Raw genomic sequence first — 71,757 nt, forward strand, 5'->3', positions numbered from 1 at the left:
ACCATACTAAATGTAGATGATCGATTCATCTTTCTCCATCTGACTTACTTCACTCAGTTCACACTGTCTAGGTCCATCCATGTTGCTGCAAATGGCAAGATCTCATTCTTTTTTTTTCTTTTTATAGCTGAGTAATATTCCACTGTATATATATCCAACATCTTCTTTATCCATTCATCTATCGATGGACACTTGGGTTGCTTCCATATTTTGGCAGTTGTAAATAATGTTACAATAAACATAGGGTGCATGTATGTGTCTTTGAATTAGTGTTTTTGTTTTCTTTGGGTAAATACCCAGTAGTGGAATTACTGGATCATATGGTATTTCTATTTTTAATGTTTTGAGGAATTTCTGTACTGTTTTCCACAGTGGTTGCACTAATTTGCATTCCCACCAACAGTGCACTAGGGTTCCTTTTTCTCCTGGCCAACACTTGTTACTTCTCATCTTTTTAACATTAGCCATCGTGACTGGAGTGAGGTGATAATATCACTGCAGTTTTGATTTGCATTTCCTTGAGGATTAGTGATGTTGAGCATCTTTTCATGTATCTGTTGACCATCCCAATGCCTTCTTTGGAAAAATGTCTATTTAGGTCCTCTGCCCATTTTTTAACTGGATCTAGTGCTAGGCAAAGAATTCCTAGACTAGACATCCAAAGCACCATCCAAAAAAGGAAAACAATAATAAATTTCCAGGGATTAAGGAGTGAATGGGGGAGAAGTATATGGTTATTAAAGGTCAACATGAGGGATTCTTGTAGTGATGGAAATGTTTAACTGTATCAATGTTAATATCCTGGTTGTGAAATTGTGCCATAGTCTTATGAGATAGTACCATTGGAGGAAACTGGGTAAAGGGTACATGGGATGTCTCTATATTATTTTTTATAATTGCATGTGAATCTAAAATTATCTCAAAATAAAAAATTTAATTAAAGAATTACATTCAGGAGTACCTGGGTGGCTCAGTCGGTTAAGCATCCAACTCTTAATTTTGGCTCAAGTCATGATCTTAGGGTCATGAGGTGGAACCCCATGTCAGGCTCCATGCTCAGGGTGGAGTCTGCTTGAGAGTCTCTCTCTCCCTCTCCCTCTGCTTCTCCCCCCACTCAGGCACTCTCTCTAAAATAAACGAATATATAAAATCTTTTAAAAATGTTAAAAACTACATTCATTATTTGCAATTTGGTTTTTTCTTTTAAATTTATTATGTAATTATAAATGCTTTAAAAAAAAAAAACTTTTCCAAAATGAAACAAGATGAAACCAGAGAGGGAGACAAACCATAAGAGACTCTTAATCTCAGGAAACAAACTGAGGGTTGCTGGAGTGGTGGGGGGTGGGAGGGATGGGGTGGCTGGGTGATGGACATTGGGGAGGGTGTGTGCTATGGTGAGTGCTGTGAACTGTGTAAGACTGTTGAATCACAGACCTGTACCTCTGAAACAAATAATACATTATATGTCAAAAAAAAAAAAGAAGAAGAAGATCGTAGGAAGGGAAAAATGAAGGGGGGGAATCAGAGGGGGAGATGAACCATGACAGACTGTGGACTCTGAGAAACAAACTGAGGGTTTTAGAGGGGCGGGTGTGGGGGGATGGATTAGCCCAGTGATGGGTATTAAGGAGAGCACGTATCGCATGGAGCACTGGGTGTTATACGCAAACAATGAATCATGGAACACTACATCAAAAGCAAATGATGTAATGTATGGTGACTAACATAACATAGTAAAAAAAAACTTTTCCAGTAGCATATATGAAAAATAATATTAAATTTTCACTTTTAAATATTTACTTTCATTGATAACTTAGATAAAAACACACTCAAATGTCATTCCTCGTTTAAAAATCTTTCCATGGGGGCGCCTGGGTGGCTCAGTCGTTAAGCGTCTGCCTTCGGCTCAGGTCATAATCCCAGGGTCCTGGGATCGAGCCCCGCATCGGGCTCCCTGCTCCGCGGGGGGCCTGCTTCTCCCTCTCCCTCTCCTGCTGCTTGTGTTCCCTCTCTCGCTGTGTCTCTCTCTGTCAAATAAATAAAAAAAAAATCTTTCCATGGCTTTCCAAGGTCTATAGGATAAGAACTCCTTAACTTGGCATTCAAGGTCATTTTTGTTCCATCAACCCTTGACCATCAACCTGGACTCATCCTCTACTGCTGCCCACCTGCCCCCACTCCTCTCCAACACTTGCCTGCTTAAACTTCCTTAATGTGGCTTGCTATTTCATGTTTTTTGCTTACTCTGCCCCCCCGAACACCTTCATAGCTTTCAAAACATCAATACTTTATATCCTTCAAGATTCAGCTAAATCCACCTCCTCTAGGAATTCTTGCTTCTTCCTCCCTTAAGCCCAGGCCAGAGAGAATTTGCCCTCCTTCTACAGTCACACTGTAATTTGTACATCTGTCTTGGTATCTAACTCTCAGTTGCTTACATGTCTTTTTCTCTCTTGTAGTCTGTGAGCTCCTTGAGGATAACCACCTTTGCAGTGCCTCAAATCGTGCCTGACACATAGGAGATGATAAAGCACAGGTTTATGGAATGAATGGCTGAATACCTAGCTCACCTGACTCCCCTATTCTGCTGGTTTCCTTATTCTCCCTTTTTCTCATCTTTCCCCCAATAAAATTCATTTCTTTTTCTTCTGAAGTCCTTTAGACTTTGTTCACAAGACTAATATGGAATAGGGGCACCTGAGTGGCTCAGTCATTAAGCATCTGCCTTCAGCTCAGGTCATGGTCCCAGGGTCCTGGAGTCGAGCCCCGCATCAGGCTCCCTGCTCTGTGGGAGGCCTGCTTCTCCCTCTCCCACTCCCCCTGATTGTGTTCCCTCTCTTGCTGTGTCTCTCTCTATCAAATAAATACATTAAATTAAATTTTTAAAAAGACTAATATGGAATAAATACATGATCTTGTAGTCAACTGTGTGGATGCTCACCTAAGAGCTCCTCAAGGATGGGGATTTTTCAAACACACTTTAGACACATCAAATAGCTCAAAATTGATTGGTAAACAAATTGTTCAACTGAATGAAGAAATCAATGAATAACCTCAAAATATCTTGTAAATTACACGGTGTCAATTTTTGTTTTTTTGTTTTACTTTGCTCCAGGATGAATTACAGAGAGAGAGAGAGAGAACAGAAAGATACATGAAAATCGTATAAAAAGCACAAACAAAAAAGAATGACTATGTGGCTGGAATCAGGAACATCACTGTGCAGCTTTTGAGTTTGGGGTTAAGTCTTGTGAATTGTCCTTTGGAACTGATGGAAGGAGGGAGGGTGAGAAATCATCACATCATTTCCAGCTGCTTAGGGAGGAACCCCAGTTTGAGTCCTATTTTTCATGTATAGGGAAAAAAGAGACACAAGACGTGTCAAAATCATCAAAAGGCACATTTCGGTTTTATGCACAGTCCCAGCCTTGAGGAATTTACAATTGTAATCATTCCAAATGTTTTCCTTTAGGGTAATTTAATGAAATAAGAAAATAATGCATAGGAAACAGTGTGGGCTTTAGCCCAGACAGGCCTGAATCCAAGCCCTGGATTGACCCTCTGCCAGTTACAGCTGCCTGTCCTCTGATTCTGTTTCCTTAGCCATAAAGTGCAGTATCAGACCACCTACACGTGGAACACATGTGGGATCAAATAAGATAATGTACGTAGACTGTGGAGCATAATTCCTGCCACATAGTAGGCCAATAAATTATGACTGTCTCTTTCCCCATCAGAAGAACCAATCTCAAGATTATGAACTTCCCAACACCTTCAAGTGAAATATTTTTCTCATTTAGACTGTATTAGAAGCCAAAGTTATAACACCAGGAGAATACTTAAGGAAAGTATGATGTGTGTTAAAAATGCTAGATACCCTGCAGGGCTCTCAATAAATACTTATTGACTGACAAATGTATTGTCAGAGAGCATAAAATCACAGAGATGGGAAGAGGTAACAGCATAAAAAGGTAATTTGGAATCAGCACAGGGTAATGATTATACCTCAATAAGTATTTTATTTCTTAAAAGCAATAGTAAAGGAGACTGGAAATCATCTGAAAAAAAAAATCAGGTTTTCTTTTACAGCCTCAAGTTTATATGAATGCCTACGGGCACAGTACCCAAAATGCTGGTATCTTACGGGCCAAATTGGAAGCAGAAGTACTCTAGGTATCAAGGGGCATATATATTCATGATATCCATTGTCATGTCTTTCTACATGACCCAAGGAGCAGGAGACCCAGTTATCCTATGTACCTTGACTGAAGCACCTGCTAGAACACTTTCAAGAGTGTCATCACCTCAGAAGACAGGGTTTACATAACCAATATTTACTGGGCTTTATTATGTGCCAAGTACCATGCTGAGTTCAGGAACACCAAATGGATGGATCACAATCCCTGTCCTCAAGAAGAGAGGTAGAAGGGGTACCTGGGTGGCTCAGTCATTAAGCATCTGCCTTCAGCTCAGGTCACGGTCCCAGGGTCCTGGGATCGAGTCCTGCATCAGGCTCCCTGCTCGGTGGGAAGCCTGTTTCTCCCTCTCTCACTCCTGCTTGTGTTCCCTCTCTCGCTGGGTCTCTCTCTGTCAAATAAACAAAATCTTTTAAAAAAAAGAAGAAGAAGAAGAAGAGAGGTAGACATATAAATAACTAATTTCAAGTAAAGTGTGACCAGTTATCCTTGAGGTATGTCCAAGAACATATGATAGCACAAAGAAAGGAGTGGACCATTTAAGCTGAAGGATTAAGGAAGTGTTTCTCAGAGGCAATAACAATTGAGCTGGACCTTAAAGGATGAAATGTTTGCGATGCCAACAGAAGGTGAGGGCAGTCCAGGTAGGGGGAATCTCTTGGACAAAGGCTCAAAGTCCAAATAAAGGGGTAAAATCAGGAAACTCAGGGTAGTTCCATAAGAACTGGGTCATTTATAAGCCATGCATAATGTATGTATATATAATACCTCACATAAGATATCTTATCTTTGTAAAATTGTCAACAAATAATTATTCCCATTTTGTTGATGTGCATACCATGAACTTATATTCCCTAGTCCATGAACTCATCAGGTCCACCTAATATATATATATATAATTTATTTATATTTATATTTATATATTTATATAATAAATATATATTTATTTTTAGAGGGTGGGGGAGGGGCAGGAGAGGGAGAGAGAGAATCCCAAGCAGGCTCCACGCCCAGCGTAGAGCCCAATGCAGGACTCCATCTCACAACCCTGAGTTCATGATCTGAGCTGAAATCAAAAGTTGGACACCTAACTGACTGAGCCACCCAGGTGCCCGGTTCACCTAATATTTTTAAATTGAATACCTGTACTTGTTCTTGGTTATAGATCATTAAATGGCCCTTAGACATTGATGCCTTGCTCCTCATAAGTTCTTGAATTTACACAAGACCAGCCGCCCACAATTATGAAGGTCCTAGGGAAGGATAGGAAGAGAGGAGGCTGAAGGATAAAGAGACACAACTTCCCAGTGTGGGCATCTCAATGACCCGACAAAATATCCCAACATCCTGGAGAAATAAATATTTCATAATGGTCACAAATATGATAGGACTGTGAGTAGTAAATGCATCAACCATATACATTATGAAACCTAAGCCATAAGTCCTTGATTCTACAGTATGAAAATAGAAAATTTTTCATTGCAATAAACAATAAAAACAAAAAAATAAAATAACTAAAAACAAAGACAGGACATGCCAGTTTATTGCAAGACCCTTGACACCCAAGGCTTTTGTGCTACTACAGATCATCTTATTTGTGCTACAGAAATAACCGATAATGCTGCCCACGGGCCTCCACTGAGGGAATCACTAAATGATCTCAGTATGTTTTCCCACTGAACCTGAGATAAGGGGATAAGGTGAGATCAATGAATAAAGTGAAAGTGTGTGTTGCGCTGTTGAAAACAGTGCTTTTTAGGCATCTTCGAAATGGCCCTATGGTTACATTAAAATGGCCACTTCAAAATGTCATCTACCTAATTTCACGTCTCATGCCTGCCAGAAAAATGCTTATGTGACCTTTCCTAAGGTCACATAATTTCTCTGGGCTTCTAATTCCTCTCCTGTAAAATGAAGACTTGGACCAGATAACCTCCAAATCAGTTCCCGTGCTGACAGTTCATAATTCTGACTTTCTTTTTACCCCACATCTAGTTATCCCAAGCCTCTATCTGTACTCACAACCAATTGTCTTGGGCAGCAGAGATTTAACCCCAGCCCCCCAAGGCACGTGGGTGGATTCTTGGCCCAAACAGCACAGTTCAGCTGAAATGTCCCCATGGGCCCATCTGGGCAGTGTCTTTGTCCCCCACCTCGGACAAATGTGTGCTAGATGTAAAGCGGCCAGACGATGATGACACCTCCCATATTGCTAAGTTGAAGCTCAAGATTCACCTTGCCCACTGTGGTTTCATTTCCTGCCAGGAAACAGAGCTCGGTGCTGCAGATGGGGCCTAAGATGACAAATGTTTCTGAGACAGGTTCTGCGTTCACCAGGGTTTCCTTTGCTGTGACATATGGTAAACACCACAGAGCCTTCTTTTTGTGGGGTCAGGCAGAAAGCACAATTCGGATGAACATCACCTTGGATTTCCTACTTATGGATGAAGTGAGTGTGAAGTGTACCCTGGAGTTTTGGTGTTAGGTGGAGCCCCCCTCTCTCCAGCCTCGTGGAATTGACAGGTAGGGAGAGAACAGCCCCTGCAAGGGTTCCAGCCAGGAGGCGACAGGCCTGAGGAGCACAAGTGCACTGAACACCCCTCCAGGAGGAACACAGAGTTGCCCCAGGCAGAGCCCACCCCTAGCTCAGCAACACGGGGGACAGCCTTCCACAGGGGCAGGGAGCTCTGTCTGTATATTTGTAAGGGCATATAAGGCAATGTTTAAAAGCATGAATTATGAAGGGGGCACCTGGCTGGCTCAGTCGGTAGAGCACATGACTCTTGATGTCAAGGTTGTGAGTTCAAGCCCCACGTTGGGCGTGGAGCCTACTTTTTAAAAAAAAGCATGAATTATGAAGCCAGAGACCCAAGTTCAAGTTCCATCTCTGCCCCTTAACCACCTCTGTGACTGGAGCGATCCAAGCCTCAGCTTCCTCATCCATAAAACGATGCTAATAGTGGAATCTAATAATCAGGGTCATTGTGGGGATTAAATAAGACAGTGAATGTAAAGCAGTAAGATGTGGTAGCTAACACACAGTGCTCTGCTGAGTCATACTTGAGCCTGAGATGGAAGGAAAAATCAATACGACTGAACTTGTCTTTATTTAAAATCTTGACAGTTTGTTCATCATGAAATCTTTGCGTTTTTCAATTTAAAAAAATCGCATTAAAATATTACTTATCTTGATTGTTGAGGGTTTTTTGCCATCCCTTAAATCTTGCACATGCCTACAAATTCAGTAAATGTTGCTCGTTATCATTGTACTATCATCATACAGTGACTGCACAGCATAATTTATTACTTAATTATCTAATGTCTTGTATTAGTCATTGTTTCAAGTGCTTATGTCCTATTTTCCCAACTAATTTGTACCCTTAATAAGGGCAGAAGTTATGACATATGTCTTTTATGCCTAACACTGCTGAGTACATAAGAGATTCAAGTACGTACATGTCCAGCTCTAGCTTACAGCCTATGGTAGACAATCCACCTCTCTGTTGTGCTCAAATTGTGTCATGTGTTTGAAGGTTTTGTTCCGTGATCCTTGCGGCAGGGATGACAGCGGCATTATCCTATGGCATGTCTGGCACAAAGATGATGGAACAAAAATCAAAGAACAGGCAGGGACCTTTAAGTTTATCTCATCCCACCTGCTCACTTTACAGATAAAGTATTTGATGCCCAAAGAAGTTGGATGATGCGGCCAAACCAATCAATGATAGCACTGGGATGAAAATTCCATTCTCCTGGGCTTTTTCCACTCCAGTGCTTTGTGAATTTTCTTTTATCTCTCTATTCCTTTCAGCATCAAGTACAGAGCTCTGCATGTAGGAAAAATTCAGTAAATGATTTAGATTATTGATTTCCAGAACTTGAGTAATCTTTGCTTAAAGGGGGAGTATGGAGTCATTGACTGGGAAAGTGTACGTGTATTTAACAACTCTCAATAGCCCCTGGCTCAGTGCAGCAAGGAGGTTGAGAGAATACCGGATTCAGAGTTAGACAGCTCTGAGGTGAGTCCTGGCTTCGCTACTTCCTAGCTATAGGACTTTCGGTAAAATTAAGTTTCTTAACTTAATTTTCCTCATCCAAAGCATGAACATAATAATGGTACTTACCTCATACAGTTGTGGAAAAATTACCCAAAACAAAAACACGTAAAGGGCATGGCAGACTGCCTAACCATAGTAAATGCTCAACAAATACTAGGGATTATCACTATTCCAAAAATAAGCCCAAGAGTTAGGTGGGCTATGGGCAGATGGATAGTGTTAAATGTACAGCTGTATGATATACTCATATTTTTATATTATGGTGGATTAAAGATTGTGAGTGGGGAGCTAAATAATCATTGAGCACTTACGATTATGCTAGATCTATCCCATAAAGCCTCATAAATAACTCTAATACCCATTGTATTCTGTGGGATCTCAGTTCCATATATCCATGACAGAGACTCCACCGCCTCCCCTCACCCCTACTAGCTGCCCAGCTCCTGAAATTTTACAGAGTTCCAAAAGCACCAGGAGCCCAGACCAGTAGACGATAAAAAGGGACCTGTCGTAGACTCAACAATACCTCACTATGATGCCCTTTTTCTTCCATTGCAAAAGAAAACAAACTATATTAGCAAAGATGCCCGATCAATAAGCAGAAGCCCAGATATAGTAAGACACTCCATGACTTGAAATCTTGCCAACACACTCCTGGTGCTGTGAACAGTGGACAGAATAACCCGGGGAAACCAATCGCACAGTTCACTTCACACAATACCTCACCTACGTTTCCTGTCTTTTCCCCTCAGGACATAACAAGACTCTGAGCCCAAACTTACACGACTTCATGGGAAGATGTGAGGTAGAAGTCTGTATGAAAAGCAACTGGGTTTTAGTACTTAGAATTTGGGGGGAAGAAACAGACTTGGATATCCCAAATTTCCAATCAAAGACCACAATATTTTGCATCTTGGCAGCATCTTTACTCCGAAATCCTCACACTGCTTCAACTTGTCTGGCATTAACATCCCAAGGAAGCAACTAAGGGTTCATGGAAGCCACAAAACTCTAAAGAACACTTAATGTTCATGGTACTTTGGTAGGAAAAATGAAGGAAAGTACAAAGAAAACCATTTCCATCCTGGGTCAAATCCTCCATGGGCATGCTGAAAGTTCTCTTAAAATTCAAGGTTTCCCCAAAGCAGTGTGGTATCCTAAACTGGATCCTAAAACAAACAAACAAACAAGTACATTAGTGGATAAACTGGTATTAAAATCCAAAGGTTCCATAGATCAATGAATAGTACACTATCCATGCTAATTTCTTAGTTTTGACAAATGCACCACAACCACATCAGATGTTCACATTCGGAGAAACTGAGTGAAAGGTATTTATCTTTGCGATGCTTCTGTAAATTTAAAATTATTCCAGAGTTTATTCAAAACTTTATTTTTGAAATAGCAAAAAAAACAATAATAATAGTAAGTCAAGATTTCTTTGCAGAAGAGATTTTGTTTGATGGGTGGGAAGGCTAGAGATTATTATTCTCTTTCCCCAGTGAAAAGTATATTAAAAAGACAAAACCTCCAGCCTTTGACTAGAGATCAACCAAATGATGGTGGCCAATTCCTTTTCCCCTCAAGTTAATACGTTGGGAAGGCAAAGAGAGCTGGGCTGCTCTAGGATTTGGGCTCTCCAGTCTGTAAAATGGAGAAAATGGTCTCTCTCAAGTGTCCCCATTGGGAATACAGGATACAATGGAAACAGAGCCCTTGACATGTGTCAGGAGTTAGGGGAGAGGCATTTAGTTCCCTTTGCTCCTTCTCCTTCTCAGGACAGTCCAAAGGCAGTGCCTGTCAGCCTCCTCTGGGGGGAAGGAGGGCTCCTCTGTCTTGGTCAGCAGGACTCCCTATGCTGCTGGCCTCTGGAGGAACTGCCAGATGGCTGAGCACCTGGACAGCGAGCTGCAGTCTCTCCCTCAGCCGTCCTTCTAGAGAGCAGCTCCTATCCAGCCCTCTGGGAGTAGTTCTGTCCTTGTCCCACTTTCTAAAGAACAGCCCACCCATCACTCTGTGGGGATAGAGAAACAGGACAGCCTATCCCTTACTTATCGATTTATTTTTTGGTAAGAGTGAGAAGGGAGACAATGATCCATGAGCTGAGGCTTGGAGGCCCAGCCCCTGCCCCCACAGAGTATCACCAAGCCAGGTCACATGGAGGCTCATTTCTACAGGTAACTTCGCTCCCCTTGTCTTGACTCAACTGTAAGTATATCCATGTTGACTTACTGTCTCTTGTTTCCAGGAAACTCTTTTTTTTTTTTTTAAGATTTTATTTATTTATTTGACAGAGAGAGAGACACAGCAAGAGAGGGAACACAAGCGGTGGAGTGGGAGAGGGAGAAGCAGACTCCCCGCTGAGCAGGGAGCCCGATGCGGGGCTCAACCCCAGGACCCCGGGATCATGACCTGAGCCAAAGGCAGATGCCCAATGACTGAGCCACCCAGGAAACTCTTAAATTAACTAGACCTTACATTGTGTGACTGTGTAGAGCCCCTCTGTTCTTCCTGGCATTGTCTGCCCTTGCAGATTGAGATGTGGTGAAAGTCCCAAGCTTTTTTGTTCTACCTCTATAGATTGTGAATTTCTTCAATAATCTCTATTCCAAATATTCGGCCTTATTATCCTAGCAACCATTCAAATGTCCCAGAAATTTATAATGTTTCAGTGTGTATTCCCTCCCGATAGCCTCATCTACCTAGAGGTGACCACACCTGCCAGCCCCTGGAGGGAATTCAGAAGCGTACCCAGTGGTCAAGGTACCCATTGGGTATTCCTGTATTATCAAGGACATTTCTCATGCTCTTTGGCCACGTTAGCGTCTGAGCCCCTTCTATATTTGGGGAGTCTCTCTCCCTGTGAGGCAGAGCTGGTCTATGGAGGTGAGCGATGGTAGGTATTTGCTTACTAACCTCCCCACGGCTAAAGGAATGACCGTGAACTAGACTCCACCAATCATCTCTATCTAGTCCAGACTTTAAATTGGAAACTAATCAGGCGCCTGGGTGGCTCAGTTGGTTAAGCGACTGCCTTCGGCTCAGGTCATGATCCTGGAGTCCCTGGATCGAGTCCCGCATCGGGCTCCCTGCTCGGCAGGGAGCCTGCTTCTGCCTCTGACCCTCCCCCCTCTCATGTGCTCTCTCTCTCTCTCATTCTCTCTGTCTCAAATAAATAAATAAAATCTTTTAAAAAAAAAAATTGGAAACTAATCATATGAAGGAGCAGAAGTCACCCAGAATCCGTCCTGGCAACGCAGACAGCTCCATCCAGTTTACTGATAGACCAGCGATACCAGCCCCGGGGGCAGTTTGCAGCTTTCACTGCGGCACAGGGAGGGCGTGTGTGTGTGTGTGTGTGTGTGTGTGTGGCACGCTGTGTGTGGCATAGGGACAAGTCTCGGCATCTGGGCTCTGCAGGAGCAGCACAGGGTCCTCACCAGACCAGTTCTCCCACACAGTCTGGGTATTTCCCCTGGCAGCAGAGCCCCTGAGTCTGGCCCTTTGACCTTCCTGGAAGTTCTGCGAGCCAGGGCCTATGAACTGGGATTCACAGGTCAGCAACCTGTGTTGTCACACAGGGCCCCAGGCTCAGCATGGTCTCGTGCTTGGTTTAATGCTCTGCTTTCCTTCTTCCAATTCTTAACATTTTGACCAAAAGGCCTCGTATTTTCTTTTGGTGCCAGGGCCCTGCAAGTTATGGAGCCAATCCTGCCGTAAGCCAGCTAACATGCTTTAGGTCAGGGAGTTCTTAACCTTTTGTGTGCCCACTAAAGCCTATGAAGTATATGGAGAATGTTTTGGTTTTTTAAAGATTTTATTTATTTATTTGAGAGAGAGCACAGCAGGGGGAGGGGCAGAGGGAGAAGGAGAAAGAGACTCCCCGCTGAGCGCAGAGCTGAGCCTCCCTGGAGCCACCAGCCTCCTCAGGGCTAGACCCTGAGTTCAGGACCTGAGCTGAAGTCAGAAGTGTCACCAACTGAGCCACCCAGGCGCCCCCAAGAGAGTTTTTAAATGCACAAAATATAATAGCCAACAATTCTGAAATATAATTAGAAATTTTTTAAAAACAAGTATATGATAGCATAATATCTGTGTTTCTTTTATTAGTACATTAAATAAATCTAGTGGTAGGTCTAATAAACCACTCTTATCCAGAAGTAGTAGTGAGCATAAACAATATTTTGAAATGCCTGCAACAACTGAAATTGATTTAAAAATATCTATGATTTCTAACAGTAATAAATTCACAGATCAGATACCTGGTTTGTTATCCGCATTCAAAACTTACAGAAATGCTAAACTCAGGTTTTTTTTAAGATTTTATTTATTTATTTGTTAGAGAGAGAGAACAAGCAGGGGGAGTAGCAGACAGAGGGAGAAGCAGGATCCCTGCTGAACAAGGAGCCCGATGCGGGACTAGATCCCAGGACCCTGGGATCATGCCCTGAGCTGAAGCCAGATGCTTAACCAACTGAACCACCCAGGCACTCCTGGAAATGCTAAATTCAGTTTAAGACTAACCAAAAGAAGTGATTCATCCAAGTCACAGAGCCCCTAAATTTTAATTACAATTTAATTTAATTTTAATTTAATTTTAAAACTAAATTAAAATTTAATTTAAATAAATTCTTTTTCTGCTTCAATCATCCAAAGTCATTACTTTGTTGCTTACAACAGAGAAGCCTGTAGGATAGAGGTGCCCAGTGTGACCCAGGCTCTAGGACCAACCCTGAGTTTGCCAGGCTTCTCCACAAAAAAAAAAACAACAAAAAAAAACAAGCAAATATAATAGTCACAGTGGCTCCAGATGAGTCAAAGATGCATCCAACACAGCCCTGCCCTCAGCTATTAGATCTTCGAGGAGAAAGTGTCACCCCAGGACACTGTCTGCAAATCAGGTGACAAGCTCCACATGTGTGGTATGAACCAAGTGATGTAGGTGGTCGAGCAAGTGGAGATCCCTTCTAGCTTGGAAGATAACTATTAATAATAGTTCTACATTATAAGAAGGGAGATAAGGACGCCTGGGTGGCTCAGATGTTTAAGCGTCTGCCTTTGGCTCAGGTCGTGATCCCAGGGTTCTGGGATCGAGCTCCACATTGTGCTCTCTGCTCCGTGGGAAGTCTGCTTCTCCCTCTCCCACTCCCCCTGCTTGTGTTTCCTCTCTCACTGTCTCTCTCTGTCAAATAAATAAAATCTTAAAAAAAAAAAAAAAAGGGGAGATAAGACACATAGTAGGATAGTCGTCACTCCAAAACCTCCAGCAAGCTAACAGAATGTGGGAGTCCCCTTCCTCAATTTCCCAAATCCTCACACAGGAGTCTCTGTTCTAGCCTAGATCACCCAGGCTTTTTGCCTCTTAGCCTAGTGTCCTTTCCTCTGCCCACACCTCTCCTGTCATAACTAAAGGGGAGGCTGTCTATGAGAGGGAAGTACATTCATGCAGATCATCTAAAAACCAAGATACCCACACCCCAAATTGTGTAGAGCAGGTGTCAGCTAAGAGAGGAGAGGCTCAAAGAAGAAAACAGATTGCCAGATCCTCTGGCCCCCAAATAGGTTTCGAGATCTGAGCCCCCAGCCCAGGACAGAATTCATTTGGCTGGTGACCAGCACACAGAGTCCTTCCCATTCCTGCCTGGGAGTTATGCTCATAACAACAGCAACAGCCGGAAAAGGGCTTCACGAACATAAAAATAAACAAACTTTCTATTTTTAGCAGGGCTGCAGCTGTGAGAGCTTCATTATTTGCATTTTAGTGGCAGCATTCTGAGGGAGAATAGGCAAGGGGAGAGGGGTGGGGGACGAGCACAACTGGCAACGAGGACAGCAGTTGCTCTGGGAACCAGATTTTTCAGTGCTGAGCCCAATTACACACAGGCCACAGAAACCAATGTCCAGCCTGGAAGTCTCTGGAGTCTGCAGGTCTGGAAAAACTGGATAGGGTCAACCAGGAAGCCGGCCCATGATTGGGCTCTTTTCTGGCCATATATAGAAATAAATAATCTTTTACCCACATGGTTTTTAGAGCCACAGAAAACTGTTGCCCAGTGACTCCATCAGAGGAGTAGAAGCTCACTCGTAAGCACAGACCTTTCTCGTCTTAACTCAGGCTCTCAGAACCGGTGGGACTCTCACAGGAACTCAGCTCCAGCGTGTTCCGGGTTTAAACATGGTGTCCAGAATTCTCGATGAGCCTGCAGCGTTTTCTCCTGCCCAGCCCTCACTGACAGCTGACAGCATCAGGAACTTGACAAAGGACAAGCCTAACACTGGAGGTGAGGAAGGATGGAAGCTATGGTTCCTCTTTTCTGTTTCCCTGGAACAGAACCAGGTGTTGTGAGAAGGAAGTGTTCCAAGGCCGCCACAGAGGAGGGGTGGAAAGGTCCCTTCCTTATGATAAATGTCACAGCAGCTTTAAGAAAAGTGTATACCTGATCTGATTTCAGAAGAAAGTCTCTTTGCCCATGCTAATCCCTTTAGCCATGCCATACCTTGACCCCATGTCATCTTTAATTATGTTCTTTTCCCTTTTCGTGTCCCTTTTCGTGCATCATCCCAGCTATATTTTCAGCCCATTGTGAGGAGATAGAATTGCAGACCCCAAAGCAGTCCTGAGGAAAGAAAGAACCCAGTGCTTCTTCAGCTGCTTACAAGGAGGTAAATTCTGAGGAATGCTTGGAGAATGACTCCACAACCTCCCAGATTTGTCCTTATAGCCAAGGGGCTTCCTTCACTGGCAAAGGATTTCCTGAGAGCTGTACCACCCCTGCTCATGCAGAGCTTGCAGCCCAGCATGGGGGAGAAATAAACAGGTAATTTCCTTACTGTGGGCAGGCTCTGTGGTGGGTCAGCACAGAGTCCCTTGGGAATACAAAGGCCTGGCTTTTTCCTCAGTCTTGGAAGAGTCAAGATGTTTTCAGAGAAGATGGTGGCTAAGCTGGGACTCAGGCAAGGTAGAGATTGGGTGGGGGTAAGAATATCTCTTCAAAGGGTCCTCATCTAAGAGTAGCTCTCAAACAATATGGCAAGACATAGAGCAAGGCTAAAATAGACAAGAACCAACTCCAGCACTGCGAAGATAGCTGGTTTCTACCTCCCAGTAACATTTATCTTGTTACCCAATAACATTACTGAGCAAACCAGTTGTGGTCCAATCATAAGAAAGAGTATCATTCTCTATTTGAATGTGGATTTCCACAGCTAACAATGTAAGCCCTAGAACTTGGGGTTGAAAGAGACTGTATGGACTAAGTCTCCAGGGATAGCAATCCCTTCCACAGCATCCCTGACAGGTGGTCACCCAGCCTCTGCTTGAATTGTTCCAGGGACAGAGAGACCTCTGCACTGATCAAGGCAACTAGTTAGTTAGTTAGCTAGTTAGTCAATCAGTTAGTTAGTGTGTTCATCCGTTCCTTTTAAAGGCAGGAGCTAGAGTATATAGTGGCCTCCTACCAGGCTGGAGTTTCTGACTCCAGTCCCTCAGTCTCTCTACACTGCATTAAATCCTACAAAACACCACCAACCCGACTTCTTTTGAGAGTGGTCTGTCCATTGTTCAAATCTGCAGTGACCCCCAACTACCACCATACAAATTCTAATCTCCTGCTTAAAGACTAGAACAGCTCATATCAAAATGTAACAATGGTTATCATTGGTCACCAGGTTTATAGATGATATTTTGTTTTTCTCCTTCATACTTTTGAGTCTTTCCCTAGTTTTCTGCATTAGAGAGAGAGAAAGATTGAGAAAGGGTTATCAAATAATTAATGTAATTTACAGAACAGTCCTACCATTTATTCCTTCTCTACACCTTTTTCTATGTTGGGTTCAACCTAGCAACCTTTCACTCTCTTTCCCCATCTTTAGATTCTTCTGCATCTCTTAAATTCTGCCCAACCCAGCTTTATCAGGAAGGTTTCCATGAATGCTCCAGCCCTTACTTCCCTTAAATCCAAATTTTAAAACATAGCACTTCGGGGCGCCTGGGTGGCTCAGTTGGTTAAGCGACTGCCTTCGGCTCAGGTCATGATCCTGGAGTCCCGGGATCGAGTCCCGCATCGGGCTCCCTGCTCAGCAGGGAGTCTGCTTCTCCCTCTGACCCTCCCCCCTCTCCTGTGCTCTCTCTCTCTCATTCTCTCTCTCAAATAAGTAAATAAAATCTTTAAAAAAAAAAAACATAGCACTTCGTTATAAGCAGTTTTCTGATACCTGCTAATCATTGCATAGGTCAGTTTCCCAGTAGAATGTAAATCCCTTAAGGGCCATATCACAGTGCCTACCTAGCACAATGCTGACATTACTGCAGATTCTCCCTAAACAGTTGGCTATGGCTGGCTGGATGGCTGAAATTCTACTAAGTTGCATTTATTAGCTCAGTTGGTTAGAGCACAGCTAATAATTGTCTTATGTCATCTCTTCCTATGCTTCTCAAACTGGGATGGGGGTGGGGGGCACATCCCTGGAGGTATAGGAAAAGTGTGTCAAGTGTATATAAAGCCACAAGATATCAAATAATGTCTTCCTAAAGCAACAATTTCCTACCCTTTAGGGCTACTTTGGTGGAAAAGTTTGAGAAGCACTTTGTAGCCCATGCTGTTCCAAGAGCAGGAATTTTCCAAGGCAGATATGCAGATTCTGCTTGAGTTTATCAGTTCAGGCCTTGCTTCTAGATACTTTCAGATGACCAGTAGGTCTAACACTCCACCAAGAAAGGTTCCTGGAATGCATCATTCATCCTGCATACAACAGCATGGACACCACTGGCCTAGGAGCCAGAACACCTCGGTTCTTGTCCAGTTATGCAACGAGGGTAGGCAACTAGCCTTTTCATGCCCCAGCTTCTCATTCACCCTGCCCTCCTAATAAAGGTCAGGTTAAATTAAACAATACATGTGAAATAATGTCTCTGTAAACTGAAACTTACATATAAGCTCCAAGTATTACTATTATTGTTACCATCCCAGAATCAGTTCATTTGGTCCCACAGACACAGAGAGCCTGCTTCCCCAACCTGTCCAGTTGATTAAAGTGGGTAGCAGTGGAGTTCTGAATCCAGAAAGTTCTGGGTTGAAGTCTGACTCAAGGGTAAGCCCAACCACACTAGAGCCTGATCCGTTTTTGTATATCTCATGTTTTTCATTGTACTGGGAACATACATGTGCTGAATAAATGCATCTCTATTTCTTGGAATCTCTACTTACCATTTACCTGATCTTTGGAAAAATTTTGTTTTAATTTTCCAAATTCCAGTCTCCTCTTCTATTAGACTATTATAGTATCTCATAGTGTTATGAGAAATGTAAAGGCAATGGGCCTACACTGCTTAGCACATAGAAAACAGTAAGTCAATGGTAGTAAAAATAGAGAGGGTGAGTGTATTTCTGCAACTTAGCAAATGAAGGCTATCCCATTATTTTGTGTTTTTGTCAGCCCTTCCGTTTACCTATTATGAAAGAGCCAGCCTAGGGAAAGGAAGTTTGTTGATGGCAACATTGAGGTTCTGAGTCACTGAGCTAGTTAAGGAAGCAAACTTCAAAGGCACAGTTACTTTATGGGCCCTAGAGGCAAGAGGAATGAACAATTTCAGCCCTCACAAAAACTTCTGCCAGAATGAATGTGCTGGGCAGGGCAGGCTGGGGTTTCCCAGACGTCTCGCCGACAAAGTGTCAAGAAATGTTTTATCTCGTCTGTGTAAATGCTACATGAAACCCACACAGTGGGCTCACTCAATAAATCGATACATAAACCCGTCCCCAAGAGAAGAGCAGAAGACAAGGGGGAACCACAAAGAGAGGCAAAATGAGAACTCTGTGGGGCTCTCCTCTGGCCCTGAGACCCCTGCCAGAAAACTGGAATCCAGAGGCCTGCTGCTTCCATTTGAACAAAGCCAACGCTCAATCACAACAAAGAGTGCCGAACAGGCAGCCACAGGGCCGTAAACATAGCTTCCAAGACACAACTCTGGGGGACTATGCACCAGAAGCAGAAAAGGAAAACTGAGCTCCTTCACACCCCAGAGGCATAAACAAAGGGTTTTCTAAGCAAGCACTTGCCCCCCACCCCATCAGCCCTAGTTTTGGAAGCGGTAGGGCAAGGTGCTCTGGCTCTGGAATCTACAGGAACCCTACAGAAAGCGCAAAGCGCATGCAGTGGGGGACATGGATGCATGGAGAGACACATGGATTATCAAAGGAGACATCCAAGAATTTCCGAAACTTTCCCCAGTGCCAAGATTTGGAGCTACCGCCATAAAAGTAGTATTTTTCCTGGCATCCCGGATACAGCATTGAAGGCATTTTGGATGTTGCATTAAAAAGAGTTCCCAAGAAAAGTATATCGTCACTGCTCTTTTCGGAGGAGCTTTCGTAATCAGGGTAATTTCTGTCAGAATTCGACAGTTTAGAAGGGAAGGTCTGAACAGAAATCTAATCACAAGAGGTAAATATAATAACTGGTATGAAAAAGGGCTCTCCGAAGTCCAAAGCCAAAATGAAAAAGCAATGCCTTTTAAAAGGGCTGTGAGGGAAGCTGGTGGGGAGCAGAGGAAATGCTTTCTTAGAATGGCTATAATTAAGCTGGAGAACTTGCTGGGTTTTGGATAACCCGCTAAAACTGAAACACGCACGAGACTAAAAATAAAAGATGGTATCTGCAGAAAATACTTGGCTAAGGTAAAAAGCACAGGGTTTTGCTGCCTTCGCGAGGCAAAGGCCCCTGAGACTGGAGACTGGACAGGTAACACTGGCACACTGCCAACTGGCTCAAGGCCCAGCTCTAGCGAGGCCGAGAGCGTTGTCCACAAAGACCCCATATATGCACAGTAAAGGGCCTGCTGGGCCACCCCGAACTCCCCACCACATGGAGTAGATCTTAGCTTCGGGAAGCTCTCCTTTATGGTTCTGCCATTCCCACGTCGGTCCAAACCGTTCTGGAATCCATTTTAGGTTGCCAGCTTGTGCCACCTCTGGGAGATAATCCATTCCATACATTCTTTACCTGCTATGTGGTGTAGTATTTCCGCTGACTTGTCTTGAACTTGCCCCTCTCGTGGTTCCAAGGTGCCGCTATATTTCAGGATCTGGTGAACAAGTCTGTGCTCATCCTATCCACACCATTTATAGGCGGATCATTCCCTCTTAACAGCCTGCGCCTTGTCAGAAGCCCTTCTGACTTCCAGTCGGTTCCTCAGAGCGTCCGGGCTGCCGTTTGGTGACTTTCTGGAGCCCTGTTTACACTTCTAGACCCTCACCCAAGTGTCACAGGTAAGAATATACCACAGTTTTAGGGGAGAGTAAGATTCTCAATGTAATGTTTTCCATACCTGAAGAATATGCCCATTTGGGAGCAGCACTGTCCTGGGCGCACACACATTATCTTCGATGTGGCTTCTAGACTCAGGGCATTTGCAAACTGGTGGGAGAATGTGGATTGATGCAGCACAAGGTGGACTGATGTTGCCCAGTAGTGCAAGTTAACCTGGCTAAAACAGGGCATTGCCAAGAATGAAAAGCAAGTGTAGTCAGTCCTCATCTTCCTAGCAGGCTATGGTTGGATACTAAATACCCTATTGATTTTCACAACACTGAAAGGGAAGCCTTTTGTCCCCAACATACTGATGTGAAACCAGGTGCTAAAATTAGTGGGGGATGATCACTCAAATTTCTAGTCTCAGTTCACATATCTGCTTATTTTGGCTTCTCTCTCTCTTTTTTTTAATTAGATGTTAATGCTCTGATTCACTCCATTTAGAGCCCACTAACCCCTTGACCACCTTCAAATATCTCTACTGAAAACATGAGAAATAATGAGGATTAAGCAAAATGTAACAGCACTGCGGTTGCCCAAGGCCATTTATGAGTTCATCGAAGTAAGGATTTAACTGCCAAGAGAATAAAATAGTAGGTGGGTGCTCTAACCTGCCTTTTAGTAAGGGATACATCATCTACCCAGTGTGAGAATATGTGGCCAGCTGCCCACTCCTTTTCTTCACCATAATTGCATCTTCTTAGTAGTGTTAGCCCCTCAACAGACCTTGCAGCCTTAGCAACCGAGTATGAGCCAATCCGCCATCTTGCTCACCCATGAGTCACTGATTTCTCTGCCCCAGAAGCTGTTGGCTTTCCTTGCTTAACTGAGACATCACAGAGATACCACCTTATGGATAGGATTCTGATTTTCTTTCTACCATTTAAAACCATGTCCATGAAGCCCTCAGCTCAAGCCAATTGTCTCCTCTCTGGTTTGGTTTCTTCCTGTTTCCTTTCAAAGGCAACCCTAAATAACTGCCACTTAGGCCATAGCCAATCTGTAATGTTGCTCTATATTTCCAGAAAAGTATTTTCTGCAGCCTTCCCTCAAAAGGACTCATTGCAGGGCTGAACATTACCCTTGTTCAGGTGTGGAATTCCTTCCCAGAAGGCGATTTCCCCCTCTACTTGATGGCATAGTAGTTAAAGGACGGAGTGGGGGTTCAGAAACACTGGAACTCAAATCTGAGCTTCACCATCTATTAGTTCTATGACACTGAGGAAGTTGCTTCACTTCTCTGAACCTGTTTCCTCATAAAAGGAGGAGAATACTACATCTCATAAATGTGTTGTGACAGATTCAATGATATGCGTAAAGCACCTGACACAGTATCTCGTGTCCTTTCTTAAGATGGAAGGAAATATCCATTCCCCAATCCTTTGACCAGCATTCAAGGCCTCACTGCCAGCCACCCCACCACCCCCGCCTGGCTTCCTCAGTGCCCTCAGACTCTGCACCCTGGCTTTTAAGTTCCAGGGGTCTTAGAGAAACCAACTCTACGTAGGTAGACAGTTGCAGGCTCAGAGTGTGATCACAGATGGAGCTTTTGGGCAGCATAGTAAACCCATCGACTGAGGGAAGGTTCTCAGTCTGGACACTTCCAAGCAGCCTAACAAGCCCAATCTTCCCATTTCTGTTGGGACTACTTGTTAGCCCACTTGCTTCTAGAACCCACTTTCCCCCTTCTTGTCCAGATCTAGACTGAGTTCACTCCACCTGAATTTCTGGGAAAAGAGTCTCATCTAATCTCCTTCCGTTGGAAGAAAACATTTTTTTTTCTTTCCTTAATCATTTTTGGTGTTTCTGACCAAAGGGCTGGGTTTTCTCTTTGGCCTTGCCACTCAGAGCCATTTGGCTTCTCCAGCACTAACAGAAAGTAGTCTCTTGCTCCTCAGTCAAAATAGTTGACTGCGGGGCACCTAGGTGGCTCAGTCGTTAAGCGTTAAGCCTGGGATCCAGCCCCACATCAGGCTCCCTGCTCAGCGGGAAGACTGCTTCTTCCTCTTCCACTCCCCCTGCTTGTGTTCCCTCTCTTGTTGTGTCTCTCTCTGTCAGATAAATAAATAAAATCTCTAAAAAAAAAAAAAATAGTTGACTGCAAGAGTCATTTTAATTCCCACCTGCAGAGGAGGGCAAGACCTTGCTCAGCACCTGGCACCTGGTCCCTGAGCACCTGGCAAATATAGTCAAGCAGGCAGCACCCCAGGTCTATGTCATGGAAGGACTTGCCCAGATGGCTCTGAAGAGGCCCCTCCAGGGCAAGGTCCTGGCATCATCCTCCCCCCTAGGCTGCCCCCCAGTAACCTTGGAGACACTGAACAATCTCCCTGCCAAGGGTCATCAGAAGCTTCCTGTCTGGAGTCCTGCACCCAACCCTGGTGCAGGCCCTTTCATTTTCTAGAGTTCCAGGTGCTCCAAACTGGACCCACAGAAATCAGAATAAAAAGTGAATGGGGGGCAACTGGGAATAACAGGGAAGAACCTCTGAGAACTTTGTGCAGGCAGTTTCCCCCTCCATCTCCGCTCTGACAGCTCAGGATGGTGCAGGGTTTTCCCTACAGCCTTCAGGGAGCAGCACCAAGACTGTGTGCACCCCCCCTTGCCCCCCCCCTCCCCGGCATCCAGCGGGTGAATAAGGCAGCTGGTTGTTTTGTTCGTCCAGATAAGGCTTGGGAGCCTTCACCCAATCTGTCCCATGGTCCCCCTCTCAGATGCCTTCCACTCTCCTGCCAAAAGGCTGCTCTCTTAGGCAACGCTGGGCTGTCTTCACCTAAGCCGAGTTTCCCCGGAATTGTCTCAGGTCCCGGGAACTTGGTGCGTCGGTGAAATGGACTGGCGACGGGCGTGGCGGGCGGGGAGAGCGCGGGTCCCGCAGGAGGCGTGTTCCGGCACTGGTGGGGCACCAGCCCGGCGTGGCGGGGCGGGGGCGGGGGCGGGGGGGTGGTGGAAGACCCGGAGGAGGGCGCTTCGGGGCGAGTGCGCCGAATCCAAGGGCACCGGCGGTCTGTGGGCCCGGGAGGGGAGCTGGGGCCGAGCCCAGGCGGCGGGAGAGAGGGCGAGTCTGATTCAGGAAGTTGTGTCTCTGACATCAGGAGCAGGACGGAGTTGGAGTGAAACCTCAAAAATGCGAGGCGTCGGCCCGAGGGAGGGCAGAGAACGCAGAGGGTGCCTTCCTCCAGGAGAGCGGCAGGTACGCGCGGCGCCCGGCCCCCGCTGAGCCCCCGACTCGGCACCTGGCTCCACGAGGGGGAGGGGCGGGGGGACGGGCTTCCGCACTGGGACCTTGACCTCACCCGGGACCCGCCGCTGTCAGACGGGCCGCGCGCGCGGGAGACCCCTGAGCCACCGCGCCTGCAGGAAGCCCTCCGGTGGACTGAAAGGTGAGTCTCAAGACTGTGTGTTTGTGTTAACATATCTTAAGCTGTGTGTGTGTGTTAATATATTTTAAGCTGCGTGTGTGTGTGTTTTAATACATTTTAAGGTGTGTGTGTGTGTGTGTGTGTGTGTGTGTGGTTTAAGTTGCCTTCTGTTGGGAAGGGAACTTCCCAGCTCAGTTTCGTTCTTTGTAAGGATTGACCAGCCCCAGAGATAAGTGAGATTTAAGGATCCTTGGTCCTTCACGACTCTGGTTCTAGTTTGTTTCCCTTCTTTTCGAGGATTCTCAGCGGGCTGACATCTGCTTCTGGGCTGAGTCTACATGGGTTGGGGGTGGGGGGATTGGGGTGGAGTTCTCTTAGTCCAGTTGACAATGCTGCCTCCCGGTAGGAGCTTCCAGATTCTACTTGTTACTGAAAAAGTCAAGGCCTGAGACCCACTACAAAGCACCTCAGTCGCTGATGTTTCTCAGTTGTTTTAAGTGAAGCCAAATTTTCAACAGGGCTAAGAAACCAGCCGAAAAGAAAATATGGCCTGGAGCCAGGAATGGGAACCTGTCTGCTAGCCTCTGAGCCTCCCGGGGATTTACTGTGACACAGATTGCTTCCTAATTTCTTTGAGTCTCTAAATGGTCCCACTCCCAGCCCCCTAGCTCACCCGTGAAGGTAGAGGACACAAAAAGACCCGTTTCCCTAGTATGTTTAAGAGCTTCCCAGCATACGTTGTGTAATAACTGAGTTAAATAAACTATATACGTTAGCTAGTAGGAACACATGTCCTGCCTAACCGAAAGGGAAACCAACCCACAGGAGCACTGCCCTAATTTCACAGAGACGGCCGGCAGCCGGCATGCTGGCTACCTTGCCCAACTGCTCCGTGTATTCTGTTCAGTGAGGAAGGGGAGGGATGGTGCGCTTGAGAAGATCACTCCTTCCTCAGAAGCACCTTCCTTGAAAGCGGTTGCATTTCATTCACTCAGCTAAAGTTTGTAAGAATCTGAAGCTAATTTTAAGGAACCCTCATTTTGAAGTCCGGATGAATAATGGGAGAGCCTTGAGTTATAAGGAACAGGTCTGAAAAGTACCACTGATGTGTCATTTGTCAAGTTCCAAAGAATTTAGCAAGGGTCTTACCATCAATCTCCTACTCTGATGTGCCTCCCCTTTGCCCAGTGCTGGGCTAGCAAGGCAGCTGTGCAGGGAAATCTGATTGAGTCCTTCATTTCCTCTGAAATTCTGGCTCCCCAGTCCCACCCAAGATACAATCTAGGAAAGAAATACAGGACAAAACAAATGTTTCTCCAGCCTCCATATTTTGTCAATATTTAGCCGGTAGAATAAAGAGAGAATGACTTCTGCCCTTTTCTATGAATGCTAAACTCAAGAGAATAATAAACACTCAAAAAGCTAAGTTACTGACTTCATCCATTCATACAATACTTACTATACCTACTGTGTGCCAGGCAGCATGCCAGGTCCTTGGAATCCAAAGATAATGAGATCATTTCTGCTTTTGAGGACCCACAATCTGATAAATGACACAAGATACAGAAACAAACTATAGTTCAGAATAATACATGTTATAGTTGGGGCGCCTGGGTGGCTCAGTCAGTTAAGTGGCTGGCTCTTGATTTTGGCTCATGTCATGATCTCAGGGTCCTGGGATGGAGCCCCGCATTGGGCTCCATGCTCAGCAGGGAGTCTGCTTCAGGATTCTCTCTCTCCCTCTGCCCCTCCTCCCATTCTCTCTCTCTCAAATAAAGAAATAAACCCTTTTTAAAAAAAGAATAATACACATTATAGTTGCAGTAGCTATGGGATACTGAAATGATCCAAAGGAGAGAGTAATAAACTCCCCCAGGAATTATCTGGAAGTCAACACTGCAGGAATGATGGATGAGCAAGGTGTTGGAAATGATTAGGAAATGATTAGGGAGAGGGTATTTCAGGCAGAGGAAAGGGTATATGCAAAGTCAAGGGCACGTTGGAAGAACTGCAAGTAATGGGGGTAACTTAACTATCCCAAATGTTGTGCATAAAAGCAGTGTTGAAGGTGGCTAAGGGAGCCTGTTAATAACACTATCAGTGAGACCTTGTTAACACTGAAGAGTCTTGGATTTGGCCAATAGTGATTGGCCTAGAGATATTATTTTCATTCCATATGGTGACTCCCAGGTGACTCTCTCTAGACTTCCAAGGCCTTCCCAGGATGCGTTGCGAGATACCTAAAATGTTGGAGAGTATCTTGTGTTAATGGCACACAGGCAATACAGATGCATTTAACCAAACAAGTGAATCCCTAGAAATCACTTCACCATATAAGAAATGCATACTTTAGTTCAACTCTAAGATCTGCCAAGACCTCTCCAGAACTCATACCCCAAGTCTAGTAATTGTATCTGTATGGGAGAGTCCTACCATCATTAGAAGAAGAAGGATGACTTTCTCAGATGAATTCTAAACCCTGATAGAATAGTACTTTAGGTCTGGCTGCCATGGCCCAGATCAGGAAATTATGTGACCTAGTATGGAAGGAAAAAACCTTGAACTTGGAACTAGACACGCATGGGTTCAATTCTGGCCTTGACCACTTATTAGCTTTCCTTGGACAAGTCTTTGAATCTCTCAGCTTCATCTCCCTTACATGTAAAATGGGGATAACTGGGGGCATCTGCATGGCTCAGTTGGCTAAGCGTCTGTCTTTGGCTCAGGTCATGATCCCAGGAGTCCTGGGATCGAGCCCTGCATTTGCCTCCCTGCTCAGTAGGAGCCTGCTTCTCCCTCTGCCCCTCCCCATGCTCGTGCTCTCTCTCGATCTCTCTCTCTCAAAGAAATAAATAAAAATCTTAAAAAAAAATGGGGATAATTGTTACTCTCCAGGGCAATAGTTAGAATCAGAACCAAATTGAAAAAGAAAGATACATTTACTGTGCTCCATAAACTGCAAGTTTCTATAAAAACGTAAGTTGTTTTATTATTATTACTAATCTTTCCTCTTGAAGCTACCAACTAGACAGACTGTGTACGTGTAGGATCTGGGGAATATTGTAGGCCCAGACTTGCAGCTTTTTAACTGTATCATAAAAGTCTCCTTCCGTCATACCAATGGCATGCATCTATTCCGGCCACTTCTTTTACTCCTTACCTCCAGTAGCCAGAGCCCAAAGAAGTGAGTGCTTTACTAATGTTTTTGCAGTTTTTGCACAGCACGAGGACTCCTGGGAGCTCGTGGCTGAAAGCAGCCAGGATTCCATTTGTCAGGCCGTGGACCCAACCCCAGTTGCACTGAGTCCACTCAGAGGGGATGCTTTTTTTCCTGATGGTCACCAAAGTGCTGGTTAAACCAGCATTGGCCCTGAATCTGAGCATCAGGTGATGGCTTGAGTGGATCTGTGGTCTTCTTCTGTCCCAACCAAGGAAGCCTGACATGGTCCAACCCCTGTGAAGCTCAAATTTGATGCCAACATCCAAGCTTTCGACTAAACAGACTTCTGAGAAGGGCTGGCTGTTGATGAGCAAAAGGAAATAACCACAGGCTCAAAGACTTCAAGTGGAAAAACACTTAGAAATGAGCCAGCCCCACCCCTCACTTCACAGATGAATGAACTCATGTTCAGAGAGGTGAAGTGTGTGTGTTCCCGGCTCAGCAGCTGATGAAGGGGGGCAGACCAGAACCCAAGCTCTGTCTCTCTCCACTCAGGAATAGCAGACACTCTCTAGGGTTTCTATCACCTGGACCTTCTGTACATCGTGCACGAGGACACACACAGGCACTCAGACACTGGCAGCAATGTAAAATGAAAAGGCCGCACTTGAAGGCTGAGCCTTCCCCGACTGGCCTCCAGGGAAAACCAGGAGCAGATCTTCCAGAGTAGAGGGCAGGTCTCCTCTTTAAGGCAATCTCCGTACCACACCCATCCCTTCTGTTTCCTCAACTTCTGTCCTTAAATTTCTCAAAAATTCCAAATACCGGGGCACCTGGGTGGTTCAGTCGGTTAAGCGTCCGACTCTTGGTTTTGGCTCAGGTCACGATCTCAGGGTCGTGAGACCGAGCCCAGTGTCAGCCTCTGTGCTCAGCATGGAGTCTGCTTGAGATTCTCTTCCTCTCCCTCCTCCTCTGCCCCTCTTCCCTCTCTCTCTCTCAAATAAAATCTTAAAAAAATAAAAATTCCCAAATACCCCTCAAAAAGGGAGATAGCACTGGGTGCCTTAATTAACGAAAACCCCTTTAGTGTTTTATTAAACTTGTCATGAAGATAGTTTCGAGACCAGTAGGCAGGTCAGCATTAAACATCAAATACTGATTCACACTTTACTATTCCATGAGAAAGGCTCTGGGTGAATAATAGGAGCTCAGGAGACTCATCATCACAGGCACTGTAAGAGAGAGAAACAGTGGCAGATAGACTTTTTTTCCCTCTCCATGCAGCAAGAGGAAAATCAACAGCCAGTTCTTTGAAGGGCAATCCCCAGGGCCACAGAACAGCTCAGGTTTCTGACTTTTCCACCCACATTGGCCTGAGCCATCTGAGCAGAGCACCACCTGGGGACGTGAGTGGGCCCCAACATAGCTGAGTTCCAAAAGGAACCTCACACAAACACGACATTTCTTTCTCGGGGCAACTCCCAAAGGGCCATGGCCGTGTCCAAACCAAATCCCAGCCCCTGGCAAGAGACTTGCTCCTACGATTGTAAGCAAGCTGCTCCATGGAGCTTGTTGCTAAGAAATGAAAGAAAACCTAATCGTTGCTGTATTTCTCAGTCAAAATTGCAGATTGTTTCTTGTAAGCCATCGCAGACTTGCCTTTGCTCTTAACTGTCTACAATTTCTTCCCTCTAGGATGTTTTTCAGTTGACTTTTATTCTCCTCAAATACACTCCTGATTTCAAAGCTGGATAGGCTTAAGGAAAGCCCATCAACAACTTCTTTAGTTTTCCAAGCAAGTCATAAAAGAAAATTGGCAGAAGAGAGGGAAAAAATATAACAGCAATAAAGATAGTTACATGTTAAAATACTTTTAGTCTTCAAATTGTCCTAAGAACATAGGACACAGGTTTAGAGGTAGGTGCAGAGGCTGGGGGTTAAGGTCAGTGGAAGAAGCAGTGGAAACTCCGAAGTTCCATTAGCTTTAGTGTTAAGGGGACAGAATGACACACAGTGGACATGCTGTGTCTTAACCTGCATGACATGTGACTGTGGCCACCATAAACAGAGAAGAGAATGCTTCAATGCAAGTCAGGAGCTTGCTTTTCTCTCCCTGACCCAAGTGACGTCCTGAGTCTCTGTCCTTCTGGTCATGGTTTCCTAATTCTAGCACCTTCTGCATCTCCACCAGGGGGACAAAGTATGGGCTTTCAGAAGCCCTTCAGCTTGAAAAGCCCTGGCCCTAGCCTAGAGGCTCCATCAGGCCATCCATGCACAGTGACCTAAAATCCCCCAGGCACTAACAGAGGGCAAAGTCACCTTCCCGATGATTTGGGACTGGGAGAGAACAAATGTTCAGCCAACCTTTGTTGGTTCCCTCACATTTTTAGTGTGCATGCTAGGCTCTCAATAGCCATTTGTTGAACAGTGGTGCTAAGAATTTGAGGCATGCAATCTGACAACCCCCCGCCCCACCCGCCAGGTTGCTTTATGAGCACATCACAATTGTTTACTCAATGTTATGGGACAGAAAAGTGGCAAAGCTGAAAGGAAACACACCACTTTTAAGGCCAGCCCTGCAGACTCTCTCCATCTGTCAAGCCCGTTTCTTATAAATGACTGAGGTTTACACCCTTCCCTCTCTCTCTACCTTCCACTCGCGACCTGAAACTTTCCCTCCCGCCCAAGGCCCACCATCTGCTGAGTAGCAATAGCCAGCCCTGCACGCCAGTGGTCTAGATTAAAACCTCCAGGCCCACTGCCTGGGTGACCCACACTATCCCATAATGAAACTGCCTCTGGGAGAGGGGACCCCATTTGCACACCACACCATCCAGACATGACCTGCTCCGAGCTCTCCTGGCTTCCAAACAAGAAACTCAGTTCCTGCCCTGCGGGGAGATTTGGCCCAACGCCTTCTCTGGTTCAGAAAAAAGGCAATGATGTGCCGAGTGGTCTCAAGAGACTTGGTGATTTCCAACTACCATGCCCTTGGTAGATTCGCACGAGGATATTATTGACCCCTCTGAGGAAAAGCTGCTTTTTACTGTGTTTGCAATGGACAAGTGGCACAGATTTTCACAGCTGGCCACGGAAAGAATATCTCACTTCCAGACAGAGACACTGCATCTCCCCCACCCTCTCTGGGATAAAGGAAGGGGACACGGTCACAGACCATGTGCCGCATGAGGAAGGAGGTCTGATGTCCCTGACTGACATTTTCCAGGAATAAGTTTTCAGTGGTTTAAAAAATAGTATTCCTTCAATAACGAATACTTAAACCATTGAAATATGTGGTCATTCAACATTTGGTATTGTAATGAATGAATAAATATACACTAAAGAGAACAATCAATGCCATTTTCTTAATTACTAATAGGAACTATACCATTTTTTTCCATTTACCATCTATTAGCTTTCAAGAAATTTTGCATTATCTCTTCCCACTTTCTTTTGGAAGGTAAAGTTCACATTACATAGACTTAACTTTTTTTTGAGAGAGAGAGAGAGACTGAGTGCACGCAAGTGAGGGCAGGGGCAGAGGGAGAGGGAGAGAGAGAATCTTAAGCAGACTCCACACTGAGCACGGAGCCCAACGCAGGGCTCCATTTCAAGACCCTGAGATCATGACTAGAACCGAAATCAAGAGTCAGACGTTTAACCTACTGAGGCACCCAGATGCCCTGAACTTAACTATTTTAAAGTGAACAATTCAATGGCACTTAGTACATTTGTGATGTTGTGCAACCACCACCTCTATCTAGTTCCAGAACGTTTCCATCATTCCAAAATAAACCCCCATGCCCATTAAACAGTTACTCCCTGTTACTCCCTCTTCCCAGCCCCTGGCAACCACAAACCTGCATCCTATGTCTATAGATATATAGATTCTAGATATTTCATATAAAAGGAATCCTACAGTATGTGGCCTTTTGTTTTTGGCTTCTTTCACTTAACATGTTTTCCAGATTCATCCACGTTGTAGCCTGTGTTGGTGCTTCATGCTTTTTCGTGGCTGAATAATATTCCATCGTGTGTAGACATCAGTTTATTCATCTGTTGAGAGACATTTGGGTTGCTTCTGTCTTTTGGCTGTTGTGAACAAGCATGTACAAGGATTTGTTTGAGTACCTGTTTTCAGTTGTTTGGGGTACATTCCCAGAGTGGAATTGCTGAATCATCTGCTTATTTTATGTTCAACATTCTGAGGAACTGCCAAACTGTTTTTCCTTTTTCCCACATTTTTATCAGTGTCCTTTCTTGATGGTAATATGCATATTAAGTAAGCATACTTTCCCATCCCTAGGCTTTTATATGTGGCCTTTGATCTTATGCTTCAATGAGGGATAGAAAATCCTGCTCCTTGTTGTCCTAGAGATGAAGTTATTTGGATGCTTGAGAAAGAAAATATTTGGATAAACTATAAATTCTTCTTGGTATAGTTTAGTTAACGACCGCACTGTCTCTGGAGCCTGGTCTGTATCGCGCTGGGCATTGTGGGAAGCACATCACTGACTTCCTCTCGCTCAGTGGTCAGGACAGCTCAACTCTTAGGCCCATTTTACAGATGAGAAAACTGAGCTCTCTCCCAAGAGCTGAGTGCTCTTCCTGTGGCTCCAGAGTATTATCCATTAGCCTCTCCTACAAAGGAACTCTGCAGTTTTCCTGCCAATGATGAATCAGGAGCTCACGGTCTATTTCGGCAGATGGATAAAGAGGTGGTTATAACACAGTGTAAGAGATGCTATGAGAGGTGTCACAACAGGGACCCCGGGACCAGAGGAAGACCACTTAGCCCAGCTCCGGGAGACAGACTTCCCAGAGGAGATAAAATCGAAGTGTATTAGTTTATGTGTAAACTTTTGTGACCTTTGGTAAGATTTGACTCTCCCCCATCACCCTTTGGCAGCACCACTTGGTGATTACATTCCCAGTGCATGGGGCCTGGCACACGGTAGCTGCTCATTGAACACAGGCTAATAGACACATGTGCTTCTGCAGGAGGAATTTCCAGCCCCTGTCACACTTGCGTGACTCCAATACCTTGGGCCTACATTCCAACTCATAGGCTTTCTCAATTCAAATATGGCCCAGGGACCAGGGGAAAATGAGGAAAGGCCTAGAATGGCTTTTGTGGTTCTCTCTGCATCCGCACAGGCTCCGTGTCCGTGGGAAGAGCAGAGAAGAAGGGAAAGAAGGCAAGAGAGGGGGAGAGGGGCGGGAGGTCGTGCAAAGGGCATTATGAAGAGATCTTGGCATGCCCTGGTCAGGAGGCTCTAGGGTTGCATGGGGTCCTAAGGAAGAAATGAAATGAACTGGCAAACCACTTTGTAAAACCATAATTTCTCCATCCATCTCGAGATTGTATTGTTGCTTCAGTGCCTCCTAGCTGATGGCTGTGCTGTGTCTGAGGCGATTCACCTCAGCCCCAGGTACAAGGAGCAGTAGCTTCATGGGAAGCTCTGTCTCCCCAGCTGGTAATTCTTGCTCCTCTGTACCAGAGATCATCCGCGCGATCTGGCTGCCGTCACTAGCCTTCGGTCAGTCACCTCCGGCTCCTGTTTGCAAAAGGAGAATTGTAAAAATCCTTAGGAGGCCTGGAGGCCTCGCTCTAGAATGCAGAAGCTGCCCCAGTGTGACTCCAGCTACATTTCCATACACGTTTCTTAAAAATTTGGTGTGTGCTTGACACGATGCTAGAAGCCCTGGGGAATTTATTTTTTAAAAAGATTTTATTTATTTATTTGACAGACAGAGACACAGTGGAAGAGGGAACACAAGCAGGGGGAGTGGGAGAGGGAGAAGCAGGCTCCCCGCTGAGCAGGGAGCCCGATGCGGGGCTAGATCCCAGGACCCCGGGATCATGACCTGAGCCGAAGGCAGACCCTTAATGACTGAGCCACCCAGGTGCCCCAAAGCCATGGAGAATTTAAAAAACAAAACCAAACAGCAAGCAGGCACAGATCCCACCTTCCACCTAGAAGGCTGTAAGCACCTGGGAGCAAATCCTGCCCCTCTCGTGCGTGGCTATGAGAAACAGCCTCTTCCCTGGGATGAGAGTCTGTCCCGGGATCTCTGCTCACCAGGGCCACCACCCACGATCTGAACTGTGCCACTGTCAACATCCCCGATACCCACTTCATTCCCTGGTCGGCCGGCTGTCCAGGCTCTGATCGACTCGCCTAAGCCATAAACTGCTGCTTTGGGCTCCACCCCAAGTGTGAAAGCACAACGCTTTACAAGACCTTCTTGTTCTGCACAGGGGGGTCCTGGACCCCTCCACCTGCTGCAGCCCAGCCTGTTATACCACCCGTGACCTGGCCCAGCAGAGGCCTCTACAAAGCGCATATAAGATAGCAGGGCTCAGGGTTGAGCATCTACTGTGTGCAACACGAAGCAAGGGGGATTCCTGGAGGGAAACTCTCCAGTAGCTTACAGATCGAGTGGGACCGTGGGTCTGGCACAGCATCTGTACCTGACGTACCCAGTAATCTCCTCCTCGTCAGGGAAGGGAGACAGGAGAGGGGGGACGGAATTTTCAACTATGGTGATCTCTCTATAAACCATGATTCTGGAGAAAGCCCCCAGGCCCCCAAATACTTCTTCTCTCATCCCTAGCTCTAGGGGCTTCACACAGGCCCATCTTCGCTACGGTTCCACAGGCCAGAGCATTCCTCCATGACTCTGCCAGAAGTAACAAGAGGCCTCTTTCCACGCTAAGCATGTCGCCTCCGCGTCCCTGCGCGCCCTTGAGCTTCTCACCGTCGAATCGTTGCAGGGCTCACAAGCCCGGACGCCCCGGGGGCCTGGTGGACGAAGCTAACATTTATTGAACAACTACTTTGTGCCAGGCATGGTTTTGCCACATTATACAGATTATTTAGCTCATCTGATTTCCACAGCAGTCCTGTGATGCCCCACGTCTCTTCTTACCTTCATTTTACTGTTGAGGAAACAGAACTTTCTGAGGTCAGGCAGCTAGTGAATGGAGGAGGGGGCAAGCTTCGACAACCCCCCCCAGCCAGTATCCCTAAAAGAGTACCACAGGAGATGTGGGGGATGGGGACGATGTGCTGTGGAACTAGAAAGCCACAGATCAAACACAATCTGGCCGCTGGTCACTGGTCACATCTATCTCGTCGGCTTCCAGTTCGCAGCCTCTGACGTAGGATTTGCCCCTCTTGGGCAAACACCTCATTTGGTTTCACGGACCTTGTGCTAAACATTATCAGTATTGCTACATGGGTGGGCTAACTACTGAGGGTGTGTGTGTGTGTGTGTGTGTGTGTGTGTGTGTGTGTAGAGAGAGAGATCCTTTTGAACTTGTGCCGACTGGAACCGGCTTTGGTTACCCTTGTGACCCCGGATTTGAAATCGGGATTAGTACCACATTTAAGAATATAGAGAGGAATAAAGTGTGGCTGGAGTGGGGAGAGAAGGAGGCTGAAACTCACTAGCCTCCTCCAGTTTTCTTACACAATAATCTGCCTTCAAGGGCGAACATGGAAAACACCGTCTGAAGGGTCTTGGGCTCAGCACATCACCAGCCACTCCCAGCCCTGCCCTTGGGCCTTCAAGTCATAATAGGCGAGGAGGCCTGGGACAGGAGAGAAAGTTTCCCTGCCGCAGGCCCCCTCCTCCTCAGGCCCCAACCCGGAGGGACCCTCGCCCTGGGGCCCTGAGCCAAGCGGCTCACTGGACTGGCAGGGTTAGAGCCCCGGGCTGGGAGACATGCTAAGGGAGGGCGGGGCTGGAGCGAGTTGTTTGCGTGTTGCCATGGTAACAGCAGGAGGTTGGAAGGCTCCGAATCCCAGCCACCTTGATTGGATTCTTTCTCTGAGCCAGCTGTGCTTTCTCCAGTAGCTGGAATGCCTTTATCCCCATCCTCACTGCATTTAATCATCCTGCTCTCCCTGCAGATGCCAACCCCAATCACACCTTCCTTCAAGCCTTGCCTAGATCTCTCATGGAATTAACAGGTTCCTCCTTGCAGCTCCCTCCATAACCACTTGTTTGCCTTTTCCTTCAGACACTTAACTAGTCCTGCTTCGTGGTTCTTCTTCTGTGCTCCTCCATTTCCCCAACAAAAAAATAAATTCCTGGAGTTCACGGTCTACATCTTTAGTTCAGCTTCGAATTCCTTCTCCAGGAAGTTAGCAGGTTTCTGCTTCTTAGGAGGCAGCATTACCTGGAAAAGCCTAGAAAGGAGAGAAGGTCCTCATGCACAGGGTGGCTACTGAACATACGTGCACTGAATTGAATTGTCTGCTGCAGTCCTGCAGAGTGGAGATGGTGGTTCTTGGCCCCAATTGTGTCAACAACGCAGGCTCGGGGAAGGAAGGAAAGAGCTAGCAAGGGGAGTCACTCCCTCTAGGAAGAAACAGGGAGAGCCTTTTGCAGGAATAACAGTGATGTACGTAGTGAGTGCTACACACACGCATACTCTCTAGTCAATCGGCTTGGCAACCAGAAATTACCAAACGAAATAATACATGAACACCAAAGTGTGTCAGAAAGACACCTAACCAGGGCATTTCAAGAACACGGTGGTAGGTCACAAGGTTCAATATGGCACCCTCTGAGGTCAAGTGCAATCTCCATCTGGCCCAACGATCTTTGGAAGCAAGCTCTCACTGCTGTCATCTCAGTTTCTTGGCACTGATAGCCCAGCTGGAGATTCAGAAATAGCCAATCACCAAAAGAGGCCTGCAGAGTCTGCCGATACTCTGGAATGCCCAGGAGCATCTGGTATGTAAGCACACTCTGAGCTCAGGTTGAAAGCGTTCTCCAGACCCAGACTATGGAAAATCCAGTTGGTGGATTTTCTTCCAAGTATCTTCTTCCGTCTGACCACAGTGTTGTGTGTGAACCCAGAAAACAGCATGGCAGAGAGGAACACGCCGTGGATATTTGGGGGAAGAAGAATTACCACATCATCCTTAATCATCTATGAGACCTTGGGTGTTTAACTTCAGTGAGTCTGTTTTCTCACCTATAAAAATGTCCATTCATTAATTCAGCAAATATTTTCTAAGAGCAAACATGTCCCAGATGCCGTGATGGAAATAGATTCTGTCTAGAAAGGAAGAAAGATGATTAAATCAATAATTAGCCAAAAGCAGGTAGGGGCTATGCTTAGCAGTATGAGGACAGTGAGGGGTGCAGGGCGGGGGCTCTCACCTTCATGAGGTCATGGAAGGCTTCCCAAGGGGAACCATATTTCTCCGAGACTTCAGTGAATAGAAACCAGGAGATTCGGTGGTAGTGGCTGGAGTGGGATTGGGGGAGGGCTGGGGGTTCCAGGGACAGAAGCTTGTGGAGGCCCCAAAGCGAGAGAGGGACCACAAATCTCAGGGAGTCTGAGAAAGTAAACTGCAGAAGGGACAGGTTGCCATCGTTTGCTCCTCTCTCGTGGCTTTGTAGGAGTTGGTGCAGTGAAGACAACATCCCACCGGGAAACCAGAAGACTTCAGCCCTGTCTGCTCTTGGCCGCTAACCGGCTTTGCAATTTCAACAAATTTTGACCAAATTCCTGCTCCTTAGTTCATTCATCTGTGAAATACGGCAAGAAATTCCTCCTCTCCTCACATTACTGTAGATTGAGTAAAGAAATGTTTGCAGAAGCCCTTAAGAAATTAAAATGAGCTCTAAGTGCAAGGTCTTTGATAGGACTTACCCAGTCATAAATAAATGCAAGCCCATTTGGGCATCAGTTCTCAGACTCGCATTAGGGTTTTATCCGCCGCCCCCCCCCCCCCCCCGCCCCGCCGCATTCCCAAGGGATCACGAGATAAATAGTAGTTTCTTTCCAATGGGTTTGGTGATATTTCATTTCAGTTCATAATCGGATTTTGTGCAAGAAGGAAAGTAGGCTATTAATAAAACTTTTTTTTTTAATTGTAATGTTTGTGATGACTGAGCATGGCTGGTGAGGGCAGACTGCCCGCGAGCCCAGGGGTGGGGGCTGACTCCCGCATTATCCCCGGCTCTGGCCACGGCACACCTCCAATGATGAGAGGGACCGGGTTAAGAGCCTGTGACCTCTGAAATCCTGACACTGCTGTGTCTTCTCTGTTCCCCAACTTTCAGGGCCTCCCTGGCACCCATTACAGCGAACCTATGATCAGCTTCAAAGCCCTCTGCAGTCCCACCAACCCTGCCTGTACCACCTCGTTCCCCCGCTCTTCCCCGGGGGGGTTTCTGTATGTGCTGGCCTCTCACCTGCACTCTTGCTCCCCCTTCTAGCCAGCTCACCCCAACTTCTCTTTCCCCACCCAACCGTCTGACCCTCCCTGTGACCAGGACATCCCACCCTCACAGGAGTCACCTCAGCCTCCGACTCCGGGGTGCAGGGGCCCCCCCTTCAGACCCAAGCCAGCATTGATCCCTCTCCCTCCTAATGGTGTGTGCACTTTGGCATTTTCTGCTATTTACTTTAGCCTTTAACTGCCTTTATTATTTTTGAAAATTATACTTGGAAGAGCATTTTCAGTTTATAAAAGAGCTATGCATATTATTGTTTGGCTTTCATAGCAAGAGAGGCTGCGGGGGGATGAAGTCAGTGGGATTATTACCTTCCCAACTGTGAAGGGAGGGGCCCGCGGTTGGGGGGGGACAGGGACTTGCACGGTCTCTGGCCCTGACCTCTCCCAGGGTAGGAACCTCCATACACCTCTGTGCTCCCCCCAGCACCAAGTTGATCACATAGTAGTTACTTAACTAACATTTCTTGAAATGAAATCCATATGCAACTTCAGGAAAAGTAATTCAAATGGCAAATTTTATTGACGGCAACAGCTGCTGTAAGTTCTTTAGGCTGAACAATATGCCCGCAGCCTTGCTTTCATTATGGTGACCCCGTAAACAACCCAAGGGAGACTCGCACACATTCCATCCAAACCTCCCCACCCCTACCCGGGGTCAATCCAAGGGCAGTCACAGATACAGGTACCATTCCCTCTGCTCCCACCAAGCAGCCGGGGCCCCAGGGCCTCCTGGCAAAGATGGAATGTGCTTGTCAGAACTTGCTCAGCAGGGCGGACATGCTCAGCCAGTCCTTGAAAACCAGGGGTCATTTGGGCACAAAGGGGATCCCGGTTGCCCAGCACCGGTGCACAGCCAGGTGAAAGAGCCGCCCGGGTGCGAGTGGGGTGGGTGGGGGTCCATCCATCCAGGGTGGGGTGGAGGTGGGAAGACCTCCCAGCATGGAGCCAATGTCCCAAGAATTTCAGGCCACTTTGACTACCTGGCAGAATTGAGGTGTGGTGTTTTTTGCTATGTCCCAACATCTGCCTGGAATGATACCAATTATGACTGTAAATATTTGTACAGTTCCCAACAGCCTAGGAGCACGCTCACATACATCGTCTGTTTTGACCTAAGGACCCTGTGAGGCAGGTGGTGACTACTAGCTATTTGTTTCCTTCAGAAGGTATGTTCATGCGATCAAACCTTCAGTACCAGAGGAATGAGAGAAAAGGCACTCTTCCAGCCTGTCCCCAGTGTCTTTCCATCGAGGCAACACATATTATCATTTTCTTGAGTATTTGTCTGGATTTTCCCCCATTTTAGAGATGGAGAAACTGAGGCCCAAAGTGACTGAATTACCTCCCAAGGATGCACACTAAGTCACAAGTGGGAATTTGAGCTGACTTCTCCTCCCACAGTCTATGAGCTTCCCCTCCACTCACGGCTCTCAGCCTGTCTTTCTGCCAAGAATTCAGCTCCTATGAAAACCTACAGGAGCATAAACAAAACCAGACAAAAGTCAAAGCCCAGTCCCTTCTTACCAGCAGAGACAGGACCACACCCTCAGGCCCTTTGCTGTATCAAAGTGTTTCTACACAATGTCCTACTTCTTCAAGACCCTGATACTGAGTTGGTCTGAGTTAAAAAAAAAAAAAAAAAAAGTGTATTCTGGGCTGCTTATGGGAGATAAAGCTTAAAAGCTGGTGCAGAGCCTGAAAGCAGCCCAGCCCCCGGGCCACCCACGGAGAGCTCAGCTCCACGGCCTCGCCCACCGTCCCTGCACTTCCAGACGCCCCATGTGTTTTCTAGGGGGTCTTCCTGAAAGCTCTGAGGTCTCCAGGCAAGGATGGAGCAGAGGTGGTGGGTGGGGAGGAGCAAGAAGGGGGGTTGAGGGAAGAGGGGTGTGTGTATGTGTGTGTGTGTGTGTGTGTATAGTAGTATCCACGCCTCCCTGCCCCCCGGACAATCCCCAGCTTAAGCAGTTTCTTGGACCCTTACTCCCAAATCGCATGTTTGCAGTACCTGTAGCCTCCTTTGGGAAGGGCATTCCAGGGGCCAAGAGGAAGACATTTGGGGGCGAGGGCAGGCAAACGGAGAAGATTAGGGGTGGGGTGAAGCCACCGTCAGTTCCAGAATTTCTCTATAACAGGAGTTTAGGAATAACAATTTATCTGCACAAAAACACCTAAGCCGCATTTGATGAGACCGAAACAATGTCAACTGTGTCAAAAGAAAAGGGTGCTGTTTGCAGACTCCTATGTCCTCCGCATTCACCGACAATCAAAACTGTTTAAAAAAAAAAAAACCACAGAACTCTCCATGTGACATTAGTGATGCAGATGAAAACCCATGCAGACAGGAAGTGAGGGTCCATCTTTCAGGAGCATGAACTCCTCTGCACACCCCGCCCTCCGGGCCGGAGCATGTGGCCCAAAGCCTGGCGAGTCTGAAATATTCCACACTGTGCATTGCGCAGGGGTGAGTTATGATTGGAATGAGAGTATTTCTGCTTACTCCCTCTATGATTCGGACTTTATCTTTCCAGCCTTAATATTATAGTAACGTCGCTTTTGGCTTGTAATTGCCCTGAACTTTTGTGAACATCAAATGGAAGGAGGAAATGGAAAAGAAAAGAAAATCATATCTGTATTGCTTTTAAGTTGCATAATTGTATATTTTTGCCACCCCATTAGTTTTCAACTATTCCAGCCTGTAAAATTCTCTTCTACCACCACTAAGAAAAATAAATCAGCCAGTCATTCAGGTCTGGCTGCGAAGTGTGAGAACGCGAAGTTCTCTAGTATTAAAGAGAATGACGCAACTTTCAGTTTAAGGCCTATTTTTTAATGACCACCTGTGTGGGAGACCCTGATTCACACAAGCACTTGATTGTCTTCTTGCTTTTCCAAAATTCACTCTTTCCCTCCGAGAGGAGATGACGTTTGAGGACTTAAGTGTCCGTGGGCCGGCTCAGCCACAGAGAAGGCACCGCCCCTCTGCAAGGGCTCCTAACTTAAAGATGACCTCAGACCCCAAGCTCACACTTTCCAAAAATAAAACGGCACCTAGGCGCTTCACCACACCCACAGAAATTGTCTCCAAAATGTTTTACCAAATAGTTTTGAAAAGCGAAAATGAGAGCTGTTGTAAGCCAGATAATTCACGGTAACCATGGCTACGGGTTTTATTAGCACTAATACCAGGATGTGGTCAGATCAGATATATACCGGCAGCGAACACGAATGTGACTGGTGTCAGTTTGTGTGCCCAGAAATTCTCCAAACTGGAAACCTAGCTCCTAATGACTGTGATTCATAGAGGACAGGGTGGGAGGCGGGGGTTTGGAGGGTGGAGGGCCGCATCCCTAAGCTTGGGGTTCTAATTTTAGCTTTAATTCAGCTCTCCATCATAATCCTCTAACACCACTACCTTGCATTTCGATCGCAGTTTTCCCTTCTCAGTGATCTTTCGTGTCTTGCTGTTCTTCACAACAATCTTGAGAGAGATCTGGGACAGCCAATGGCCTTGTTCCTCACACGAGGAGAGGGCTGGGAAAGCTTGCCTGGTTTGCCTGAGGTCAGAGGGTTGGAGGACAACCGAACCGGGACTGGAACTGGATCCTCTGACTCCGAGCTTCATATTCTCTCTGCTGCACCCCTCTGCCAGCCTTTTGTATTGTGCTCAGGACATTTTGATCCACATTCATTCCTCTTGCAGACATCCTTCATCCTTATTATTTGTATGATTAGCCACAGATCAAGATCAGTCAAAGTGGAGGTTACGGCTGGAGAGTACAGCTTGCCTTTTGCTTTTCGTCCTCATTTCTCCTTTCTAGCCCCCGGCCTTGCTCTCCCCAACATAAATTACAGCGCAAAGAATAGGGAATGTAGTCCCTTACTCCCCACGGTGTTTGTAACCCGGAGACTGCAGGCTTTCAATGTGTCCAGGTGCAAGGTAGGGGATAGGACTGGGTGAGGCTAGCAGGGTGGGACAGGGTGTCAGATGAGGGTTAAGGAGGGAACACAGGCCCTTTAAAGCTCCAGCAGACTGTAGCTAGGTAGGAGTTTAGGTTGGTGGCCAAATTTGGGGGCTAGCTAAAAGTTGATAATTTTACATGAAGTTAGAGGAGAGAAAAAATAAAGTAGTAAAATAAAATAGAATAAAAGTGCCTATGGGTTGGATATAGCTCTTGGACCGCCCATGGGCACTCACAGGAATTTTATGCCTTTGGGTCCCCGATACCTGCTGTCATATGTGATATTGTATTTCTCTTCTTACATTTTTGGTCCTATTAAAATGGGAGCTCCTTGAGGTCACAGAGGACACCTTCATCAGTCAAGAGTGTATCCCTGGGGTGTGGTACATGTGGCAGGCTTTCCGATGTCTGATGGGTGATGGATGTGGTCAACACCCCACATCATCTGAGAAGAGAAGGTCCAGAGATGGAGTCGTCAGCTTCCTGAGCGTGGCCGCTATGTAGCGAGCATAGAGGTCACGGCAGGATCCTCGCACTCAGATCAGACCAGAGTCAAACTCTTCTGACTTTAGTAGTTCTGCAGCCTCAGGCAAATTACTTAATCGCTGATAGACTCAGTTTACTCCTCTGTGTAATGGGGATAAAAAAGACCACCTTCCGAGCTGTTGAACGAGGCCACGTTTATAAAGCCTTGACTACACACGCAGAGTTTCGGTGCTTAGAATGCAACAAATGATGACTTTTTGATTGGGCAGATTATTCCCTGTGTCTGTGAAAGGTGATAAGACATTTTGCCAACCCTCTGTTTCGAGGCTTTGGCCTCCTGAAGTATCTGTGTCAAAAGAGGTCAAAGAAAACAAGTGAGCATTCTAGCTGAACGGAGAGGAGAAAGTTGATCGTGGCGGACAAAACAAGGCACCCCTGAGAAACTAGATCCTGGAGGTCAGAAGGGCTGAAAGAAGGAGATGCAGCTGGAAAAGAACAGAAATTAAGTTAGCGAGAAAGCAGGAGGAAGGCAAACGCGTCTGCCCTGATTCCTTAGGAGTTGGCTAACTCACTTCTTAAACCAGTTGGGGGAAAAATTGATAAAACTCTGATTAGAACAGGGGCACCTTGTTGCTTTAGTCGGTTAAGTATCTGCCTTCAGCCCAGGTCATGATCCCAGGATCCTGGGATTGAGCCCCGCATCAGGCTCCCTGCTCATCAGGGAGCCTGCTTCTCCCTCTGCCTCTGCTGCGCTCTCTCTCTCCCTCTCTCTCTCCCTCTCTCTCTCGCTTTCTCAAATAAATAAATAAAATCTTTAAGGTGCCCGCTGTGTGAAATGCACTTAGGTTACATGCTTGGTGCACATTATCTCTTATTGCTCCCAGCAAGGCACTCATTCACTCATTCACTCATTCACCAGACTCCACAACAGTGAGCAGAGGAGGCCAAGTTCTTCCCTGGACGTTTTCTAGTTTAGGGGTAGGAAAATCGGAAAATTTCCTTATGATCTCAAGGCCGTAAATAAGAGGAATTTGTCCACCTGCTAACAGGCTGCAGATATGATATTCAATCACATTTAGCACTGTTGGAATTTTCAGAGAATCAGAGAGACAGGATGTCTAATCCTAAGGAGTGACTGAAAGAGACTAATTATGAGTGTACAACACGGACCCTTCGGAGGCAATGTAATTAAAAATGAGAAGAGAGAAAAAGAAGGAAAGAGGGAAGAGAAAGAGCAAAGGGGAATAAAGGGGCTAGCGATTCCAGGCATTCTGTCACAGAAAGCCAGAGAAAGCCCAAATGAAAACCTTTTTAAACTCTTTTCATTGTTCTTAAATTATTTTCTAATTATTTCCCTGGGATCATCTTTGAGTAGAGTGAGGATGTCTTCTACCTCCCCTCTATTTCCTGGCATAGCTTAATTAATACTTGATTGATTGAAAGATTGACTCACTTGAACCTGGAGTGAAATGGAGCTTTTTAGTTTTCTTTTCTGCTGAACCTGAAATAGAGCATATAGTAATTAGGAAACGATCCCTTGTTATCAGAAAGTCCCAGCTACAATGAGCTCTTTGTAACTGAGCAAAAGGAAGGTAGGTGATAATATAGGAGCTGATAAAGCACACCCCCACTCCCTACTGCTTTCAGTGATATGGAATTTTCTTGATCATTATTTCTTTCTGAAAAGAGTGAGTTGGCTGGAGGATATAGCTGGACCATGGGCTAAATGGTGGGTCATTGTCATCCAAGTCTGGCCACAGATGTGACTGATGGTCACGTTTCTGTACTCTTCATGGCCCCAGCTCTCTCTCCCTAATGACCTGGGCTGACTGAACAACATTTTTTCGAGATCTATTTTCCTTCAGGACCCTTGGGTTAGCTGGCACAACTTCATTCATTGATCCAGCTACATGCCAGACTCTGGGCATCCAAACGGAACGAGACAGGCCAGGGCCGTGTTCTCATGGAGCTCAGCTCCAGTGCAGGAAGGCAGTCAATACACGTGTAAACTGAAGTTACCAGACCATTATATTCAAATGGGAAATTTAGGGGCAGAAAACACCACAAAGGTGGGTAAGATGGGATGAGCGGAGAGGGGTTGGGCTTCTTAGTTAAAAAATGCCTCTTGGTAAGGTTCCGTGTGAGTGGGAATGCATTTGAGCCGAGCCCTGTTATGTAGTGGTCAGTCACACCAAGATCTGAGAATAAACGTACCAAAGGGACAAACAAGGTCCCGAGGGGGTGGACAGTCCTGAAGTCAGGTGTGTCCAGGACACGGTGAGTGAGAAAGGGGTACAAGATGAGATTAAAGGAGGCAGGGCCAGACGAAGGAGGTCACTTGTGGGATCTGTTAAGGGCTTAGACTTTGCTCTACAGGCCTTGGGAAACCATGGGGCAGTGGTGGTGAGTGGGGGTATGGGGGTAGGGGCAACATCACCTGGCTTGTGGGGGAGAACAGCCTATAGAGAGGGAAGCAGGGAAGCAGATCCTGGGTAAGAAGCTATCTCAGTAATCTGGGTGAGAGATGATGGTGACCTAGCCTTGGAATGGAGAGACCTGAGTGGATTGGGGATCTATTTTGGAGACAGAGCTGATAGAACCCGCTGATAAGGTGGGAGTAGGGGTGAAGCAAAAGGGAACTCTTAATTTCCTGGGGCTACCATAGCCAAGCACAAGCTGGGTGCCTAAAGAGCAGAAATGTATCTGTCTCACATTGTTCTGGAGGCTAGAAATCTGAAATCAAGAGGTTGGCAAGGTCAGTTGCTTCTGAAGGCCATGAAGGAAGGACCTGTTCCAGGCCTCTCTCCTTGGCTTTTAAATGGCCATCTTCTCTCTCTGTCTCTTCCCATGGTCTTCCCTCTGTGCACATCTATCTCAATGTCCAAACTTCCCCTTTCTATGAAGGACATCAGTCATATTAGATTCTGGGCCCACTTCACTCCAGCATGACCTTGTCTTAACTAATCACATCTGCAACAGTGCTGTGTCCAAGTAAGGTCACATTCTGAGGTACTAGGGGTTAGGACTTCAACCTAAAAATGCGGGGGAGGTGACACCATTCCACCCTTAACTGGGGAAACCAAGGATACAGTCAGTCTTCTGCTTAGTCTGAGCATTGTAAGAAATCATCCATTCATCAACTATGTATTAGCAACTATTGTGTGACAGACGTTGAACGAGGGTGTCAGGTTCAACAGATGAGTAAGAATCACTGCCATGTAGGAGCTTGCAGCCGAGTGTGCGAGAAACAAGTCAACAAGTCCTATGTATATTAGTATATGTATATAAAATATTAATCTATATGACTTTGTACTTTTCTGTATTCTTATCATTTGTCAGAGAAAACAAATCATCGTAATACCGTAAGATAAGGACTGTGGGAGGTTATTGGCTCTATGAGAGCTCAGAAGAGGAAGAAATCGATGTGGGGGAGCTTGGGCCTGGGAGGCTGGGAGTCCCAGAAGACCTCTCAGAGGATGATGAGGGACAGTGTTCTCCCATGAATGGGCCGAGGGAAGAAGGTGAGAAGACATTCCAGGCAGATGGAACAGCATGTGCCACAGCATGACAAAGGGAGAGAGCAGGAACATTCCGGAGAATTCTGGAAGATGTGGTCATAAAGGCAGTGCTGGTGGGAGATGAGGCTGGGATGATAGGAGGGACGAACTCATGAGTGATATGTCCTCCTTGCTAAGGAGTTGTGACTATCAGGTAAGTGATGAAGAGCCGAAGAGGGGCTGAGCAGGGGGATGTGACCGCTTGCAGACTTTAGAAAGATGAATGGGAGGAAGGAGGAACTAGGAACCAGTTTGAGGGCTCAGACAAATGTGAGCCAATGGGGACAAAAAAAAAGGGCCTCTGTCCTACCCAGGCCCCTTTCTTTGCCTCTCCTTCCACCCTCTGCCCTCTGTACTCACGGCCAGAGCTGCCCAGGTTAAACCACGCTTCACCTTGGGGGCTCACAGGCTCCCGGGCCCTGGCCACCTCCTCTCCTAGGGTCAGCCGAGCTCCTTCCCCCTTCAGAGTCTTCACCCTGCTGTCTTGCCCCCTAGAAGGCCCTTCCCTAAGCTCTGCACACAACTAGATCCTCGCCATTCCTTGGACCTCCATTCAAAGTCATCTCCACACAGGCCAGGCCAGTTAATTCCTTAGAGCACTAACAACATATCTTGGTTTATTTGCTTGTACCCTTGTTTGTTATCTACCTTCTCCCAGTAAGTAGCTTGACCACATCTGTGTTATGCGTGACTGTGTCCGCAGTACCTAGGACAGGAATGACTCGTGCTGGGAGTTCATTAAGACACTGGCAGAAGGAAAGAGGGAGTGAGGAGAGGAAGGACGGTGTGGTGTGGGGGTGAGGGAGGAGGCTTGTGCCCCGCTCTGCCCAGTGAGGTGGGATCTGTGGAGAAAGGGCAAATAGCCTGTATCCAAATCCTCACAATGCTACTTCCCACTGATACCTGTACATATGTTAATTCTGAAATGGTTGCTTTGAAAAAGAATGACAAGTGGAATAATTTAGAATCTCCTTACTACAGGAAAACTAGAGAAAAGAGGGGGGGAAAATGCCTTTTAAAGGAGACCTATATAGTCAAAGTCATGACTTCAGAACCATCCCAATTCTAAAATGGCAAACAAAATCATTATGAGCTCAGGAGCTGAGGGATGTTTCTTCGGGCCAGCCTGTTTGTTTGGGGCCAGATAATAAGGGCTCACATGTACGACCAGGCTCGGGTCTGAGAAGCTCTACACATACTGACTCACTTAGTTTTCACAACCTCCTACTATTATCAAGTCCCATTTAACAGATGAGAAAACTGAGCCCCAGGGAGAGAGGTGAAGTGACCTGCCCAGTGTGATGTAGTCAGTGAGTAGCAAAGCTGGGATTCCAATACAGGGTATTTGGCCCCAGACCCAGCACTCTGAAGCACTTGCCTAAACCCCTTTCAGGTCGGAGCTGCAAACTCTAGGAGAGTTGTCGACCTCATTGTATATGTGTTATAATCATTACCAACAGTACCTTTTTGTCACTCGTATTAGTTAGGATGGGCTAATTGCTTTAGCAAATAATCCTCAAAATCAGTGGCTTTACCCACCAAAGGCTTATTTCTCACTCACGCCTGTTCACTGTGGTCTGTAGGGGTATCCTGCTAGCAGTCATTCAGGAACACCTTCTTCTCGGCCAACCCCGGGAGCCTTGGAGTCCTCCACTTGGCCCTCAGCGTCTGGCCAGCAGTGAGCAAGCGGAGTGAACATGGAAGATCTGGGGACAGATTTCGGGAGCCAGGCCCACATTCCTGTGGACAGAACTTAGTCATATGGCCCCACAAAGATTTAAGGGGACTGAGAAAGGTAGTCTAGCCTATGCCCAGGATGAGGATACTGTGGGCATCTTGCCAAGAGCTGGCTCAGTGCTTTATTTTTAAAGACTTTTATAAGGGATACCTGGATGGAAGGGGGTGCTGGGAGTCAGAAGACATTGGTTCTGGCCCTGACCCCAGCAACTGTCAGCTGTGTGACCTCCAGCAAATAATAACCTCTTTTGGTCCCAGATTCCTTATCAATAAAGTGAGGGTACCCACCAAATGACCCATATCTGGATTCTTCCAATTCAGAATGTCTATATGATAATGCATCGTTTTCTTATTTTTAATAATCACGGTGCCTTAGTCATTTTTATATTGATGACCTCTGTGTGCCTTTGTTCAAAATTGCAACCATAATTATAACATTGATTCTGAGGGAAAATCCTATCTATTTTCTTCTAATACTCAATATCCAGTTACACACCACAAATGTATACACTGGGGGAGGAAAAGAGCCTCCACCTTTGCCTCAGAACTAGTTACTTGAAGCAATTAATTACACTGGGGAAAATACAGATACCTATTTCATCATGCCTGGAACCACATTTAAGTTATAAACACAGTACTCCACAAGCAGATTACTGCTGTGATTTGGCCATTTTTGTACAAAACAGTACTTACATCTATTAGAGGGCATCTGAGCATGCCAGGTGAGCAAGGTGAGAACCATCAAGAAAATATATATCCAGAACAGCAGAGTTAATGACTACTGACTGAGATTCCTCTCCGTGCCCCCACTGCCAGAACACTTTGATCTCTGAAGCGCATGACGTTATTGTCACCATAGGGATTTTGCAAGGCCTGCAGGGGCAAGGTTTGGGCCGGCAGGGTTGGAGAGGCCTGGGGCTGAATAAGATGCTCCAAACCTCCAGGAGAAAGGGCAGGGAGTCAGGTAGAGACTGATGAGATTCCTCGCCTAGAAAAAATAAAATATGCCAGACTCGGAGACCTGACCAGGGACCAGGGCTGGAAGAGGAAGAGCAGAGCACAGCCCAGGGACACCTCCTCATGCCCCTCTGCCCAAGAACATCCTCTGGAGAACACCCAAGTCTGGCCACTCGTCCCACCCTCCGCCCCCACCTTCACCCTCACCCCTGCTGCCATTTCCCCTGAACAACTGTAATCCTGCTTCCCACTCTTGCCCCCACCAACCTGTCTTCTCTCACCTCCATGACACTGTTCTTTACAGAACACAGATCGATTATGTCCCCTTGTTGCTTATGGCTCCTGCAGCCCACACTGGCCATTAACAGGGCTTACAAGCCCTAGGGGGGTGGGGCCGCCTGCCTCGTGGGCCTCACATCACCCCACTGTCACCCCCACTCACTGCCACTGAGTTCAACCACACTGCCTTCACATCCTTTTCAGAAGAAGCAGTGGGTCCAACCGTTCGTCTAAGAAAAAGCACAAAACACACATTTCCCTGTGTTTCTAGACTTTTGGGGGACACTTTATAATGTATTAGCAACTGATCTCATTGCTTTCAATTTAGAGGCACTTCAGCTGAAAAGGTATCTGAGCGTTGACGAATTTCAAGCAAATAATTTCAAGCAAATTACTTGAAAATGCTTTAAATAAGTTTATTCTATGTTTCGAGACTTTTCAGGCGCCCTGACCATGTCTTCGTTTTTGTAATTGACCACGTTTTTGTAATTCAGATCTCAGTTAAGTCATCCCCACCCAGAGCCTGCCCCCACCTCCGTGGTGGGCATTACTCAGTAGCATCACTTCCGTCAGGCTTTCCATATTATAATTTCACACCTGTCTGTGGGATTCTCTGATGAGTCTGCTTCCCACACTAGACTTGGAGCACCAAAAGGACTGGGACCTGGTCTGCTTGTTCCTGGATACCCAGGACCCGACACCGTTCCCAGACTGTAAGACGTGCTCCATAAAAAGTCACTGAAGGAGTGACTGAACAGACACCTGTCCTGATTATAATTTCCTTTTCATTTCTTTCCTGTGACTCTCTCCAGGCCAAACTGCTTACTCTTTCCCCTAGGCTATTCTCATGTCCCTTTACACAGAACTTGACCACAGATCTCATCACACTATACTTCTGCTTTTTTTTTTTTCCTCTCCTCTTAGCTCAACTGGAAAGTGCTCAGGGCTGGTGACATCATGGGTGTTCAGTGCATGTTTGCTGCATTGAATTGTGACCTCCAGGACAGTAGTCTTGGCCCAGATGCCCTGACTACACAAGAGCGAGAAGTAATGCCATCATGCTGCAGGGCACGAAGACAGACCTCTTCCCCACCTCCCCTCACCCATGAGCCATTCCCTCATTCAACACAAGGCTCCTATGCTTATTCAACAACTTGCTCATACCACGGTTTTTATACCTGACAATTGTCCAGAAACACTTGGGCTGTTTGTTACAAACATAAATTCCAGGGCCCACCCTAGACCTACTGCATCAGGGTCTCCAGGAGCGGGGCTCAGGAATCTGAATTTAACTAACTCCCTAGGTGACTTTTAGCAGCCAGCCTGGCCAGAAGTCCATCCTTGGGTGAAGGGATAAAGCAGCAGAGTGATAACCACAGCGTAAGGTAGAAAACTCAATGAAATCATTTGAGGAAAGGCCAAGGGAGGTCTTTGCTGCCAACTTTCAATTGTAAGATGCTGCCCCACCCCCACCCCCCACCGCCACCCATGCATAGCCTGGAGCCTGCAGCTGCAGCAGAGGAGTCTGAAGGGTCAAAGGGAGACCTGAACCTCCCACCTCAGCCCACCCCCCATTAGAAGGCAAAAGATTTAGACCATGTGGAGGTCACTGTGGAGTTGCTCTTAGGGATTTTAACTGGGTACCATCATGATCTTTATCATTAGCCTTTCTAGAAAGCATTTACTATCCCACAGACTCTACTCTACAGCTTTACATGTATTATTTCATCAAATAAACAGGAACAAAGAAAGACAATGCAAAGTAGCACGCCCCGCCCCCTGCCTGGGGGCTCCAGAAGGAAACCCAGTCCAAGGGCCAGCCTGGCCAACTCCTGCCAACTCTGGAGCAGCTCTTGGCTCTCAGGGCTGGATCAGACCTCTCTGGGGAAGGATGATCCATGCACACTTTCAGGGATTCCAAAGGCTGGGAGGGAGCCTAGGCCCACAGAGGGCTAAGTATTCTTCCCAGGCCTTACTTTATGAGCTCAACAATCCTCCAGACACCAACAGATGTCCCCAAGCAACTCTTCTCCATCCCTGTTGTTGGATGCCAGAGTCTAGAATTACAGCCACAGACCCTCAGACCAGCCATAAGCAGCAAGGTTACCTGTGAAGTTCTTTTCATTTGAATGGGGTGGGGGCCCATGGTTCTTTGGTGGTGAGGATTGGGCTTGGAGGTAAGGGAGGGAGAAAGAAAGCTCAAGGCTAGAATTAGTCCATTGTTATCTGGAGATAACTCACTATTTCATAGATTGTTTTATAGTATTTTACACTTTACAAAGTGCATTAAGTATACTGAGCTCTTTTAATCCTCACAACATCATTAAGAGGGAAGCTCATTAGCTTCATTTTGTAGCTGAGGTTCGGTAATTCACCAAGGTTACACAGATTGGCCCAGGGCTCAAACCCAGGTCTTCTGGCTCTGCGATCATTATTACCAATCAACACCTTACATACGGACAGATTGAAGCCTCTTGGAAGAAAGAATGAATGAATGACTCTCTCCCCAGCGAGATACCACAGAGGATATAAGGATGAGTCATTTCTGGTTTTAAGGAAACTGAAAGTAACATTTCCCCTCCTCTTTCTCCACACACCCTCCTCCATAACAACAATCAAACAATCAAGTTTGTTGGCACCTATTGTCGGTTTTGGAGGAACAGACTAATTATCTTTCAAACAGTGTCAGCAATACTTGAGATCCAGCAAAATGATGGGGTCTCCCAGAGAGCATTCCTAAGGCCCAAAGTGTGGCTCCTTTTATGAAACATTCTGTGGAAGCTCTAACTTTTAATTCCTACCACCAAGGAGATACTTGATTGTTTCCTGGAAATGCTAACAATGCGAGGCTCATAAATACTAATGAAACAGTACAGATTAGCAGAGCTCAGCAAGTAACCTGGGGGGGCCTAGAAGAGAATTCTTAGATTAAAAAATATAAAGAATACTTTTTTAATTGAATTTTCCCCAGACTGGGCTCCCAAATGTTAATGAATACTCTCCTTGGCTATATGGAGAGTAGACTCAAATAAGTACCTTCAGGAATCCAAAAGTGAATTATTGACTTAGCTTTAGCTTGAAAAGAAATCTATTTATTCAAAGGCTATTTTAGGTGTCATGGGATAGACAAGTTTGAGACAAAGGTTGGGAGTGGTAGGAGGGCCTGGGACTCAAAACACATAATTCAAATGCATGCTTCTATTTCGGCCAACTAAGCAACCTAAGTTGAAATTTGCTTATTATATTTGTCTTTTACAACATGATCCCTCAATAATAATAACTCTCCTGGAAAATACAAGTCTCCGTGTCTTTGTCCTTCATCACTGAATCCTAACACCTAACACAGTGTGTGGCATGTATTAGGTGCTCAATAAATGTTCATTAAATGGATAAAGAGCTCTCTTAAAACATTTTCCAGGGCTGTTCCCACCCTGTTATCTTTTCTTGAAGGGCACCCTCCTATTACAAAGCCCCCAAATAAACACACACCCTATGGAGGCCCTCTCTACCCTGGCCACAACCTACAGTCCTCCTCTCTCACACTCTGAGCCCCAGGCTCACCAGAAGGCACCCTGTTCTCCTGCCATGTTCTAAAAGTTTCTCTGCCTAGAATCTGTGCACATCCTTTTACCCATGTTTCTCTGTCAAGATCCGGCTCCTCTTTCCGGGTCCTCCTCAGATGGCTCTATCTTCATGAAAAAATGCCCTGATATTCTCCAAGGGCTCAAAGCCCTTCCTCTTTCTCCCTGGTTGAACCCAAAAGTGGGCCCCTGCAGGGACCAGTGTGACATCTGGCAAGAAGAGTTTGTCAACAAATGTGGTGGTGGTGTCTAATCTGAGTCATAGACATGCAGTACAAGGAGCATTTGGTCCCAGAAAAGTATACGTGTGGATCAAATTAGTGAAAACTACCCAGAGTCTTCCCTCAACAGAGCAGGACATTCCCTCCAGATGGGCCAAAAAACTCTGGGGCCAAACAAGGGCTGGAGTAAAAGCTAAGGTGATGGCAAAGCAAGAAGGAAAAGCCAGAGAGACAAGTGGGTGAGAAGGAGCAAGACCGTGGAGTGGACTTGATGGGGGAGGGGAGCAGTTAGAGGATGCTCAAGGGTGTGTTTTCTCAACAAAGAGGCTGTGGGCTTGATGGTGTGTGGGCAGATCCATGGCATGTGATGTTCCCAGGGCCTCGAAGGGGTTCAGGCAGAGCCTCTGGCAAGGGGATGTGACTTCTCAGAACGTTTTTCTTTGTTGCATGTTGAGTTTAAGTTCAGGCAGTCATATGCTTTCTATAAACCTCCACTTGAGCAGGACTGGATTTTTATTGTATGTATCTTCATGCATTTGTGAAGTATCTGACAATGGGAAATAAATCACTCTGTCGTCTTTTTCCACAACAGATTGGGATAAACATTGAAATCAATCCGGGGAATAGCCACATATTGTAAGATTCTATAAATCCTGGGCTACTTGCCAAAATGGGTTAATTCCACACAAAGGAATAGGAGGCTCAGAGCAACACCTGTGAGGAGCTCACCCCTCGGGGATTTGGAGCCAAACTTTCCAGAATCAGTAAGGCCAACTTTGCCAGTCACTTGCTGTGTAATCTCTGCCTCTGCCTATTCACCTGCAAGATGAGGGAAATAACTGTACCTCCTCCATTAAGTTGTGATGAAATGAAATGAGTCAGTTGGGGAGAAGTGCCTAGAATGGTGACGGGGATCTCAGTGCCATTGCTTAGCGTTACTTCATTTTCATGGACCAGATGGCACGGGAGTAGGTACCAATTTATACAACTGAATGATTTGTATAGACAATGTGTGAGTCTAAATGCCAGCAGACTAGGACTGACTTCAGGTGAACTTTGGAAGGACACACAGGTGCACGGGACACTTACAGAGTGCTATCCAAGGAATCAGGCTTCTGAAGACAACCCCCAAGTATAACACACTACCCAAGAGGGGACACACATGTGTGTCCCAGTGCAGGACAACAGAATGAAGACTGGACTTCACGCTGATTGTGAACCCAGGTCCCCCAGCACTTTCCTCCATAGACAATGCACCATCCTGTTGCTCTCTTTAAAAAATATAAATCATATGAAAGTGATTAGAAAAGTAGCAAGTAAAATGCAAATATAAAGTAATGTCATCGTCCCGAACTCTGGGTGTTCGGTGCATCTCTGTGTGGCCTTAGACATATCACCTCCCCCATACTGGGCCTCAGATTCTTAGTCTTTAAGCGAGAGCATTGGTTGGGATGATCTCTAAAGTCTCCAGCCTGAAAATCGATGAGTCTTTGGTCTTTGGGTCCCAGGCCATGTCTGTACCGGAAGGTCTTTTGAATTTCCTTGAAACATGCTGCCCTCCAAGTCTTTAGACACAAGAATCTGTGGATTCCAGAACCAAAGGAGCCTGTTAAGACTTCATACTCGAGAGCTGAGGCCTAAGATGTATGTGGAGAGGTGAAGGGGGTACCAGTGGAAGAAGGGCCACTCTGTACAAGCGACCAGAACAGCCCAGGCTGTAAGTTGAGCTCGGGATGGCAGTAGGGACCCCATCCCAGTTTCCAAACACCATTGCTGAGCAGCCTGCAAGGTTCCTTTTCCACTGCAAAGAACAGGAACAGGCAGAGAAAGAGACTTGGGAATATTTGGTTGAGGGACAGAAAGCAGGGATGAGGACAATGAGAGAGAGGACGGTAGAAACAGAGGGAACCAGCAAATGGTCTCCCACTGCAAAGCTCGGTGAGTCCTCTTTGGGCACAGGAGTGGGATGTAAGGAGGGAGGAGATGGAGCAGAGAAGAGAGCATGAAGGCAGGGGTGAGACAGGATGAGGACCACTGACCTCTTAGCCTGGTGGAGATCGAAGCCCCCTTTGACAGGTAGCAAGATTTAGACATTTCACCTTGTGCTTAAGCTTTAGAAAGTACTGAAAATGGCAAGTTGTATTCATAGAAAGTCACATACAGCTCTCCCATGAGTAGTACGTGTTCGGTACCTATCAGGCGAGCTGCAGGGAGAAAAGATTGAGAACTGCTCTTGTAGAGGCACCAACCCCTACCCAGAACGCTGAATCTGCACTTGACTCATTTATCCAGCAAATGCTGAGCACCTGCTACATGCCGGGTCTGATACACTATTAATTCTTATACACTAAGCCCTATATAGTGTGTATAAGAATTAGTACCTACTTAAATGCATGCATTTATTTTGTTTATTGTGTTTCAATACCATTTCAGTGAACTCTGGAAATCTCCAATTCCCTCCCTTTCCCCAAGCCTAAAAAATATGATGTTGTTAAAAATCATAGACCATTCCCGCTGCATTTCTCTTGAATTGTCTGTTTTGCTCTCTTCAGCTGCTAACATTGGCATGCCCAAACCCAAAGCTGGAAGAGGAATAAGTTACAAGTGGACAAGGCTGCATCCTCTTGAGCCCAGGACTTGCTAGTGAGCTGAGAGTTTCCCTTGGCCCCAGTCTAGCCAAGCACCATGGAGAAAATCAGCTCCTTCTTCAGCCTCATTTGGGACACCATCTTGACCAAACACCAAGAGGGCCTCTTCAACACCATCTGCCTGGGCGTCCTCCTGGGGCTGCCCCTGCTGGTGGTCATCACCTTCCTCTTCATCTGTTGTCATTGCTGCTGGAGCCGGCCAGGCAAGAATGGCCAACAGCCAGAGCGAAACAAGGGGAAGAAGAGGAAGAAGAAGAAGAAGGCTGAAGAAGACCTCTGGATCTCTGCTCAACCCAAGCTTCTCCAGATGGAAAAGAGGCCATCACTGCCTGTCTAGTTAGGCAGGAAGCATAGGCGTCCTTCCTCGGGGGCTAAGCCACCTTCTAACTACACACAGGCTAGAGAGCAGCAATCCCTAAAGTGATGCGCTTATGTCCACAGAGGAACTAACCAAGGGACAAACCTCAGGCTGAGTGCCCCACCAGAGGACAGCCCAGGAAGAACACGGACAATTCTTGGGTACTGTCTTGGCAGCTATGTGTCCAGTAGCAATGCTCTTTGCCACAGACTCAGGCATGCCTTCCACCTATCTCTAGCAAGCTCCATATGCAAAAGCACAAAGAACGTTTGTCCATACATCTTGACATGTCTCCCAAATGCACACACATGCACACACATATACACACACACATTCAGGCAACGGGTACCTGGACAAATATATTCTGTTCATCAAATGGCCATTGAATATCTACTTTGTGCAAGTACATTATCTGCTCTCCCAAAAATGTCTCATAGGAAGGCCCGGCCAGATTCTAGCACACATGCACAATTATATAACCAGGCAAGGTACCTCTGCACTGTCTACCCATCTACCACTCAGGTTAGAGATATGTGCTTTCTTGTTCCTATCCCTCCATAACGTTTTACTGGAAATCCTCATATTTGGACATTCCAGCAACCTGGTACAGTTCCCATCCCTGTATATTGATACAGACACACAAAGTTCCCATGTTTCTCATCTGGGAGGCAAAGTTTAAAGTGGGAAGGATCAAAATTCATTGAAAGCACCATCTTGCAACTCATGACAAGGTCCCCATTTCCACTGATAGGTATCTAATGTTGTCTAAGACCTCTCTTTGAGACGCTACCCCCAGAACCACTCAACAAGGTGCCCTTCTCCAAGCACAAACAAACAGCTCTTGGAAGTGACTTCTAGAATTATCTGGAAACCAGGCATACTCCATCCACTTCAGTGAACTGCAGTTGTGGACCTGGGCAGTGTCTGTTTTACAGATAGGAAAGGGATGTTACACCTGAGCTAGGGATCTCCTGTGTAACCAAAGCTTTTCAGCAGGGAAGGAATTAAGACAATTTCTGGTACAGTCTCCCAGAAGGCACACTGGAAACACTTTCATAAGGTTGTAATAGCTGCATGGTATGCTGCAGATGGGATACAGAAGTTATAGAGCGTAAACGAAAGTAGAAGGAAGCTATATAGAGGTTTAGTCATATTTATCTCGAAGCTCAGGCAAGTGCCTTGCACACAGTAGGTACTTAGAACTGTCTATGGTTGCTGTTGGGTATGCAATGATGTTAAGGGTAAATGTGTAATACCTCGCTGATCCCCCCAAGTGACCTTCTTTCCTGAGCCCACTAATTGCTGCAAAGGGTGGAAGGTGGGCATTGAATGCTCCCCAGAGGCTGCATGCAGAACCAACAGTCAGGTTGACGTGGGTGCCCTGAGACCCATGATGACAGGTAGACTAGGTCCACAGGGAGTTGAGGAGAGTGTCTCCCCAGCAGGCTGAGGTTGGGAGGCCGAGTTAATCCATTTACATGACGAACTGGTTGGTATTTTGATTGTATTGTGACCATATTACAAAGATGGAGACTTCCCAAATTGAGAGAAGGTTGTGCTCTGAAAGGTCACTTGCACATCTGCTGGGTAGCTCTCTTGAAATATTTCCCCACAAAAGCTGTTGTAAATGGCAGTAAAATTGCAATTTAATTAACAATGTAGCTAAACTTTGATAGCTGTTCTGCAAGATTGTGTTCATGGACAAATGTAGGCTGTTCACTCTGCTAGGCTGCCTGGTGCTCACATGCCCTGCAGGAAGACTCCAGGCTTGAGGAGGGCAGGCATCTGGTGGTGACCACTGCGCCAGGGTCTTCTAACGGGCCACCCTGTGGGTCATAATTCAGGCCTTCGTGTATTTTAGAACCAGTCACACCCACCTTCTCATACCAAGGGGCCCCAAATGCCCTGGGCACTCAGACCCCCTACTCCTTAACCCCTTTGAGCAGAGAAAGAAGCACTCTCTGCTTCTCTGTCCCCTTGTACATGGACAGCCTGTCAGGGAGCATCTAGCTGTCCCCTTCCCGTCACAGGATGACCGCTCATCACCCCACACCAAATGCACGTGCCTCCCCACGCCGGCCACTGCCCACTGGGACCAGCTACCCTTCCTGCCTCCAATTCTCAAGCCCCCTAAGATGGATGACTTGGGGAGACACAGAGCTGATGGCTGAGGCTGGGTGTCAGATGTGATCTGGGAGAGAGGATCACTCAGATCAGGGACCACACAAGTAACACGGTTGCCATGGCAACTGGCTGCTAGTTTGAATTAAGACGGCAGTCGGTTGTCATTGCCATGACAAGGCCTCTGTCTCCAGGGGCACTGCCCTGCTGTCTCCTAATCAAATGGACCTGAACTACCTCCGGGCAGGAAACACCCAGAAACTCACTTCTCTGTTGCTTAGGACTCAGGAGACCCAGATGCTGAGCGAGGCTTGTGTTTTCTCCTCCCCAGCCTCCCCTGACAACCTCCACCAGGGTCTCTCCAACACTGCCCGGGGTGCCCTGGGCCCTCCAACTTCTGTTTAATACCTGGATCCGTGCGAGGGGCCCAAGGCCATCATCAGAGCCATTCCCTGTTCTCCCCACCATCCTCGTCTTTCTCTCCCATGTTTTCTTCTCTTATTCCTGTTCTTCCAGCACCGCCATCCCAGGTCTGGCCCTTTCTTTATTCCTCTTCACTTTTACTCCTTCTCCCCAGCCTCTGCCCCAGAACTGCCACCGGCAGCCAGGGGTGCCTCGGGACCGGAGCCTGCTTGGCCCATCTTGGAGAGTTTAAGCTAATGGAGGCAAAAAGATAGATAAAGAACAGGTTTCCTAAACCAGCACAGGCTTGGGGAGGAGCCCCCAGGCCGAGATCAGAACGGCTCCTGCCAAACTCGGCCACCACCATCAGAGGAGGCCTTCCTCCCTCTGCTCAATGTATTTGCTTCTTTATTTCTTGAGGGAAAGGAAGGGGGAGGGGAAAATGTAGAAAAAGGGCAGTCACCTTTTGAAAAGAGTATAAATGGTCCAAGCTGTATAGTATTTGTCAGTATTTTTTTTTCTAGAAAATTCAAACACGTGCAAAAGAAAAATTTATTTAAAGAAAAGACTTTGAAAATAAAAGGCCATGCCTGGTTTCCTTACCTGTTGTCATCAGTTACTTTCTTGACATCCAATATTGCCCTCTCCCAGACATCACTCAGAAATGACAAAGGCAGCGACTCCCACTAGGACACAAAAGACCCAGCTGTCCTGCGGCTCTGCCTTTCCCCTGACAGAGTTATAGCTCAAAGGACCAAGACCAGGCTCTCGCATCCCTGCCTGCAGAGCAGACACCTCAGAGACCAGGCACCTGAGAGGCGCCAGCTGCAGGAAAAACACTGATTGATGCTCTCTGGTGACTCTTAGCGTTCCCTTCAATGAGGTCAATCAAGGTCTTCTTAAAGGAGAAAGAGAAAAATAGCAAAAACCAAGTAAAAAACAGACCTCTAAGTTAAATCCAGTGTTGGGAAAGGGGGAGATCCAAAGTCTCTATAGTAGCTGCTGGGGAGATAGATACATACATGGTTAGATGCACAGATAGATACATACATAGATACCTACGTTCATAGTTAGAGACATAGGTACTTAGATACCTAGATAGCCAGCCAGACAGGAAGACACACATATGTATGTATAAATGCCCATCTTTTTTTCAAGGGGACCACACCTTTGCACTGGTTGTGAAATGGGATGATGTCGATGCTCCAAAGTCCTCCCTTGATGATGCTAAGCCAGCCATTAAGCAGAAGCCCTCTAGAGCAGTGCTGTCCAATAGAAGTAGAGAAGATGGAAATGTTCTCTGTCTACACTGTCCAATATGGTACCATTTGCTACATGTAGCTATTTAAATTAATTAAAATTAAATAAAATTAAAGGTCCAGTAGCTGAGTTGTACCAGCCATAGTTCAGGTGCCTGACAGCTATGCGTGCCTAGCAGCTACTAGATGTTGGTGGGGACAAGGGTGGCAGAGTAGTCAAACAGGCTGACAAAACTCTGCGTTCATTACATTTCAGTTAAGGCTTAGGGAGACAGATCTACGGCACCGGCGCCCCCTATGTCCTCTTTTCCCCAAGGCAGGCTGACATTCCTGTAGTTTTAGTTGATTCCTAGGCTCCCTTCCCCATTGCCACACACTCCCCAACAGCCCAAGGAGACAGTCTTTATTCAGCTCTCTGTTCTTTCCTCCAGGACTTCCAAAACTTTCCAGGATAGAGCAGAGACTGTTGCCCAGAAACTACAGGTAGGGAACAGCTGCAGCATACCTGAGAGGATGCCAGGGCTAAACGCCACCAGCCCCACCTGCCCAGGCTCAGCCTTGCCCGCAGTGCTGAGCATATGGATCTGGACAATGCTTTGAGCGCTCTCAACTCACCAGAACTCTCTGTGCTGGCCCCTTGCCCTTTGATTTTAGCATTTTTCCCAAATTCAAAGTCACAGGATTACAGGACTAGGAAAAAAAAAGAGTTCCTTCAATACAGCTGTCTGTCCCCATCATGGGGACAAATACCTGTGATCCTCCATTCGGGAATGGTCATGCATGCATGTATCTAACTCCCTCTTTGAGATTACTTATTCCATTACCAGTTTTGGCTCTTTACTAGATGCCAGCGACACAGAGTGGTCCTGGAGGGGCTCACAGCCTGGCTGGGGGTGGGGAGAGGCAGACAAGCTAATCGATCATTACAGCTCAATGTGGTCACTGCTTCCACATTGGGCTAGGACTCAGGACTAAGGGTGTCCTGATTCTGATGCTAAGTCCACCTCCCACTGGCTATGGAATTTAGGCCATGACTTAATCTCTGTAAAGATTAACCTGTATAGGAGAGTGAACGATAGTCCCTCTCTCACAGGGACAGAGCAATAAATAAGATAAAGCATATAAAGCGTTCAGCATAGAGCCTCTGCAAACGTTAGTTGTTGTAATTAAGGGTAGAAGGAAGATAATGAGAGAGTTGTATCCTTGAAGCCAAAGGAGAAGAAACTTTCAAGAAGAAAGCAAGTCCATAGAGTCAGATGATGCAGACAGATCAAATGAGATAGGGGATGAAAATAATGTGCATTTTCTATTCCTCTTGGCGTGATATGTTCCATAATTTCACCACACACTGCACAGCCTATAATATTACCGATACTGCCAATTTGCAGTATGTGATGGGTAGGGTACCTACTCACCCCTGCCTCAGCCCCTCCTGCGCACAACCAAACCACCCTGTGTGACAGTGCCCCCTGGTGGCCAGATCAAGAAAGACTTATAGTCAACATCTTTACACTTCCTATGGTGTTTCCCTTAGAGCATCAGTCCAGCTAGATGGTTGGGCTTTGAACTAAATGTGCTAAAGACTCACTGGGTTTTATGTGATGTTCACGAATCCTTCAGGGTCAAGATTGCGATGCTCACCTGACAGATGAGGGATTTTCATGACCTTAAGTTGAGGGATTTTCATAACCTTAAGTCTTAATTGTCATTACATATTTTTGGTGAAGTATTTCATGGTTTACATCACGGCCTCCAAGAAAGCTTCCCTAACCACACAAGTCTTCCAGATCACAGCAAAATCAGACTATGCAGCACTGTGTGTGTTCCTGTCTTCCCGCTCTCCCCTCGCATCCCATCCTCATTAGAATTCTAGTAGCTTTTGTGAAGCCTGAAGAGTAACTATCTTACCACCTTATTTCCAATAACTAGAATGGAGTTAAGTACATACCATACCCTAAATAATGTATTGATTAGGGGGAAAAAAGAAAAGAAAAGGGATGACTGGAGTGTTTCTTACATGTGCAGATTCCCCGTCCCTCTGCCCTTCGGATAGATCTACTAAGTCTAGGGTGGGTCCGGACCAGCTGCTCTTCTAACAAGCACTCTAGGTAATTGCCAGTGGTCCCTGAACCACACCTTGAGAAATATTATCTACTCAGAAAACAACAACAACAAAAATTCTGTGGTCAAATAAGTTTGCAAGATACTATATAACATGACTTCCCCTCTCTACCCCATGAGATCTGCAGTCGTGCCTCACCTTAAAGGTTCTAACAGGTACTATAGTAAAGAAACTAGTGTAACTCCCCTTAACTCAGACTTTCCCCAAGCTTCTTTGGCCATGAAACCTTTTTTTGGCAGATCTGGAGGGGCAAGTGTCCCAAGGAACACCATTTGGGAAACGCTGCCATGGGGGGTTCATGTACAGCTCAATTCATATCATCCCCAAGGAATCCCAGTCTGATTCGTTCTCACTCTGCCTTTATCTTTCTTCCATCTGTGAGCTGTAACAATCCCACTGGTGGCTATCCATAGCACACACACCCTAGAGCTGGCTAGAGATACACCGCTGTCAAGGAGAAAGAAGAAGAGGAAAAAGAAGAAAGAAAATCCAAATGCTTTGATTGAAGTTATAAGCACTAGAGGCCCAAGCCCTCTTACCACCTATTACCTAAGAGTGTTCTCAGGATCTCATTTGATTCTTGCAGGGAGTACATCAGGGACTGGGGCCATTCCCATTTTATAAATGAAGAATATGAGGCCCAGAGAAGGTGAGCAACTCACCCAGACCTGGAATGGAAACCAAAGTCTCCAGGATCCTATCCTGGTGCCCTTTCCACACGCCAGGCATTCGTGATCCGGGCTCATCTGCTGACCTGGGCTCCTCAAAGACTGTTAGCTTGCAGCACCTCCTTTGAGTCAGAACCTTTCGAATACACCAAAGGGCTCTGCCCATAAGACTTCAGAGTACTCAGATGACTCCTTCAGATGTTCTATAGCAAGCCTCACCCACCTCCTTATCCTTGTCTAATTAGACCTAATTTTCTTCACTTGCCCAGATAAAGAACCATTTCCACTCCATCTTGTTTCCTTCCTTTATTTAAATTACGATACTGCAATACCGTCATTTTCTATTTCTGTCATTATACATGCACTGCAATTTATGGGCATCAGAGAATAAACAGGCATTTATGAGCTAACCTGGGAACCTAACTTCTTTATATAACATTGGAAGTGGAATTCTACCCATTCCCCATTCCCACCCCCCACCCCCCAGCAGAAACAATCAACTAACAGAAGGACTTCGGGAAGTGGATTCATTTACACATTAGGAGCTGCCTAAAATCTCTTCTGGGGGTGCCCCCTTCACCTTTCATCATGCCAGTGGACCCATCGGCTGTCTCAGCACCAGCCCGGGAGACCAAGTGGGGGCGGTTAGAGTCCTGGTTTCACTAGGCAATCTCTTCAATGTATTTCCCAGGTTCCTGTTTTGTGCATTAGTCCAGCAGCAACACTACCTGCACCACCACCAAGCATGGGCTGGATGCTGAGCCATCCCTACTAAGCTGATTCTCCACGCCCTTACTCAGGAAGGGAGAAAAGTGAGGGCCCCCAGAACTCCCCTTCATAGAGGATTGGAAAAGTGGCCCTGAAAGGAGATGCTCCCAATGGGACAACACTGCCATCTCCTGGCCTGTCTGGGTACAGCATGTCTACTCCGTGGGGTCTGCTGGCCCAGACCATATTGATCTGCACTCTTTATTGACAGAAACTCCTTCCTGATCCTCTTCACCGCCCCCGGAATGATTTGGAAATTTTGTTAGCAGAGGACCTCCTCCAGCAAACGACTATGTTTTGCCCAGAGCTTTTCATTACTTAAACTTGTTTTTCTTCCTGCCCTGCTGTAGGTCCGTTTGCATGTCTCCCCCGCCACGTATTCTCTTTTCCCACATCACACCTGCTGCTTGTCCTTCCTGACATCTCCTTGCTCACAATCCCTTGAGTCATTCTTACTCTTTCTCCCTGGCTCATTCAGCATGTTCCGGCTTTAATGATCCTTGAATCCCTGAGAATTCTAAGTTGAAAAGCAGAGCTTGTGATGTCATGTGACAAACATAAACTCTGGGACCGTATTCCCAGAGGAAGCTGCTGTCAGGAACAACCAGCTTTAAAGTGTGCCATGAAAGGACCCTTCCCTTTACTACCCAGCCCCCCCAATTCCTGCTGATCCTTCCTCCTAAATATCTCCTTAATCTGTGCCCTCTCCCCTTTCCCACCATTTCTGCCACAGACCCAGGAGCTGTGGTCTACTGCAATAGCCCTTAACCTGTCTGGGTATCTCCACCCTCTCCCCAAAACTCCCCTCAGCAGCTCCCCACCATTCTCTAGCCTGCCACCAGACGGAGATTTCCAAAATGCAAGCCTGATGGCCAGCGTTACTGCAAGATTCAAACACCTGTGAGCGTCCTCTGCTGCCCAACTCGTCCATCCTGGCAGAGGTCCTCAGGGCTGGTTGCATGCTGGCTTTGAAAAGCTCCAAGGCACAGGACTCAGCTGAGACCCCTTGAGGCAGAGTCCCTGGAGGTGAAGCAGATTCCATATACCTACAGCTGAGCTGATTCGGATGCACCGTGCAAGCCCAGAACGGTCCCTGCCCATCTCTCTGTCATGGCTCCCCACCAAGCACTCCTCATCCCACCAATAAACCACGTTCCTCCCTCACCCACGCCACACTCCGGCCTTTCCCATCTTTGCTGCCACGTGCCCTTTCCCCGAGGTGCCCTCCCTCCCTGACAGACTCAGACTCTTCCTTCTGGACCTAGTGCTGACCATCACGTCCATGACGCTTGCCCACAGTGTCAGTCCACACCCCGGTTGATTCTTTCCCCGACGTGCTACCTGCTGTCACAGTTTGTGCCCACAGCTGTCCGTCCGCACTGCATCCAAGGCCGCTCAAGGGCAGGGCCTGTGCTCTGTCCATGACTGCTTGGCTAGCATCTTGCATGGAACAGAAAATGGCTCAGAACCTTCAGCAATTGCTTGTGATGCTTCTGTCCTTGCCTCTGCCCTCCTGCCTGGCTCACAGCCCATCCCTTCTGTGACACCTGTTGTTCTCTTTGGTCTGTCCTCACAGGGAGGGACTGCCCCCACAGCTTCAAACCCCCAATGGCTCATAATCTGACTCCCAGGAAAGTGGCCCTCTGAAAAGCAGGTTCGTCCAGACACCCATCCCCGGGGCCTACACTCAGCTACCGGGGTGGGGGTTGCCAGAGCTGGTCCCCTTACAGTGAGGTCTGGCACAGACATTTAGGGCTGGAATGTTCTCCTCAGTCAGATAAATACCCTTTAAAAATGAGCTTCTCTCCTGGTTCCAAACCCCATTGTTCGCCGTCTCCCAAGTGTGAGACCCCAGGCCGACCAAATTCCATTACAATGCACAAACTGTACCTTCGAGTGCACTTAGGTTAAATTCAGAATTCAAGTGCACTCATGTGAGTTCAATAACACAAGGCACGTTTTTTTTTTTTTTTAAATCAGGTGGTTTATTATTTTTCTTTCTTGAATAGGAATTTAAGTTACTTTAATAATGATCACAGACTTCACTACAGAAAAACCTTCCAGAGTCACAGGAAAATAAGCCCCAGGGATCCGACTGGCCAAGTGCCCATTCAAACAGTACACCTCCATCTCGGAGCAGCTTCAGGAAACCTAAGGGTCCGACCATGTGGGGGGCCAGGGAAGGGAGGGGGGCTGAGGACTGGAGGGCATGAACGGGAGTCACAGAAGAGTCTTTGGGAGGAATCAATCATCAACACAGTCAAATTATTTAAAGTTGAAATGAGTGAGAATTTATTCACAACATATGCAGATCTATGCAAGTGAATATGCAGATGGGTGGGAAGGGGGCCCTCGAGAAGAGCAGTTTAACACAGAAGCTTGGTTTCAGCATGATGGACACTGGTCCTAACTTAGCTAGACGGTAATCCATCTCGGTCCCTCATGGTTCTTCCTTTGTTCTTCCTCCTAACACTAGCATTTTTTAAACGGGGAAAGATTTATAGCTTTTTTTCTCAAAACCCAGTGGTTATGGGAGATAACAAGCATCAGACTTTAGCCCCTTGGCCATCAAAGTGAACCCTTCCTTGGTGCTTCTTTCTAAGGAAAAGATTTCTAGTAGCAGAGCTTTATATATATATATATATATACCAATTTCCAGAGATTTCCAATTGGTGAAGTGCTAAATGATTCTTTTTTCCTCCCCTCCCCCCCGCCCAATCCTGTATATTTGTTACTGAAGACAGACTGAAAAACCTTGCAGTCAGGAGTCGTCTTTCTCATATTCTACCATTGGTTGATTTTCGGGACCCCAGTATATAGATGGGCAAAAACGCAGGTAACCAAGGGAAATAACCTGTATGGTCTGAAGCTTGGTCACGTGCTTTGTCCTGAAGGTTATCCAGCCATCTCAGAAACCAGAGGCCAGGAGCATCCCCCAAACTTCCATGAACCAGTCACCACCACCCACCCTGCCCCAAGCCTACACAGCCCCAACTCTGGGCCGGTCTTGTCTCGTGTGATGACTGCTCCGATAGGCCATCAGAACGTTCTTGAATTTTCTCCTAGTGTCCGCTTCTTTCTGTCCAGGACATGCTCCCCACTGTAGCCATGAGGGCGGATTTTCAACTCCACATAAGGAATGGAGAATTCATGTCCTTTCCACGGCTCCCAGTTCACCCCCTACCAAAAAAAAGCCAGCATCAAGAAGAGGCAACTTGGGAGGAAGGAGTGGTGGGTTATGGTACAAAGGAATGCTTCTTTGCCAGGAAAACCACTCCCTCTCTGCTTAGGGGAGAGAAAAAGTGAGACCAGCGGTGACCCGGGTCCTTATGATAAGGGAAGTAGGGCCGAAGCTAGAAACATGCGCCCTCTGCTGGGCAGCTGAGGTTTGACAGGCTGGTGACTTGGAAGACACCCCCCCCCCCCATCCCCATCCCAGTGGTTGGAAGGATGGGGTGTGAGCCCAGGGCAACAGGGGAGACCACAGCAGCAGCAAAGCTAACACAGGGTCAACCTGGCCAGCAACACACACATTATCCTTGCCTCGCTCTTTTCCTTTCCGAAAAATTAAAGGCAAAAATAAACATATTAATTGGTCAATCGTGTAAAATCATTTTCAATTTAGACTGTTTAGATACTAGCTCTGGGGTAACGAATAGCCTGCTGAAAACTAAATTTCATTTTATGTCTTTTGACTGGTGAGCGCAATAATATTTAATTCACTTAATAACCTTGCAACCTGCAATAAAGAGCCCAAGTGACCAATTTTATATATTTTAATTTGTGAGGTAAATAATAAACAAGAAGCTAAATGCCTTGCAGACTGTGAAAAGCACATTAACCAGATGAATGTCTTTTATTAGCAAATATGGGGATGGTTTAGGGCATGCTGGCTGCTCATTTCAAATATTTGATCTCTGATCACAGGCTTCCCTGCGTCAGCCCACATACTGCCACCATGATTCATGGACCCACCCTCCTTGGCCTCCCTGGGGGGAAATTTCTTCTTCCCTTTGAAACATCACATAAGGACTGGGAGTCCCCGCTGCCTGGTCAGGGCCAAAGTAATCAAACTGTACCCGGACTTGAGATGTGCTAATATTTCTGATACTATCAGTGATGAGGTGAGTTCTGGGGAGCGGTGGCTTCCTGAAGGCTAGAATAGACCCAGGATGGGAAATCAGAAACCCAAGATGGGGAGGAGCTGGTGGAGGGGATGGATTCATGATGAGCAGGAATAAAGATGCCACGTTCAAGGAGCTGTGTGGGAGCAGCCAGGAGATGCCCCACAGCTGGCAAGGAGTCAAGATGATGCCCACAGGTCAGAGAGGTTTGAGAAATCATCGGTAGCAAAGTTTCAGAGCAAGGAAGGGGAGAGGAGCCATCGAGAACTCTCAGCCCTGTGTGTACCTCCTGAAATAGCGCTTAGCATAACACTCTGGGTAGACCCTGAGCGGCTTTGGAGAAAGTGGATCCAAAGGTGGGTCTGATCAAAGGCAGAAAAGACTTTGTTTTCCTGGTGATCAAAGGCTTTGAGAGAAATAGCTCTGGTTTCATTGGGAGATCAACTAGAAGGAATTATGAAGTGTCTGTTATGAATGGAATGTTTGCACACCGTCCCCAATGTATATGTTGAAACCCTAACCCCCAGTGTGATAGCAGCTGGGGGTGGGACCTTGGGGAGGTAATTAGGGTTAGTGAGATCATAAGGGTGGGTCCCCCAAGATGGGATTAGTGCCTTTTTTTTAAAGATTTTATTTAATTTGTTTATTAATTAATTATTTATTTATTCATTGAGAGAGAGGGAGAATGAGCAGGAGGAAGAGCAGAGGGAGAGGGAGAAGCTCAAGCAGACTCCGTGCTGAGTGCACAGAGCCCGACACGGGGTTCAATCTCACGACCCGGAGATTATGACCTGAGCTGAAACCAAGAGTTGGACACACAACTAACTGAGCCACCCAGGCGCCCCGGGATCAGTACCATTATAAGAAAAGGAAAAGAGACCAGAGCTCTCTCTCTCTCTCCACTACATGAGGACACAGTGAAAAGGCCGCCATCCACAAAACAGAAAGAGAGCTTCCACCAGGAACTGAATCTGCTGATAACTTGATCCTGGACCTCCTAGCCTCCAGAACTATGAGAAATAAATGTGTGTTGTTCAAGTCAGCCAATCTATGGTATTTCGTTACTAAGACAGTGTCCATATGTGAACCAATAAACGGAGATGGTGCATAATCCATGTTATCTGTCTCTATCCAGCAGTGGACAGCCTGAGTTCCCACCCACCTAAGCTAAGTAAGTGTGTAGTCCTGGTGGGAATGCAGGCGGGGGGGAATGGGGCTGCAGCAGATGGGCAGGGAAGACCTTGACCTCAAGGCCATAGAACCTGGAGAAGAAGCCCTCCTGTCCTGACTGGAGGCATCAGAAGGAGAGGGGTAGCCAAACCAGCTTGGAGAGTGTCCCCTGAAAGCTTTGAGCAGACGTGGGACAGAAAAGTTCACCTGTCACGTACCTCACTGTGTTTGGTCTCCCCGTATCTGCCATTGGGGTTGGCCAAGTGGCAGTTCTTGTACCACCAGCCACCATGATGGGTCAGGGCACAGTTGCTAAGAGCAATATCATTGTCTCTGTCAAAAGTTGTGAACTTCCATCCATTGTGGTAAGTAAGAGCATCCCCTGCGGGAGAGGAAAGATGAGAGGTGAGTGTCTAAGTTTTGCCACTGAGATGGTGATTGTGCTCTGGACTCAGCAGGACAATCTTTGGGCATGAAAATGCCAAGGATCCAGCCAGTTACGTCACAGGGAATCACTCGTCTCTCAAAACGGCCAAGATGAGAACATGATACAGATGAACAGATTCTCCTTCCTGGCCTGTCACCCAAACTTCGGGCCTGTCTCTCCAATAGCCTGAAAAGCTTTGACAGCATTCTCACTTTGAGGCCTTGCAGTCATGTGAAGTAACCAAATATCCAAAACCAAACCCATCGGCTCTCCTCACAGTACCTGACCGCCCCTCACACGAGGTAACCCCTTGCCCATCTTCCCTGTCTTTGCTCAATCATCCTCCCAGCCACCCCGCCTGGAACCCCGAGACACATCTGACAAACCCGTTGTACCCCTTTATGGAGCCCTTCCTCCTGCAGATCACTCACAGATGCCCTCACCCCAGCCTATGCTCCTCTCTGCACCTGTCTCAACACAACAGCCCTCCCGGCCTTCCCTGAAGCACACGCACCCACTTTCACGCTCTCAGACTCAATGTCCTCCTTCCCAGCACCTGGAGGGAGCTGGTCCTCCTTGCTTGGCTCTGCAGGCCTAGAGCTTGGCTGTAGCCTTCGCACAATCTCTGAGCCCACTGTCCCCCCAGGCACACGCTGCTTGTGCAGTGGACGGGTCTGCCCCCATGCTTCTGCTCCCGGAGTCTCTCTGCCCGCCTCGGTTCCTAACCGTTCCTCAAAGGCCAGCTGGGCCCCAGTCCTGAGGAAGCACCAGTCTCCTTAATAATCCTCGCACACACACTCCTCGCACACACACTTGAGTTTCCTGAGCCTTCCTGGCACATAGGTACGGTTTGAGCTTCATGACATCCTGTCTGGAAATCCACTCACATCATTTGACCTGTATCTCTCCTATTTCCCCACCATCCTTGTCATCTTTTTATCAGTTTATTTCTTAATTCACTCATAAGAGGCGATAATCCCAAGCTAAATCAAGTCATGTTCCTACAATAACACTTAGTTTTCTTCGGATCTCTGAGCTACCGACTCTCTTCACCCTGGGTACCCTCCTCTGACTCCCTCATGATAGCCTACGAGGTGGGGCGGGCAGCTCTCAGTCCCAGGAGGAAACGGACTCACAAAGGTTAGACTCTGGGGACTTGTCAATGCCCCACTGGCCACAAACAGCAGGGCCAGGGGACTCAAACCTCAGGCCTCAGATTCCAAGTCCAGGGCTCTTCCCTCTGGTGGCTTCCCCCTTTCCACAGGTGAGTTATGCTAACAAGAGCAAGCCAGCTCTGGTTCTACAAGTGTGGTCCCTGGACCAGCAGCAGCAGCAGCAGCTGAGAACTTGTGAGGAATGCACATTCTCGGGCCCCACCCCGGATCTACAGAAGCAGAAACCCCCAAGGTAGTACCCACCTGCAATCTGTGTTTTCACAAGTCCTTGGGATGACAAGCCCCTGAGGTGCAAGCTGAAGTCGGAGAACTGTAGTCTGCAACTTCATTTATTCAGGAAACCTCAGACCCCGCTCCCCCTGCCCACCAGGGCCCAGCACTAGGCTAGGCTCTGGGAATACAGACAGAGGGGGCCCCTGCTCTCAAGGACTTCGCTGGGGGTGGTATGGAAAGAGCTATGGAAAGAGTTAACATGTTGCGAAAAGAGAAGGTCCCAGATTGTCCCTCTGACCTGGCAGCTCAAACAATGGGTCCTGCCCCGCCTTACCCAGCAAATGGGGGGGAGGCAGGGCAGCAGGTGGGGGGAGGCAAGGCAGCCACTCCTGCTGAGACAGCCGACGGGCTCCGCCCCCATTCGTTTCCTCCAGTAGAGGAAAGGCATACAGTGGCTCTCACAGGCATCTCCTCTCCCCTTCGGCTTTCTGGCAGTTAACTACAGTTTAAAATAACACGCCATGGCCCCCTGGTGACCCTTCTAATGAGCACAGTTTACCTAACTTGCATCTAAAGTTCCCAGAGCTGTTTTCTAAGAGTATGTGCAAAGGCTCTTTCTTTAACGATTTGTCTGTGGTTCTCTAACCTTGGGCGCTGGGATCACGAGAAGCGAAGCAGGTTCCGGGCTAAGTGTGGCAGTTTATTCCACAGACGGATTTTCTTGCTTCCAGAAACTGAAGGCGTGCTGACGTTCAGAGCACAGACAGTGGGTGTACCCATGAATCAAAAAATCACTTTTCTTTGGTTGTCAGGCCCCCAGCCAACTCGGCATTCTGATTTATTAAGCTTATCTCCCTAAGTAAGATAGAGTAGAAAAGCCGGTGGTGGTCAGACCCTCTCTCTTTTCTCAGGGTTGTAGGAGAAAACCCTGGATGAGAAATGAGCACCCCTAACTTCTGGTATAACGGCTTTGGGTGGGCAACTGGCTCTCCTCGGCTGGTGGGTTGGAGGGGTTGGCGGCAGGCCCAGGAAAGCCCAGGGTGGGGCCACTGAGCTGCTCATCTCCTATTTCATCTACCACTACTCCACCATCACCTCCTGAGGCAGGAAGGCAGGCCCAGGTGGCTGAGCCACCTCAGACCCGAGGGAGCCATCCACATCATATCCCCCAGGAGTCACAAAGGACCATGTGTCTGGACCGTGAACCCTGGGACCAGGAACGGGCCAATGGAGGAGTGATGTGCGCCATTTGGGGCTTTCCCTCTTGTCCATGGACCCAACAATTTTTTTCCCCTTCCTTTTAAGCACCAGTATTTAAAAATCCATTTCAAAGCGAGAAAGGCACTTTTGCGTAGAGCAGTCCTTCGCTGTGGATATTTGGCCTCCCTGGCCCCAGCCCACCAAACGCTGGTGGAGTTCCTCAGTTGCGCTTCCAAGTGTCCCCAGGGTGTGGATCCGGCCCTGGTTGGGCGTCACTGAGTCTCCTGGAGGTGGGCCTTGAAACCAGCTGTAAATGGTCGGTTAGCCCATAGAAGCCACTCTGCACCACTCCAAATAGCTGTTTATGTTTTCATGATAACTTCTCAAGAGATGAATAGCGTCTTGAAGGTAGAGCTCATTTGATGTCCTCCCTGCCCCACTCCAAGATTCAGAATCAGAAACTAAATTTACCCAGCACTGCCTTGCTGGGGTTTCTTCGTGAGGAACCAGAAGCTTCCTAAATTGCAAAACCCTCCTGGGGACCAATCAGCATATATAAGGAAAGCTAAAATGCCACGAAGCCCACCATGCAATGTCAGAGTTTCCCAGTAGGAACGCCGGCACATATGGGGAGACCAGATCGCTGGCTAGATGTGGTGTGATCTGAAGGTCTCCCGAGGCTTCCTATGAAAAAACACATGCTCCACTGACCAGCACTGCGGGCCTGAACAACCTCAGAATGGGAATTATCCCCTAATCACGGTTAAAATGCAAATAGAGCCCCTGGGAGGAGAATCCCATTAATTAGTGAATACATTGACTTCTTTTCACTCATTTTCCCATTAGCATCAGTTCATTTCCCGGTTATTTTAAGACTGGCCTCAGAGGGCGCCTGGGTGGCTCAGTTGGTTAAGCGACTGCCTTCGGCTCAGGTCATGATCCTGGAGTCCCGGGATCGAGTCCCGCATCGGGCTCCCTGCTCGGCAGGGAGTCTGCTTCTCCCTCTGACCCTCCTCCCTCTCCTGCTCTCTGTCTCTCATTCTCTCTGTCTCAAATAAATAAATAAAATCTTTAAAAAAAATAAAAAAAAAAGACTGGCCTCAGAACAGGTACATGCGCACGAGAGGAGAGAGGAGGATGGGTGGCCCTAGCAGGTCCCCCGCCAGCAGGCCGGGAGGTCCCTGGGCTTCAGGGAGAGAGGCAGGACATTGTCTCTTGTCCGCATGTCACGAAGCTCACGTCTTCACTGACCCCAATGCAAGCTATGTGGGTCTCAGGGACTATCCTTTACGATATAGAACATCTGTAAGACTGCACAGAAAGCTCTTGCTAGCAACATCATGTGTGAAACTCACCTACCCTGCCGGGCTCCATGCTAAGCACTGTGAAACGAGCAAATGCAAAATTCATGTAATTTTTTTTAAAACAATTAAATTATAAGACCTACAAGAAACTGCCTTAGCAGTTGGCCACTTCGGATCATGGCCCCAGACACTAAGAGGCATCTGTTCATAGTCCTCTGCCATTAGGGGGTCCTAGAGTGGCCTCAGGCTTCATGAGCCCACCCCACTTTCCTTGCCTCTGCTCAGTCCTTGCTCACCGTGGACTCCCCCAGGCCTGGGGACCCCTTCCTTGTTTCCCATCTGAGGCTCACCCTTGCAGACCCAGCTCCAGCCCACTGCCCTGCGGGGAGCTTCCTTCAACAGCCTCGGGCCTCAATGTCGCCACCTTCTCACACCCTATAGCTCTTCATTCTCCTCACCCCTTATGTGGCTCTTTGCAAAAGTCACTCTCTATTATGACTTATCTGCTTACATGGCAGACAAGGGGAGAGACCACGGCCCATACAGTCAGCGGATCCGGCTGGTAACACATTCCTGCATAGTTACCCCCAAGTCAAAAACATGCAGAATCAAACAACACACTTACTTGTTAGGGTTTAAAAACTATAAATCCAGGCGTAAGATATGATAT

General features: G+C 46.9%; 2 protein-coding genes across 3 annotated transcripts in view; one reads left to right on the top strand and one right to left on the bottom strand.

Moving 5' to 3' along the window:
* Positions 1-22,577: 22,577 nt before the first annotated feature.
* On the top strand, positions 22,578-55,505 carry KIAA0040 (KIAA0040 ortholog). 2 transcript variants are annotated; one of them, XM_021682612.1, is made up of 2 exons: positions 22,578-22,947; positions 53,681-55,505. In XM_021682612.1, exon 2 carries the CDS (start codon positions 53,814-53,816, stop codon positions 54,111-54,113), a length of 300 nt encoding a protein of 99 aa, XP_021538287.1. In that variant the 5' UTR covers positions 22,578-22,947; positions 53,681-53,813; the 3' UTR covers positions 54,114-55,505. The 2 variants fall into 2 exon arrangements, with proteins under 2 accessions (XP_021538287.1, XP_044772334.1); XM_044916399.1 differs by having other exon boundaries at positions 22,698-22,757.
* Positions 55,506-64,513: 9,008 nt separating this feature from the next.
* TNN (tenascin N) overlaps positions 64,514-71,757 on the bottom strand; it is a 46,126-nt gene continuing 38,882 nt past the window's right edge. The window contains exons 17-18 of the mRNA XM_044916400.1: positions 66,987-67,150; positions 64,514-64,654 (exon numbers count right to left, since the gene is read on the bottom strand). Of these exons, the coding sequence (XP_044772335.1) occupies positions 64,514-64,654; positions 66,987-67,150 (305 nt within the window). The remainder of the gene's footprint in view (positions 64,655-66,986; positions 67,151-71,757) is intronic.

The sequence above is a fragment of the Neomonachus schauinslandi genome, chromosome 6 (genome assembly GCF_002201575.2).
Source record: "Neomonachus schauinslandi chromosome 6, ASM220157v2, whole genome shotgun sequence".
Lineage (NCBI taxonomy): Eukaryota > Metazoa > Chordata > Mammalia > Carnivora > Phocidae > Neomonachus > Neomonachus schauinslandi.

Coding starts and splice junctions, on each gene's coding strand:
- KIAA0040 (XM_021682612.1), top strand. CDS start 53,814: ATGGAGAAAATCAGCTCCTTCTTCAGCCTCATTTGGGACACCATCTTG.